This window comes from Lontra canadensis, unplaced genomic scaffold, assembly GCF_010015895.1.
Source record: "Lontra canadensis isolate GAN:19392208 unplaced genomic scaffold, GSC_riverotter_1.0 scaffold1, whole genome shotgun sequence".
NCBI classification, from domain to species: Eukaryota; Metazoa; Chordata; class Mammalia; order Carnivora; family Mustelidae; genus Lontra; species Lontra canadensis.
The window spans coordinates 12,697,567-12,769,655 of record NW_022630995.1 but is presented as its reverse complement, the minus strand read 5'-3'; the positions used below and the strand labels follow the sequence as shown (position 1 = coordinate 12,769,655).

The following is a 72,089-nucleotide window of genomic DNA, read 5'->3' as shown; positions in this document are numbered from 1 at the left end:
AATTTGGTGCAGTTATAAATGGCCTATATTGTTATTTTGAAGTGAGTTTCTTGTAGACAACATATGGTTGGGTTCTATTTTTAAATCCATTTTGTTAAGATCTGTCTTTTATAGTTGTATTTAGATAATTTACATTTAGTGTAATTATGGGTATTTTAGGGATCAAATCTGCCTTTCAAATACCTTAATCAAAACATCTTTAAGAATCTCTGGGAGATTATTCATTATTATTCATAGACTCATGGGATTGTTAGAGGCATGGGATGACATACACAGTCTGGAAATAGTAGTTGAATAGAATAAGCGAATAACAATAATAAAAGCTTTTAGAATAAATAATCATATTATTTATTTTTAAAAAGATTTTATTTATTTATTTGACAGAGCGATCACAAATAGGCAGAGAGGCAGGCAGAGAGAGGGGGGAAGCAGGCTCCCCATGGAGCAGAGAGCCCTATGTGGGGCTCAATCCCAGGATCCTGGGATCATGACCTGAGCCGAAGGCAGAGGCTTTAACCCACTGAGCCACCCAGGTGCCCTGATCATATTATTTATAAATTAAGAGGCAACTTTATTCCAATGTATCTATGTTTCAATACTGTTAAATGTTTTTCTTTGGAGCACAGAAAATGTGGGTGGAAGAAATACCTCTTTACAAGTTACGTAGTTTACTGTATTCATGTTTATTAAGCATTTTCTATGTGCAAGACATTGGACTAGGCAAAGGGTAACAATGATGAACAAGATCACTAATAAATGTAACCTGCAAGAACTGTAAAATATTAGTTTTGTTTTATGTACTTATATACAATATTATTATACTTGTTTGCAAGTATACTGGTAGTACTAGCTTGGGCTACCATAACAAAGTATCACAGACTGGATGGCTTCAACAAAAGAAATCTATTTTCTCACAATCTGGAGGGTAGAAGTCTGAGGTAAAGGTGCTGGCAGGTTTGGTTTCTTCTGAGGTCTCTCTCCTTGGCTTATAGATGACTTTTTCTCCTTATGTCTGCATATCATCTTCCCTCTGCACATATTGTGTCCTATTTTTTTTTTTTCTGACTTAAAGAACACAAAAATTTATTTTCTCACAGTTCTAGAGGCCAGAAGCCTGAGATCAAGGTGTTGGCAGGGTTGGTTTCTCCTGAGATTTTCCTCCTTGGTTCATAGATGGCCATATTTTTCACATGGTCTTTCCTCTGTGTATGTCTGTGTCCAAATTTTTTCTTCTTATACGGACACCAGGCCCACTGGGTTGGGCCCACCTTAATGACTTCCTATAATTTAATTGTCTCTCTAGAGAGACCCTATCACCAAATACAGTCAGATTCTGAGGTTTCTAGGGCTTTGGATTTTGACATATGAATTTTGAGGGGAAACAATTCAGTCAGTAACATATTTTGGGTTATATACTTGATATTGTATATTTTACATTTTATATATAATATATCCATATGTACAATATTCCATGTATGCTTGTATGTTTGTTTGTATCTATGTTTGATATCTTCATGTCAATATATGTTGAAATGACCATACTAGATATTGATTAGTTTTCAACACCTACATTTGATTTTTATTTGAAAACAAAATCAAATGCCTATAAAAATTTATTTCTAGTTACTTAATAGTCATTCCCTGAATAGATGATACTCCCTAAAGAGCTAATATTAATTAGATATCCAATGCAGGTGAAATTTTCAAGTCTTATGTTTTAGAAATTTCATTTTACTTAAAAACCACTTTGATCATTTAAATATATTTTGTCTAAATTATATTTTCACCTTACACATAAAAATATCTTGATATTTCTTTCTTTTTTCTTTTTTTAGAAATTGAGCTTTATTTTGTTTATTTATTTGACAGACAGAGATCACAAGTAGGCAGAGAGGCAGACAGAGAGAGAAGAGGAAGCAGGTTCCCTGCTGAGCAGAGAGCCGGATGCGGGGCTCGATCCCAGGACCCTGAGACCATGATCTGAGCCGAAGGCAGAGGCTTAACCCACTGAGCCACCCAGGTGCCCCTATCTTGATATTTCTATGAAAGTATCATGCCCATGAACCTTTTGGCTCATAATAAAATAAAAATCCCTAAAAGGCACTTCATTATGAAAAATGTTTTCCTCTAAATATCTACAATCTGGCCAACTCATTGAGTCTAAAAGAGTGGTTAAAATTTGAGGGAAAAATAGATGACTAAATTACATTGTAAAATTCCTGTTATCCTCAAGCAGCCTTGTCCACACCCACATACATATGCCTGTATATTTTATTCAGTACAGCGTGCCGTGGAATAAGCCTCAATGTAAATGTGATGATTGTAGTATGAAATTGGTGTCAAAATCTTGGAGTATATTTTTTATTCATCTCAAACTGTGTCCTTCTAATAGATTGAACTATCTAAAAATGATGCTTTTGTAGGTTAAAAACTTGAACATTGGTAATTTTATAATAATTCACCCTATAGGAACACAAGTACACTTTATTTATCGCATCCTCTAGTCATAAGCTAATAGAAAGTGATTCTTGTAAACAAGAATTTGTTTAATAGGGAGATTGGCTTCAATCTTCCCTCCAGTGTAGCATTCCTAACAGGAGAGACACATACCCTCTTGGAACTAGAAGGGACTTTGCAAGTCACCCATTCTGGCTTCCTAATTTTAAGAGGACATGTAAGACAGTATTTTCTCTTCAGGACCTTTCAAATCTAGGGCAGATAAGTATTCTAGGTAGAGATTTGTCCTTTCGTTATTATCAGCGTATTTAGGGTTAGAGTTAGGATTAGGATTCTTTTCTTATCTCTAGAAGGAAAGTTAAGTTGTATGGGCCACTCTAACATGCAACTCTCACTTACCTTATAGCCAAAATCTGAGATCACTACAGTGGTTTTATTATCTGATTTGCAAATGTAAAATTTTGGTTAATGAATAAAAATTAAATTTAAAGGCAAATGAACTAAGGGTTTATGTCATTGTCACCTGAGTTTTCTAAGATACAGATGTTCTTCCTATTTGCAAAGCATTTTACTGATTTGGAAGGTAGTTTCCCCTGTGTGTTTGTGTGTGTGCACACACGTGTATGTGTGTGTATTCCCAAATTCAAAAGGAAAATTAAACTTCATCAATATCCAGTTCTTCTAAGTATTCTTCTAAAAACAATGCCAGATATATAAATTCCATGTTCCCAAAATATTATTATGTGGAATATTGGTTGAAAATAGACTACTTATTTGACAGAAATTGGTCTTGGGTGTAGTTTACATGAGCAATAGGAAAATGAGCAATAGAAAAACCTGTTTTGATTTCAGCAATGTGCCTTCATTTTTTCTAATTGTTTTACCATTCACCAAGTATATCCTGAAGCCATTCAGGTGCAATAATAAAATGATAATGATACTGAGAATTATTTAGCAATTTCAGAAAAAGTGGCTTTCTGGTGAGTTGTACTTTTTATTAATTCTTGAATGATGAAACCAGAGTGTGTCTACACATTATTTCTCACATGTGCTTATGGAGCACAAGGAGTTGAGTGAGTTAACATGGATATAAAACACATTAGAGCCAAGATAAAACATTTTTACTAGATTTTTTGTTAGTCCATGAAGATTAACAGTAACCATTTGGAAAACATTTCTGGGATTCTCTTATAGCTAATTAAGCTAAATATTAACATAAAAATGCAAAGCGACTGATTATTAAAGCTGTTTATTGTGAAGTTACATTCTGGACAATATATTAAACTGTTCACCTAGAATCTAGATATTGTAAAGATATGGCAACCAGAAAAGTTGTCTGAGGATTTTATTAAAAATACGGGCAATCAGAAAAGTTGTCTGAGGATTTTATTAAAAATATGGGCCAGGCTCAGTGGGTTTATCAAGGCCTTCATTTTGTTGAGAGTGCTAGGAAACACTGTCATGTGTATGTGAACATTCATCTTTGTCTTAATTTGTCTAGCTTAAGAATCAAAACAAATATTTTGTTCATCTGTATACCATGGAACAAGTCAGCATATTTGTTGACTTTCAGGCCAACTGCGATCTGAGCATATGGCATAGTTAATGGGAAGAAAGGAATTCCTCTATTCTTGTTTCCAACTAAAATTTTATTTTTTTATTTAATTTTTTTCCTTTTCACAAATTTTTTCAACTAAATTTTAAATCACATCATTAAAAATGTCTAGCTGTGAAACATTGTGATGTTTCAAAAATTAAAATTAAGACTTAAACTTCTTGTGAACATAAATATTAATGTCTCTATTATCAGCACGTATCATTAGAAATAGATACATATAACTATCTTGTATTCTTTCAATTTTCAAAATGAAATTCTTCTTAAAAGTAAAGTACCCCAATTTTACTTTAGCAGTTTCATCATACTTTTCATGAATGCTGTAATTTTGCTGGAATGATTTCTCACAAAAATTATCAAACAAAACAGATTCTAATGATGAAAATTTATCAATCTTAATCATTCTTGTTTTTCTTTTATTTGGGATATATACTGCTCCTTTTTTTTTTTTTTTAGATTTTTATTTATTTGAGAGAGAGTGCGCACGCAGGAGAGAGAGAGAGCGAGAGAGAAAGGGAGAGAGAGAGAGCAAGAGAGCGAGAGATCAAGAGAGAGCAAGAGAGCACAAGAGGGGATAGGGGCAGCAGGAGAAGCAGAATCCCCACTGGCAGGGAGCCTGATGTGGGACTCAATCCTGGGACTCCAGGATCTTGACCTGAGGTATAAGGCAGCTGCTTAATCAACTGAGCCGCCCAGGTGCCCTATATTGCTCCTATTTTTATAAAAATCATTATTTTTAAGAATTTTAAAATAGAAATGGAATTAAATGATTTGATCCTTTCAGAGACTTTCAGAGCGCTTTCTGAACATTTACTAATTAATTTTATATTAGTAAAACGTGCTCCATAAAGAATAAATAATCCTATGAACTAAGTGGAGGCAAACTCTCACTTCTTGTAACTGAGGAAGCAATGGGGTTACCTGGTTTTAGAAGGATAGTGAGTCTTTTCTCAGTTTTGTGTTTTGTGAATTTTGGAGACAAGCAGCTGTTCTCACTCTCTAGAATCCACTTCCAAAGATTGTGGCACTTTCGTTACTGCTTGTTGGTAGAAGGCCAATAGCTCTCCAAGTTCTAACCATCAGGATCTGAGTGCTCTCCAATTTATAATTTCATCAACCTCTTCAACCCACATACCATCCTTTCATGAATTCCTCCATGAAATTTTTACTGCTGTCCTAATACTAGCACCCATTAAAATTTTTTTGTACCCTCAAATCCAAAGTGTGTTGCTTTTTGTTATAAATATACATGGGTTTAACCAGTAATCTTTCAAGTTTTGGATAGCATTCTTGTTCTTAGCAGCTAATTTAGATATTGGTGTTGAGATTAGGTAGAATATATCCTAATGGTTAGCTGCTGAAAAAGAAAGAACTTGCCAGAGGCCAGGGACCAGCAGTCAGGAAGAATCTAGTTATTCTGGAAGAGAAGGCTTCCTTGGGTCACCTTATTATGTGATCAGGTAGAATCATTGTTCTACCTATGCTACCTCCTTTTTCCCCAAACATGTAAGGGGAAAGATAATCAGAGAAATCATTTTTGCATTAGAATGAGAAAGAACCAGTTATTAATAGGACCTTGATCAGATAGATATATTTGCATTCTTTAAAAGTGTCCATTTCAATTGTATTTGAGCATTCTAGACTCTATGCTTTTGCCCATGTCCTCAAAATATCCAGTATGTTCTCACTCTCATTTGTCTTTGTAAATCCTACTCATTCTTTTTTTTTTTTTAAATTTATTTATTCTCTTAGTGAGAATGAGAGAGAGTGGGAAGGAAGAGCAGAGGGAGAGAATTACCAGCAGACTCCCCACTGAGTGTGGAGCCTGACATGGGGCTCCATCTCATGACCTGAGCTGAAACTAAGAACTGGACACTTAATCATCTAAGCCACTCAGGTGCCCCAATTCTAACCATTCTTTATGGTTAGCTCAATCCTTACTTTTTCCATGTGGACATCTCAAAATATACTGCTTTATCATCTGAAACTCACAAACTCCTGGGATCTTGCACCTTGCCTAGTTACTTGTGCCATCATGGTAGTTAAGCTTTTAAGTAGAGAGACTTCACAATGTATTGAGGCAGAGAGACCCTGAAGTAATTTTGCTTAGTTTGGAGGTGCCTGAGAGTATTGGGGACAGTAGTCCATTTATTCTATGCCTCTAAGAAATGTGCAGAAAATGTGAGAAAGCTGGTTGACCTGTTGGAAACTGTGCCAGCAGTTAGTAGCATGATTTGTTAAGTTTGAATCAGAGATAAAAATGGGAATGACCTCTGAGAGGACGGGTGTGGAGGGCTGATAATGCCTGCAGACCAGATGGGGCAATGTGTCTCTCCAGAAAGAGTGGTCTGGACAATGATGACTGTAGATTAGCCCCTTTGCCCCAGTTCTTTGGCAGTATGTAAGCTAGAATACCTGGAGCTTAGATAATGGGAAAGAATATGGTAGCTTGACTAATAAAACCCCAAACTATCTAGGAAAACCCTGGATTGACCAAATCTACCAAGAATAAAGTATATAGTTACCACCATTAGGCAGAATGGAGGCTTGAAAGAGACATAATTAAGAAAATTACTTTTGGTGGGGGGCATGCTTCATTGTAAGAAAATACACCAGCTGGAGTAGCAAGTTTGAGTGTGAACTTTAAAATTGAGGCAGCTTTTAAGTTGTACAGAAAAGAGGTTTTCCAAAAAGTTTTTGTTTTTAAGCAATGAGATGTTTAGAAGTACTAAGGAAAGACATAGGATAGTAGCTCTAGGACAGTATATAGAAAAAAGATGCCATAGTAAGAGGTTATAAGGAAGTTTCAGCTCTAAGTTTCCTTTTAAGTTCCATAATTTATATGTCTGAAAGTGTCTTCCCTATACATCTAACATTTGTGATAATGTATACTAGAGCACTTCAGAAAAGTGCTACAACTCTAAGTGTTCACTTTAAAAGCTATTGTTAAAAATAACCAAGTATAGGTTTGAAATGAGAAAGATTTAAAAACTAATTTTAAGATAGAATTAATCAATACATTGACATATGAGCTAAGTGAAAACTTAAAATATTTTGATAATTACCATGAAACAGCATAAAATGATGTTAAAGATAAAATATACAGTGAATAAGGCAGAATGCAAAGTAGTTTTGTATTATTGTTAGAGGAGGTCATGGAAAGGATGTGACCACAGATTGAACCTGGAGCAGAGTGAGCAGTCAGAGGCCCTTTACCCTTCCCGTACCCATGGGCCATACCTTCTGCCCTTGGTTCCCACAGTGGGAGCAGTATTCAAGGTTGCAGCCTTGAGAGATCACTGTGTTGAGACCTTCTGGACAGGTTTTGTGACTGAATCTGGTTGATGCCTCTACATAAACTGTTAAGATTCTGGCTGGGGGTGTAGAGGTTTACTCTGGACCAGGTGCCTAAGACTAACCTCATATGTAAGTTCCCTTGCTTCTTAAAATTTCCATCCACCCGTCTGGAGTGGTTTGCCACTTTCTTCTGCTGTTCTGTGCACTCTGTATAGGGAGGGGCCAGTTTGTGAATCAACAATTATGATTACAAACCAAGTAAAATTATATTTATGTTTAGAAGAAAACTAGAAGAGAATTTGAAAAACTAAAAGTTGATAAAATTGTCAGTATCACTTTTTTTAAGCTTTTAATTCCTTCCCATTATTTTATTTTATTTTTTTAAGATTTAGAGAGAGACCAGAGAGAGGGGGGAGAGAGAGAGAACACATGCATGCGTATACACAGGTGAAGCAGGGAAGAGGCAGAGGGAAAGGGAGAGGAATCCCTAGACAAACTCCTGGCTTGGGTGATCCCACCACCTGAGACTAGGACTTGAGCTGAATTCAAGAGCTTGTGGTAGTCCAACCATCTGAGCCACCCAGCTGCCCCTCCTTCCCATTATTATAACATTACTTACAAGGTAACATTCTCTGAAAATGAAGAAATGTTAAAAAATTTTTTTTTTACCTGTTCATTTATAGCCACTTTTAACACTTCAAGTCTCCTTTAAAAGTAAGTATAAAATACACACTATCTACTTTCCTATCCAGTTTTCAAATAGAAAACATTTAATGAAAGAAAGGTTGGGAAAGCCATAATGGATAAAATAGAAGAATACCTCAATGTTTAAAAAGCACTTGGGAAAGAGGAAATATTATTGGTTTTTAAACATAATAAGCCATAATAATAAGACATTGTTCTGTGTAAAAATTTTTATTCACAATACCAAGAAAACTAGTTTAAGAGGTAATTCTGGAATACATGCAATTCATAGTTTGTGAAGTAATATTTATAGATTTTATTAATATCTATATGTATACTCATTGTTGATAATTCATTCTCAACTATTTTTGTAAAAATTATTTAATAAAAACAAATATTAGTCAAATTCTCTAATTTTACCTGAAAATAGTTTTTTTGATTTTTTTTGTTAATGTGCATGATTGTGTTTCTATAGGTATGTATAATTCCTTTAAGTTCCATAATTGTATATATTTGAAAGTATTTATATCTATGTCCATGTCTCTGTATGTAGCTAGCTGATCCATTAGCACTGTAGCATTTCTTAACTGAGACTGCATACTAGGAAAATTTTTTGAAAGAATTTTACCAAAGTTTAGAACAAATCTACTCTAGATTCTTTTTTCCAAAAGTATTTTGATTTTAGAAGCCATAATAAAAAATAGCTGCATATAAGATAAAATTTCCTGTGGCTACAATCTCCATCTACTATGAGAAGAAATGTAATTTTCCTTTAAATGTCTTTGAATTTTAACTTTAATGCATTCATTCCTTTGGCAAGCATTCACTGAATGTCTGTTATCTGTTGTACATCCTGATGGGAATTCTGAGATAAAAGTCAACTGCATTTGAATTTATTGAAAATTTAAATTCCACAAAGGTTTTGTAGAAAGTCTGTATTTGTGTGTTGCATGGTTGTGTGGATTTCATGAGAAAGCTATGACCTAAACTGGTCATGAGATCAATTGCTGTATATTTTTGTCTTCTCAGTCCCAATGATTATATCATTCAATATTATTGAATCCCATAAGAAACCTAATGTGTAAATGCATATATACAAATCTTGCTTTTTTAGATGTTCAAAACTTACCTGAGAAATTAAAATCGTATGTCAAAATGTAAGATCCTATTGAACTTTTCCATGTGTACATAAGTAATTGAAAATACATACTCACAAACTGGTAAATATTTTCTTTTAGTTGATGGATAATTTCACATTTGCTTAACACAAACATTATCCTGAAGAGTATTCTCATAGATTGTAGGCCCTCTAGTTCTTATTCCTACCATTTTTTTTTGCTTCATTTACAGTCTTTTTATTGGTCCACTTTTAAAATTATTTAGAAATTATCAATTTTACCTTTAAAATTTAAGAACATATTTTAGAGGAGCATAATAAAAATCTCTCTCTCTCTCTCTTTTTTTTTTTTTTTTGGAGGCAGGATAAAAGAATCCCTCTAAGTAGAGAGCTCTTTTTCATGAGAGAGTTATTCTTATTTTCTAACTTCCTTAATGTTGCCACTGAGGAGAGTCTTATAACTATATGTTTCTATGCTGGCATTTATCCCTCAGATTATATCAAACTATGAAAAAACAAGAAGTCACACTTATTATTGGTTCTCTAGAACTGGTGGAAAAGAAAGGAAGTCTTCATTTCAATCTCTGCCATGAGTAAGTGTTACCATAAAATTAAGACCATTTCATGCTGTCACTGATGTTTCCTGAGCGAGGTTTGGGGGAAAAGAAAATGAAGTTACAGTCAATTTATATAAAACAAGTTTGAGAAGTATATATAAAAAATTTTAGAGAAGGGATTGTAAAATCTTCAGAGTTTTAGAAAAGGAAAGTTTCCTTGTTCTGATAAGTGCTACAAGCCAAATAAAATTTCCTTTTTTACCAGAATAATATAATTAAATAGACTTTAACATTTGGAGAATAATTTTAAAGCTTTTTTAAAAAAATTGATTCAAGGGTCGCCTGGGTGGCTCAGTGGGTTAAAGCCTCTGCCTTCAGCTCAGGGTCCTGAGATCGAGCCCCGCGTTGGGCTCTCTGCTCAGCAGGGAGCCTGTTTCCTCCTCTCTCTGCCTGCCTCTCTGCCTACTTGTGATCTCTCTCTGTCAAATAAATACAAATCTTTAAAAAAATAAATAAAAAATTGATTCAAGTAGGTGGTGAAAGCATATTTTTGGAGCTAGTGTTGATTTAAGAAAATCTTTATTGTTTGTGATTTCAACAGTTCTTTAAAATCTGTATCTTATTAAATTGCTCTGACTCTCAAAAGCAGAGAGAAAGTGATGTATTTAAGACTGAAAAGAAAGAGGGTCGCATCCTAAGCCTGTTCAGTACATACAAAATGTTGGTGAAATCACCGCGCGAAAAAGGCATAATTCATCAGAAGAGGGGCAAAAGCAGGATTTTTCAGGTGGCCCAAGGTAAATACGAGTCTGAGTGGTATTGAGTTAGGACAGCATTAGAACTAGAAAAGACGTTTAAGAATTCCAGATAGTATATGATTCATTCAACCACATGTGCAGAGAAAGACACAGGAGTTTGAAGCTATAGTAGAACATGGTTTCCAGCTGAAACTTACCCAAAGCCTACAGGCTTTCACCAGTACCTCTCAGACCTTCACCAATGTTCCCTCTCAGCATCTGTTTTCATCACATGGATATGTGTGCAAGCTTTAGTGTTCTTTTTCTTAGAGGGGGGAGTTTATTGGAGGCAGTACCCAGAGGAAGTTCAGGTCCCTGGGACTGCCTCTCTCAGAGTTAGAGGAGTCAAGGCCCCAAACAGAGCTTTTTATTATAATGACGAGTTTGGTGAAATTTTAAGGAAGGGATGATTAATAAAAGGATGAATAAAATGTTGAGAGCTATTTCTTGAGACGCTGGAACCCACCAGAATTGTCTTTTTAGGAAAAAGTGTTACACAGGTTTTGGGGAAGACTGAGAAGCCACACTTTCTGACCCTGGACAGACAAATCCATCATTCCTGAGGGTTGGAGGTTTAGGAAATCTCCAGAGATGGTAGCCTTTGTGGCCTGGATGTGAAGATAGTTGTCATTGCGGTGAGGCGTATGCGTGGCTTTGTGGGCACTGTGAGCATATTTGAGCCTGGAACGAAAGGAAACCAGACCAGCTTCTATGTGGTGCTGACAGATGGAAGCAGCATGGTTCAGAAAGGAGGCATATGTATTACATCGTCACGCTGAGAGTGGGAGTATGTCTAAACAGACATGAGGAAGAACGTAAAGAAATTTGCCAAACCATCTGAGTGTCATGATTTTGTAGGTACCAATTTGAATTAGAGCCAGTGTGTATTTGTTGATAGTAAGAGATGAGAGTACATAATAACTTTTGGAAAACCTACATTATCAAAACATGGTACCTCTCATAATGCAGAGGGCACTAGTGAGAACTTAACTATCCTTATAATGTAGAGGAAATTGTTTTTAGAGAGTCTGTTTCTTAGCTTGAAAACTCAGAGTTTGGAAAATAAAAATAACATGCCGAATTCAAATTGTGCTAAAGATGAGTTTCTAAAGGATAAATACACAGGCTTTAGTATCTGAAAAAACTGCCTTGAGATCCCAGCTCTGCAATTTATCAGCTCTGTGATCTCAGACATTTTATTGCACTTCTCTGAACCTTAGGTCCTTCCTCTTAAACGTAGTTGTAATAATAATACCTCTTCTTGGCTTATTACATGGAAGCCCTGGTGGTTAGCAAGTGCTTCATAAATATTGACTATTATAACTATCATCATTACCATTACTCTTACTATTTCAGCTCATACTTTCAATGAGTGGAGTGCTAGTCACCTTTGCTTCCCCTGCTGTCATACAATATTTTCCAAAAAATTCCTGGGAAAAAAATGAATTTTTGCTTCGATAGTTTCCACTTATCACACACAAATGAAGTAGACTAGTTAGTGAGGAAATATTTGTAAATTCCGGATTAAAATAAATTTTCTTAGCTGAAGCATAACTTCAAAACTGGTCAAGTGAAGAGACTGTGAATACATTTGTTTAACAGGGGTAACCCAGCAAATCTGCTGATAAGGGAGTATCCTAACAAAAATACTGTCAGAGGGCACCTGGGTGGCTCAGTTGGTTAAGTGTCTGCCTTTGGCTCAGGTCCTGATTCCAGGATCCTGGGATTGAGGCCCTCATCCTGTTCCCTCTCAGCCCAGAGCCTGCTTCTCCCTCTCCTGGCTGCTGCTCCCCCTGCGTGTGCTCTCTCTCTATTTCACTGTCAAATAAATAAACAAAATCTTAAAAAAAAAAAACATCAAAGTACTGTCAGTAAAAACAGATATCCTTGTAAAGCCGTTATCTGGAGCAAGTTTTAACAAAATAGAGGACTTTTTTGGATACGCCATAGACTTTAGTAGCAGGGTAGGCCTAAAATATCAATGACCACAGTTTAAATGCATATATGTTAGAATTCGGAGAAAATGTCTGTACTTCATGGGTTCTATCCAAATGAGTTTTATAATCATGTAACAAAAACTTACTTCATAATATTGTAGGTATGCTTTATTTTCATAAGGAAAGTGATCCAGAAGGAATTTTTATGAGAACTTACTCTTTTCCCCTACTAAGAAAAGCACTTTGCTTGATCTGTGTATGTAAAAAGGGGGGTTTATTGTTCATTTCACTTAATCAGAACAGTAGATAATTGGTAACAAGAGTGTGTGAACGTTGAAGCTTTCACGTTTTAACTTTTCCTGATCGGGTTTTTTCTGGCATTCTGACAAGGAGCTCAATGCAATCTATTTTTTTTTTTTTTAAGTGATGGCCTTTATTTAATTACCCAGCCAGACTGGAGGGAACTGAATTCTTTCACCTAATGGGATTGAAGTATTTTGCACTTTCTTCAAAAGAGGGGCATACCCATGGGGCACCTGGGTGGCTCAGTGGGTTAAAGCCTCTGCCTTCAGCTCAGGTCATGATCCCGGGGTCCTGGGATCGAGCCCCACATCGGGCTCTCTGCTCAGCAGGGAGCCTGCTTCCCTTCCTCTCTCTCTCTGTGTGCCTCTCTTCCTACTTGTGATCTCTATCAAATAAATAAATAAAATCTTTAAAAATAAAAGAGGGGCATACCCTTTTTAGTGTGATTAGATCTTTAGAAAAAGACATCTTAAAATTAAAATCAAAAGTTAACAAAACCAAAAGACAACTGACAGAATGGGAGAAGATATTTGCAAACGACATATCAGATAAAGGGCTAGTGTCCAGAATCTATAAAGAACTTAGCAAACTCAACACCCAAAGAACAAATAATCCAATCAAGAAATGGGCAGAAGACATGAGCAGACATTTCTGCAAAGAAGACATCCAGATGGCCAACAGACACATGAAAAAGTGCTCCATATCACTCGGCATCAGGGAAATACAAATCAAAACCACAATGAGATACCACCTCACACCAGTCAGAATGGCTAAAATTAACAAGTCAGGAAATGATAGATGCTGGCGAGGATGTGGAGAAAGGGGAACCCTCCTACACTGTTGGTGGGAATGCAAGCTGGTGCAACCACTTTGGAAAACAGCATGGAGGTTCCTCAAAATGTTGAAAATAGAACTACCCTATGACCCAGCAATTGCACTGCTGGGTATTTACCCTAAAGATACAAACGTAGTGATCTGAAGGGGCACATGCACCCAAATGTTTATAGCAGCAATGTCTACAATAGCCAAACTATGGAAAGAACCTAGATGTCCATCAACAGACGAATGGATAAAGAAGATGTGGTATATATACACAATGGAATACTATGCAGCCATCAAAAGAAATGAAATCTTGCCATTTGCGACGACGTGGATGGAAGTAGAGGGTATCATGCTTAGTGAAATAAGTCAATCAGAGAAAGACAACTATCATATGATCTCCCTGATATGAGGGAGAGGAGATGCAACATGGGGGTTAAAGGGGTAGGAGAAGAGTAAATGAAGCAAGATGGGATTGGGAGGGAGATAAACCATAAGTGACTCTTAATCTCACAAAACAAACTGAGGGTTGCTGCGGGGAGGGGGGTTGGGAGGGGGGGTTATGGACATTGGGGAGGGTATGTGCTATGGTGAGTGCGGTGAAGTGTGTAAACCTGGCGATTCACAGACCTGTACCCCTGGGGAAAAAAAATATATGTTTATAAAAAATAAAATTAAAAAAAATTAAAATCAAGGATTACTATAAAATAGGTTTTTAAAATGTATAGCTGGTGGTAAAATAAATTACTTGCCTGTGTGACTTCAGAGCAAAAATTCCCACTTAAAACTTTTTGGGTCAGAGTTATTCTGTTTTTCTATCTTTTTTCTTGGTAAGTTTTATATGGTCTATTTTATGTGTTCAGTTTACTCGAAGTAAAACCCTGTGAAGTAGAGAAAGTTATTGTTGAAGCCTTACAGATAAGGGAATGGAGACAATGAGTATGGCTCACCGTGGTCCTTCATTAGATCATGGTGAGTGGGGGAATCATGCAATGGCTGCAGAGCGGTGGTGCACAAGGATAGAGAGCTTTGGTGTGAGTCAGAGAACCAGCAACTGAGCTGTGTACTGTTGCTTCCTACTGTGTGGGCTCGCTTAGTCACTTCAATTAACGTCTGACGTTTTAACTGGAGTTCAAACAACTTTTCTAAGACAAAGCTTGCTTCTTCAACTAATTGTGACCATTAGGTCATATTATGAGTCAAATTTATTTCCTTATCCCTTCCTTTTCTAGAAATAACGATATATGAAAGTGTCTGATAATGTGAAAATCCTATCCAATGCTGGGCTGTCGTAGTTAGACTAATAGTATCATTGCTGTTTATCAAATTGTTCTTTATATTGTTGTCATCTAAAAGTGTATCTGTAAGGCTCTGACATCATGTTAAAGCTTCTCTTCAGTGTGGATGCCTGCAATAAAACTTATTCTAAAAATTATAAGTATGTGATAGTTTAGAAAGCTGCATTAAATATGTTTAAGCTAACTTCTGACATTTTCCCTGTTATGAGTCCAAACATCTAAATATCTAGTAATATCCAAGGAATTTACTGAATTTATCTCTTTTGAGCATATGTTAGTGTCTTCAAGTCAGAATTGGCTACTATATTTGGTAGTTTTTTTTCTCTGTTGTGAATCAAGTAAAGAAATAGCTGATAGGAGACCTTGTTTTCCTTGACTAGTAAAACCAAAACAGGAAAATCAATTACTGTAGTCATGAAAATGGAAATGTTTAGAATATTAAAAGAAGCTTATTTCAAGACAGCTGTAAAATACTAGTCCTGATTTTGTAACTCTTTTAGAGAGGGACTGAAAATGACAAGGGAGAAAATTACCAACAAACTTAGGGTATCTGAATCCCTAAGTACTTTTCCAAGTATTATCACAGATACTCTATTTATAAACACATAGAAAAAACATACTGTCTTTTTTTACTTAAGAATTTTTTAACATTTTTTAATTATTACAAGTACAATTACTTAATAATCTCTGAATCATTTGAGTTTGTCTCTTGCTACAACATGGGATTATATATATCTTTTTATTTTACCCTCAAACTTATAGTTTAGGAAAATTACTAATTGCAGAAGAACTAGTACCAGATAATTTAATAGTACCATGTACACTAGAAATGTTTCTTGACACTGTTAACATTGATAGGTAATCCTGCCAGATCTATAAAAATTCAATGAAAATATTAATGTGGATTATGAACAGGAAAAAAATTGCTTTTTCTGCTATCTACCATGAAACATACGTTTAAAAAAGTTTCATATATTTCCTTCAAGGGCTCTTTTCTGAATGACCTGAGAATTATTGATTGCTTTCCTTCGCCATGTCTGAGGAGTATCAATTGTTCTGATCAGAGATATGAAAAATACTACACATACAGGAAAGTACATAAAACATAAACGTACAACTTAGAACAAATATCCATAGAAGTTTGTTAATAAGCCAGTAGCTCTCTGCTTTTCCCTTCTTAGGGATAGTTCTACCCTGCTCCCCTAAAAGTGAACATTGCTTTATATTTTTTGGCAATAGATTCCTTGCTTTTTTTTGAAAATAGTTTTTCATGAGTAAAAATAAATTTTTAAACAATACAGTTGAAAACGGAATAGTATGTATTTTTTTTAATGACTATCTTCTTTAACTTTGTGTTTTTAAGGCTCATCCTTGTTAAGTGTGGCTCTAGTTTGTTCATCTTTATGGCTGTAGGATAGTCCATTGTATGACTATACCAATTTATGTATTCATTCTACTGCTGATGGCCATTTGGTTGTTGCCGCTATTTTGGCGTTTATGAATAGTCCTACTTATTATGTGCACCCATTTCTAACATATTCACTTTGGAGTAGAATTGCTAGATCATAAGATATGCATGTGAGATATTTTATTGGATAATGCCAATTTCCCCTTATTGTTTAAAGCAGTTTATATTATGCCATCCTTATCAGTTTTTGAATTTGTTAGACTTTCAATTATTATACATTGGTGTGTTGTTGTGGTATATTATAATGGCTGTATTTTTTATTTTTCTTATTTCTAATAAGATGGAACCCCTCTAGACAAACCATAAGTGACTCTTAATCTCACAAAACAAACTGAGGGTTGCTGGGGGGAGGGAAGTCTGGAGAGGAGGGTGGGGTTATGGACACTGGGGAGGGTATGTGCTATGGTGAGTGCTGTGAAGTATGTAAACCTGGCGATTCACAGACCTGTACCCCTGGGGATAAAAATACATTATATGTTTATAAAAAAATAAAAAATAAAAAAATAAAAATGAAGAAATAAAAAAGATGGAACCCCTCTTATTGCATTTATTGGCCACTCAGGTTTTTTCTGATGTAACTAATTTCAATCTTCTGTCCATTTTCTTTTATTGAGTTGTCTTACTTATCAATTTACAGTCATTTCTTATACATTTTAGGTCTGAGCTAATTTTTAGTTATGTGTATTGCAAATATCTTCCCTCTGTCATTTTCCCTTTTTATTCTTTAATAGTGTCTTTTGAATAACAAAATGTTCTTAATTAAATATGATAAAATTTAACACATTTTCTTTAAGTCTTTTTTTGTTGTGATACTAAAATAATTTTTTTCATCTAAAGATATCAGGATATTTCTCAAGGTCATCAAGATATTTCCTTATTTTCTAAAAACTACATTCCCCATTCTTTCTTCCCGTCATCCAAAATGGCTTTTGCCCCCTACTTCCCTAAAAGTGTAAATGCTATCAAATTGATATACCCAGTTTCAGTCCCTTCTCGGAGCCACAGATATGTATTTATAGTTGTTTGTCTGACCTGATTGTTTGTATAGTTCAAATGTTAACAGATTCAGGAAGAAACTCATTTTTTCTAAAAAAAGATTTTATTTATTTATTTATTTGAGACACAGAGAGAGTGCCCTTGTGTGTGTAAGGGAAGGGGGGAGGACAGAGAGGGAAGGAGAGGGATAAACAGTTTCCACATTCAGTGCAGAGTCCTAAAGGGGGGCTCCACCTGGGGCTTGACCCAGGGCTTAATTTCACAACCCTGACATCACGACCTGAGCCAAAGTCAAGAGTCGGATGCTTAACCAACTGAACCTAGGGTGCCTCAGAAAGAAACGTTTGATTTCCCATCCTCCAACTGTGTTCTCCCCTCAAACTTTCTTTTTCATTGTTCAGGCTTAAAATTTGAGTCATTCTTGATCACTCCATTTCCCTCAGCCCCTAAATCTAGTCTAAAGATAATTTCTACTGTTTCTTTCTACACATATTTCCTGAATTTCAAGTATTTTTCATCGTCTTCACTATTTGCTCCTCAACCCAAGTAAATTCCATCGTTTCCCTGGATTATTGCAAGTCTTCTGACTTGTCTCCCTTCTTTAACTTTTGTCCTATTCTAGATGATTTGTTTCATGGTTGTGCACCAGGTTAAACAAACACTGTCCCAATGCTCTGCAATTCCTCTTTCTCTCAAAGATTTTATGCTCCCTCAGAACTGTTTCCTTAATTGTGGGTAGAATCTTAGCCTGGAGTGGACAATGGAAATGGTCTGTTTTTAAGCCTGACTCATGGCAGAAATCCTCCAGAGCATTTCTGGCGGCAATCATCCAGCTTCTGCTTACGTATTTCTCTTGATAAGGGAAACTCTTCCTTCAAAAGAAAACTGATTCTTTCAGAAATTAATCACTAGAAGTATGCTGGGAAATGACCTGTTTCCCCCATAGGAAATTAATCAAACTGATTGATTAGAAATGAGAAGGACAGTGTTTTGGGATTTGGATTATATAGACATATGAAAAAAATAAAGAAAAAAAACCCCATTTGGATCTGTTTGAACTGTTGAATGTTTACCAAACTGGAAAATAGCAACTGAATCATGTAAATTAGAGCCTATGACAGATTCAGGTAAATAATCTGAGAAGTTCCTTGCTCCATTCTCATATAAACTATAGAGTAATTATTATCATGGCAAATCAATGCTCTGGAAGAGTCACTTTTGATATCAAAAAATATTTCTCCTGAATCTTCTAGGACCTCCACCCTTCTTTTGTTATCCTGTAATAAATATCCTACCCTTTATCAATGCATCCATTGAGTTATATTGTATGTTTATCGATACCTCCATTCTCTGGGTGTCCTACATGTAGGTACTATGTCTTATTTATCTTAGTGTTATTAGTGTCTAGTAGAGAGCCTAGAACATAGCAGGGCTCAGTAAAGTTGTTAAATGAATGATTTATCTCTGTAATTAAGACCTCCAAACAGTGCAATAAACAACCAATTGTTTGCTCTAAACTTCCTTGGATAATTGTCTTTTCATTAGCTCTGCTTACTGTTTTAAACCCAAGAGGATTCAGTTTAAACATCAAATATTCACTTTGTTTGCTTTTTTTTTTTTTTTTTTTTTTTTTTTTTTTTTACTGGTTAGTCTGTGTTTTCTATATTCTGAACAGGGTTTTCCATGGTATTAATATTTTTTTTCTGGCACTGAATTGAGGTGCTAGAAAATTTTTGCCAGAGCTTTCAGAATGATTTTTTAAAAAAATTTTTTTAAGAGATTTTATTTATTTATTTGACAGAGAGAGAGAGAGATCACAAGGAGGCAGAGAGGCAGGCAGAGAGAGAGGGGGAAGCAGGCTCCCAGCTGAGCAGAGAGCCTGATGCGGGGCTCAATCCCAGGACCCTGAGATCATGACCTGAACCGAAGGCAGAGGCTTTAACCCATTGAGCCACCCAGGCACCCCGATTTTTTTTTTTAAGAACTGAAAGGATTTATGAGTTACCACTCTTCCCCAAAATACACAAAATTGCTTTCATGGAGTTACTTAGCTCTCAGGAAATGGAACCCATCAGTACATTAAAAATAAAGAAAAAATAAAGAAGCATTTAAATAGGTGTTCTGGAATTCATAAATTCTTCATAAAAATAAACATTTGTTAAATATTTTATTTTTGATAAATTGAATTTGTTCTATTTTTGCTAAATAAGTACTCTATATAGCTTTCAACATATAGGAATAAAAAATATGATTATGTGAGGGCACACACACACACACACATCCATACACAAAACACACTCCCCTTGAGGCTTACTCTAAATTACCAGTTTAATGTTGTCACAGTAAAGCCAGGGAGTGTCAAGCTGGGTGCTTGCCTCAGTTACAGAGCTTGATTATAAGGCAGCAGAAAGTTCCAAGCCTTTAGAGCTACTTAGCAATTCTCTTGTTGGAGATCCAATTAAATATATTGGATCATCCTTCATAATCATAATTTCCCTAAATACTTAGGTAAGGAAATAGTTTTAAAAGAGTTTGACAACACAAAGAAAAAAAATGAATAGGCTAAACATCTAACAATTTGTTAGGTCAAGCCAAATGAAAGAAAAACAATGTAAGTGACATTCATGTAGGAAATTATAGAGAAATCGTCCCTGTAAATGCATGCTTAGTAGAGATTTTGTAGTAAAATGTCAATGCAAGCAACTGAAAAAAAAAGTTTATTTGAAAGAAGGTGTACTAACAATTTGTACATTTCATCAAATTGGTTAAATTTTCAACTTCTTTTCCTCAAAAGTACATCACTTCCTTATAGTTCTGTTCACAATTTTCGTGAGGAAATACAAGAAATTTGCATCACAACGCACGTTGAGTTCTGATACCCAGGTGTTGTGTTAGCTTTCAGAAGGGAGTAGTCCTGACATATGCGTAACTTTAGTTAATGCGAGGATCCCATAAAAATTCAGTTACATTAATGATTCGGACTGCATAAATTGCTGTGCCATTGAGTTTTAATGGATTTTATTTACGTTCTTTGGTGATGTGTGTGTAGGGGAGAGAAAAGGAGAAATAGGAAGAGAGGGAAAAGTTCCTTTTCTAAGATAATTCTATTAAAATTATACCATTTAAACTTTCTCTTCGCAAAACAACTCTTCCCATATGACAAAATTCATTACTTGTATTTAGCTATTGAGGATCCTTAAATTCTCAAAAATGACGCCCCCTGGGTGATCTTTAGTTCTTACGATTACTCCTATTTAGTTGATATTTAGTTGTTCAATAGGAGTATTTATTACTCGTATTGAGTTGTTCAAAAGCACTGTGTAGTTGTAAGTTAGCTGAGAAGGTTGTGTAGGTGTATTTCATCAGTTTATGGAGGAAATACATTCTCTCATATAGATGAAGGATATTTTTAATACAAGCCATCATAAAGTTATAATTCATTGGGTCTCAGTTGAGGAGTGACTGCTTTACCTTTAATCTTAAATGTCTGATATTCATCAGTTCTATGGGAGTGTGTTTTTATAGGATAATTAAGATTGCTGTAGGATTGTACAATGACTTCACATATTTAATTCTCAGACTAATACCACCTATAAAGTATTGCATAACCAGAAATTTCAAATAAATACTATTTTTCTTGCCTTGTGCTATTCTTTCTGTCTTGAATGTTACTCTGCCACTTCTTCCTTTGCGAATTTCTATACTTTGCCCAGTTTCAGTGAGACTTTTTAGAGAAAACTCCTCTGACCCTGCAGATTTGTCCAGATTCCTCTGAAGCCTACTCTCAGGGTACCTGTTTTTCTCATTACTGTCTCTTATCACAACTGCAGTAAAACTGTTACCTCTGTAACTAGCTTACGTGTTTCCCCGGCTCCACAGCCACAATACAATGCAATATTCATACAGCTTTCTTGAGAAAACATAGGATCCGTGTAATAAAGAACAGATAGTGTTTGTGAAACCATATTATGGAACAGGATATTAAAACAGGGCACTTTTAGTCTCTTTTCCTCCCGAAAAGGAAAGTTTTGGAATTTTAGATATACACCGGCACACAGACTTTGCCACAGAGATGCATTCATTGCGCTAGACCCCAGTTTTTTCAGTTATCCAGTCACGATAGGCTGTCACTCGGGTATACACTCCTGGCTTATCTGGCAGACCGCATTGATCCCCCCAGCTTACTATCCCCACGAGGAACCAAAGCCGCCGTGAGTCCTCTTGAACGAGTGGGCCACCAGAGTCACCCTGAAGGAAACACAATGATGAAGTGTTAGGCAACCCTAAAGTATTAAGGAGTTTATTTCTATGCCAGTAGAAGTCACACCCATTAATTACCACAGTAAATTTAGTTTGACTTTTTCTGTTGAAATATTATACTACATTGAAATACTATACCACTTTTCAAGTGAAAATTACTGAAATCCTTCAAGAACACTCGTTGTTCCTTCAGCATGCGTGAAAAGATGAGAAGCGTGTTTCCCAGACTGTCCTCAGTTGCCTGGCTGACGGCTTCCCATCCCCGACTTTACCTCCTCCAGGAAGCCTTCCATGGCCTGTGTCTTCCCCCTCCCACTGCCACCCCTTTCTGGCTTTGGGCTGGGTTAGTTTTTCACTGCCTATGTTCCCACGTCCTGTGTGAATCTCATTCACCACTTCTGTATTATTTTATGCAAGGACATTTTGGGTCTGTTTGAACTTGCTCCCTTGTACCAGTTCCCCTTGTGGCAGTCACACATTATTGCCAAACTCATAGCACGGAGGATACTTATTCAGTGTCTGTTTTCCAGGCTATTCTATAAGGTCTGCCACGGAAGGCATACCTATTCTGGACGCTGCTGTATCCTAAGCTTCTAGCTCGCAGGAGATGCTAAGGAAATCTTGATTGGGTGATGAGTCTTCATAAATCTCTTTTGTCTGATGTATAATGTATCATCAAAAAGGATTCTTTGGTGAATTATCAAAAAAATTATATGGCAATGAGTAAAACACTCCTTATGAAATACTTACTAACCAACTATAACCAACCAATCAACATATATTTGTACATGCAGTAATCTAGGTGGGGAGACAAATTTAGTCTGTTTTACATACTGCTTGATCGGTTAAGTGTGTGGGTTCTGGAGTTAAGACAGCCTGAGTTGGAATCCACCCCTTGTCAGCCATATGACATTCAGTAAGCTGTGTAATGCTCACTCTCTCTGCCTGTTTCCTCACCTGTGAATGATGTTTCTGTATGTTTAAATGAGTTTTACATATACAACACTTTCTGTACAGCCGGCATATAGTCTGTACTAAGAAAAGTCAGCTATTTTTAGCTTTTAGAGTAGTTTGCTGTTCATTTGACGACTCTTAGTAGCTAGCTCTTCGTACCTACTTAGTTACTGGTCTAGATGGGGAGAAGGTCAGGGTGTGAATCACCAGCTTGCATGGCAGGCACTGCATCCAGCTGATTGGCACCTGCCTCCCCTGGGTTATGTGTTTGTTCTCCATTTAACCCATTCCCCGTGCTTTCTCATCATTGGGTTTTTGTTGCAATTTTTTTCTTTCTAGTCAGTATCTGCATAATGTCTTACCAAGAGTGAACAAACAGATGTTAAACTAAAAGGTGTAATTTTCCCTGTATCTGGACAGCTTCACTGCCTTATTGTGCAGACATCTAAGCTTGTGTTCTCTCTTCTAGACTATAACTTTGATTAGTGCAAGGAACACCTTGCTGTGCCCGCACAATATCTGGCAGACAGAAAGTAATTCATACATTGTCTTTGAATTAAGGAAGGAAGGAAGGAAGGAAAGAAGGAAGGAAACAAGTAACTGATCTCATAAGCTCTTTTGTAAAGTGCCATTTCTTTTTGAAGCAAAACCTTTACGTATTGTTGTATTACAGTTGAAAATTACTGGGTCCAGAGTGGAACACACAAGGAAAGTTTCATGATGAGCTAAGGCTTGATCTGGGCTTGAGGGGAAGAGCAGAATTTGGGCATGCAGAAGGTAACGGGGATCTTGAGGAAAGCATGAGTAAGTGTTCTTTACCACGAAGACATCTCCACTTAAAGGAAAAAAGCCCATGGGTAGTTAATGGTATTTTGAAAATTGATAAGCAGTTCCTCTCAATTTACATATACCTTGCAGTCATTAAAAAAATGTTTAGTTTTGGGAAAGAGCCCACAGATTGGGATCTTTGAAAAACTGTGGAAGAGCTACTTATCTACTTTTTCAAGAATGTGAGCACTAAATATAAAAGCCAGTAATATTTGAGGAAAGAATAAACCTGATTTTTCTGCATACAATTTGCTCCAGAAAACAGCAGCAGTTTCCTCAAGAAAGATTAATTTTTCTTGAATTTCCAGAAATGTAATTCCTGATAGTAAGTAGTTGCTGCTTTTACTAAATGGGGTTTCAGACATTAGATTAAAATCTACTGAAGGACATAACCACACTAATTTTTTAAATAATTTAATTAAAAATCTTAGTATTAAAACTGTGTTCTAATTACTTAAAGATTTAGAATTATTTGCATTTTTATGTTTGGTTGAAAATGACAGGCAGATCTAAATAGTTTTCCCCCCTCATTTGTGCTGTTTTACAGTTATGGACACTGTTGTGACTCAAATAACTAAGCTTTTTGTGTACGTTTTCTATCTTTAAGGTACTGATATTCAGGTGTTTTTTATATTTTAAAATCAATTATTGTCTATGACTCTTAGATGAGTGATTATTTAAACCTTTAGAGTGACTGAGAGTTTGAGATTGAAATGATATATTTTTCAGAGATTGAAGTTATTAACATCAGTGGTCATGGTCTAGATTAACAACAGTAAAAATAGCTGAGATGGCTGAGATTTCTTTGTTGTTTAGCGCATGCGACGTACTACTCTTATCCCCAATTTATGGATAAAAGATTAGTTATAAAGGTTAAGGACATTATATGTTAATAAAAAAATAAATAAAATTAAAAAAGGTTAAGGAGCTCAAATGCAGTTCTGTCTTGTTCTTGAGCTTTGCTGGATAAACAGTCTGGAATTCCCTTTCTCAAAATTAGTGTTGGATCACCTTCGTAAGAGAGTTTCAATTAGAAAATCTAGATAACAAATTTTTAGAGGATCAGGGCTGTGTATTATAATTATGTTACCTCTATGCCTAGCACAGTGTCACAGGCTAGTAAGTACTTATAAACTTAGATAACGATGTGATAACATTGTCACGAACTTACCCGGCATGCATCCACTCCACCTTGAGGTAGACCCGCACATAGCATTCCAGGCGAGACGGCTCCATTATAACTAATTGGTGCATTACATACGTCATTACTTATTATTCTGACCCGTGCTTGCCGTAGATCTGAAACCGTGTTACCTGTGAAGTATAAAAGCAAACAAAAAACAAAATTGATAAATTAATAACTCTATGGAAATAGGGGAAGGAATAAATGTATCCCAAACACTATTTCTTATTCAGCGAAGGAGACTATTGAAGATGTAAGTAGATTCCTGCAGTAGAGTAGAATAACTCCTGTACACAGATCAATTTTATTTTCTTGCTTTATCTTTGTGATGCGGTGCCCCTTAGACCTTGAAAGCAAAACAAATCTGCTATTGACTAGTAGTAGTCAAGTTATTCAGTGACTGACTTTGAATTGAAAAAATAACATATTGAAGAACCTTTAATCTAGCAATTGAAAGAGAAACCAGTCTGGTTTCAAGGCTAAAGCACTAATTTATTGTATGTTGATGTTCCTTCAAAGTGGCACTGCCATTTTTGTGATTGGTACACATTTCACCTATTTTACCACATTACTTTGAGTCATAAAAACACAATGAGATATTTTCTAGGACAATTAAGCCTTCATATTATTCCTTGGAGATACAATCTACAACATGAGCTGAAGCATGTGGAAATTGTTAATGCTATTCTTCCATTGGCTGATATTCTCATTTTCACCATGTCCCTATTTGTTCCTTCATGTTGCCCTCATTTTTATGCCTATTTTATTTATTCAATAAACAAGAGTGAGCAATGCTTATGAATATATGGAGTTTCTTGCTCTAGAGGCAAGATTCATTTCATCTCAGAACACCTTACTGGTTGTTAATACCCTTAGAGGATACCTATCCAAAGCTTCTTTTCAATTAAAAAAATTTTTTTTCCTTATGGGGAGACATTTGAGATCTACAGAGTCTCTAGATCATTGAAGAACTCATGTTTCCCCATCACTTTGGTTTACATATCCTTATTATTATGTTTGAGAATTCCCCATAGTTTATAGGGACATTGTTTTGCTTTGCTGAGGAAACCCAGTAATAACTAGAGCTTGGACTCTTCCAATATAAGGTTGTTCCTTCCATAGAACATGTCCTTCAGGTGTTCCCTAATCTAAAAAAAATTACATAACAGCAAGTGCCAGGGGATTTTGTTATTGTTGTTGTTGTTTTTTAATTTTCCTGAGACACTTACCACCAAATTCTGAAGATCCCCATCCTGTCACATAAGCAGAAGAACCAGGTGGAATATTCTGGGTAGCCTCTGGGAGACACACCCTATGGATATCTTTGGTAAAATTGATGCCTCCATCAAGTTGCATAGCTGCAATATCATTTTCATGAGTTGCAGGGTTATAATTGTTATGGATTAAAATAGTCCTTACTCTTCTTCTCTGTTTAGGAAATGTTATCGAAACACCAAAGGTGGCAGTCCATACACGAGGATTAGATTGGCTAAAAAAAAAAAAAAAAAAAAAGAAAATATACTTTGAAAGGGAATTTGTGAGTGTTTTTAATATTTGAATTTTGTGTTTGTCCTTCTTGTCACCAGCTAGCAACTATTTGACCAGTATCTCTTTGGTGTATATTTCTGGATTACATAGCTAGTAATGATTGATCATTTATCTAAAGGATCTGTAAATTGGGGGTTGAATAACTTGGTGTTGCTCCTAAGGTTGAATAAAAATAAAATGTAACCACATAACAATGTAAGAGTTTTGTGGAATTTAGATAGAGATGATACAGAAATAAAAATATATATGCCCAGGAAATAATTTTATAAGGTACAGTAACTTATGTAAGAAGAATGCTAGTTAAAAATACTAATGAGAAAAGTAGTTTACAGTAAGCAAATTACACACATTTTTCATATTGAACTTTTTTTGCTCAGGTTCTTCACAGAGAAGATTCTTTTTTAAAAATTTTTATTTATTTATTATTTATTTATTTATTTATTTAAAAAATTAACATATAATGTATTATTTGCCCCTGGGATATAGGTCTGTAAATCATCAGGCTTACACATTTCACAGCACTCACCATAGCACATAGCCTCCCCAATGTCCATAACCCAACCATCCTCTCCCTTCCCCGCTCCCCCCAGAAACCCTCAGTTTGTTTTGTGAGATTAAAGAGTCTCTTATGGTTTGTCTCCCTCCTGATCCCATCTTGTTTCATTTTTTCCCTCCCTATCCCCCACAACCCTCCACCCTGCCTCTCAAATTCCTCATATCAGAGAGATCATATGATAATTGTTTTTCTACAGAGAAGATTCTAAAGATATTCTTCATCTCTTTCTTCCCTCCCTTTTTTTTCATCCAGCATGTGAATAAGAGCATGATTTTGGAAAAAGTTATATTTAGATTTAAATCTTGGCCATGCCATACATTAACAGTGTTATTTAGGGCAATTTATTTCATATCTCTAATTCTTAGTTTATTTTTGCATAAAATGTGATTGTTGATATGCTCTTGCTCAGTTTGTAAGTACTGAGACAAGTGTGTCAAGCACAGTGTTTGGTGCACAAAGTAAGCATTCAATGAAGATAACTATTATTTTCATTAGAGTCCTTACTAAGTGTCTACTTTGTATGAGAAACAGTATGAGTGTCTGGGATTAAACATAAAAATAACTATGCTATAGCAATCAGACAAAAGAAGACAAAAGGCATCTGAATCAGCAAGGAAGAAGCACAACTTTCATTATTTGCAGATGACATTATACCATATCTAGAAAACCTCAAAGACTCCACCAAAAAAACTGCTAGAACTGATAGACGAATTCAGTAAAGTTGCAGGCTACAAAATTAACATGCAGAAATCTGTTGTATTTCTATACAACAGTAATGAATCAGCAGAAAGAGAAATTAGGGAATCAATCCCATTTATAATTGCACCAAAACCAGGAAGATACCTAGGAATAAACCTAACCAAAGAGGTGAAAGACCTGTACTCTGAATACTATAAAACACTGATGAAAGAAATTGAAGATGACACAAAGAAATGCAAAGACATTCCATGCTCATGGACTGGAAGAGCAAATATTGTTAAAATGTCTATTTACCTGCCTCACGTTGAGGTCTTTTATCCATTTCAAGTTTATCTTTGTGTATGGTGTAATACAATGGTCAAGTTTCATTCTTCTATATATAATTGTCCAATTTCCCCAGCACCATTTACTGAAGAGACTGTCTTTTTTCTACTGTATATCTTTTCCTGCTTTGTCAAAGATTAGTTGACCATAGGGTTGTGGGTCCATATCTGGGCTCTCTATTCTGTTCCACTGGTCTATGTGCCTGTTTTTGTACCAGTACCATGCTATGATGTCTTGGTGATCACAGCTTTGTAGTAAAGCTTGAAATAAGGTCACATGATGCTTCCAGTTTTGTTTTCCCTTTTCAACATTTCCTTAGCAATTTGGGGTCTCTTCTGGTTCCATACAAATTTTAGGATTGTTTGTTTCAGCACCTTGAAAAATGCCGGTGGAATTTTGATCAAGATGGCATTGAAAGTATAGATTGCTCTAGGCAGTATAGAAATTTTAACAATGTTTATTTTTCTGATCCAGGAGCATGGAATGCTTTCCATCTTTTTAGGTCTTCAATTTCTTTCTTGAGTTCAGATCCTTTACCTCTTTGGTTAGGTTTATTCCTAAGTATTTTATGGTTCTTGGTGTTAAAGTAAATGGAATCAATTCTCTAATTTCCCTTTCCATATTTTCATTGTTAGTGTATAAGAAAGCAACTGATTTCTGTCTCCAAAAGCAAAGGAAACAAAAGTGAAAATAATCTTTTGGGACTTCATCAAGATCAAAAGCTTCTGCACAGCAAAGGAAACAGTCAGCAAAACAAAGAGGCAACCCATGGAATGGGAGAAGATATTTGCAAATAGCACTACAGACAAAGGGCTGATATCCAGCATCTATAAAGAACTTCTCAAATTCAACACCCAAGAAACAGATAATCAAGTAAAAAAATGGGCAGAAGACATGAAAAGACACTTCTCCAAAGAAGGCATACAAATGACCAACAGACACATGAAAAAATGTTCATCACCATCAGCCATCAGGGAGATTCAAATAAAAAACACATTGAGATACCACATTACACAAGTTAGAATGGCCAAAATTAACAAGACAGTAAACAACAAGTATTGGAGAGGATGTGGAGAAAGGGGAACCCTCTTACACTGTTGGTGGGAATGCAAGTTGGTGCAGCCACTTTGGGAAACAGTGTGGAGATTCCTTAAGAAATTAAAAATAGAGCTTCCCTATGACCCTGCCATTGCACTACTGGATATTTACCCCAAAGATACTGATGTAGTGAAAAGAAGGGACATTTGTACCCTAGTGTTCATAGCAACAATGGCCATAGTCGCCAAGCTGTGGAAAGAGCCAAGATGCTCTTCAGCAGACGAATGGATAAAGAAGATATGGTCCATATATAGAATGGAGTATTATGCTTCCATCAGAAAGCATGACTACCCAAATTTTGTATCAACATGGATGAGGAGATTATGCTGAGTGAAATATGTCAAGCAAAGAAAGTCAGTTATCATATGGATTCACCTACTTGTGGAACATAAGGAATAGCATGGAGGACATTAGGAGAAGGAAGGGAAAACTGAAGAGGGAGAAATCAGAGGGGGAGATGAATCATGAGAGACTGTGGACTCAGAAATAAACTGAGGGTTTTAGAGGGGAAGAGGGTGGAGGGATGGGTGAGCCTGGTGGTGGGTATTAAGGAGGGCATGTATTGCATGGAGCCCTGGATGTGGTACATAAACAATGAATCTTGGAACACTGAAAAAATGAAATTAAATTAAAAAATAAAAAAGAAAAGCTGGAGTGATCACAATTCTGGACTTCAAGTTATATTACAAAGCTGTAGTAATCGAAACAGTATGGTACTGGCACAAAAATAGACGAAGAGATCAATAAAACAGAACAGAAAACCCAGAAATGAGCCCAGAATTATGTGGTCAATTAAACTTTGACAAAGCAGGAAAGAAGATGTTCCAAGCATTTAAAATCATGAATTCCTTTGGTAATCATTGACAATATTTATAACAATGGCTTTCATTATAGTGATATCCTTTACTTAGCTTTGGTGTTTGAGTCTGTCTAGGGCTTTGAATCCAGTACGTCCTTAATTAACGCAAGTATTTGCATTCCTGGTTCCCACACTCAAAGGTGATTAAAATCAATTAGTGCCATTTTTCCTTGCCTTTTCAGGTGGGAATAAACATTGAACCTTGAGCTCCAGCCAGATTGTATTATTCTCTATCCCTAGATTCTGCCTACTTTTTCAGGTTAAAGAGCAATTTGCTCAATTTGCTTCTTCTCTGTTAAAGGTTACTATACCTTCCTCCATTTTTTCCCATTGGAATTCTGAAAAATCTTCACTATTTGTAAGAAGTTCTTTGCAGATTTGAGGGTACTACTGTAGAATATAGTGCCTGTTACAAAACTGTTAAGAGAGAGTAAAGTTTATCATGATTAGTGCACAATGTTCCTAAACCTGAAAAAGTAGCTAGATTTCCGGGGTAGAGAATAAGTTAACCTGGCTGGAGCTCAAGGTTCATGCTTTGAGAAATAAGTCTGGGTTGATTGTGGAGGAGGGCTTTAGGTATGTGTTAAATTGGATTTTAGACTGTGGATATTCAGTGAGTCTGAGAGGAAAATAGATATGGTCAGAGGCACATTTGATTTAAATCATCTTCACTTTTCTGAGTGAACGTTTAGAGTTTAGTTCCCAGCAACTGTAGGGGTCTAGGATGCTCCAATAATAAGGCGTGTCTGTACCTAACAGATTTTAGTCATCTGAGTCTAAAGTTCTTCTGTTCTGAGTAAGTTTATGTATCCTACTCTCCACTGTCAGATTATTACCCTCATGTTAGCAATAGCCTTCAGTTACATCAATGAAGAATTTTTTTAAGTTGTTTAAATTCATTTTATTTATGCTGCTCACTATTCTTGATCATTATTTTTGTGCATATTTATCTCTAACATTAGAATGTAGGCTCCTTTAAAGTACGGGCAGTGTTTAACTAGCTGCTATGTTAACACTGTGCTCATAGTAGATATTCAATAATTGTTTTGAAAGAATTAGTTAATAGCATAGGACAGTCTTGGACCAGCCATCAGTCTGTTGATCAGCTTACATGATATAATGTGAAAATTTCCTATAGCAATTCATTTTGCTAACATTTAACATATGTTTAGATTGATGTATTTGACCCTCTCAAAAATACTAAAACATAGATAATAGTAGGTTCCTAATTTGGGGGTGGGGGAAAGAGGCTTATAAAGGTTCAATAATTTTCTCAAGCTTTCATAGCTAGGATTTAAATTAAACATTCTGACATATAAATCATTGTTCTTTACCATGATGGCATACTATTACCCGAAACAGAAAAATAGGATTAAATTAGCAAGGTGAAGGAGAAAAAAAATATTTTTGTTATGATGGATAGGAAGAAAAGACTCATAATTTTTTTTGTATCCAATTATTTTTAGCACAATCCAATTATGTTCCATCCTTGGGGTTTGGGTGGCGTTCTTCTGTATATGTCTCTCCTAGTTGTTCCCAGATGGGTAGGTAAGCTGCGGCCTCACCTTCTGAAGCAGTGAGCTGCTGTCAGGATCCACATGCTGCTGATCAGGATGCCGCCACAGTGGTGAACATTATTCACCTGTAGACTGACTTGCCACGGCCAGTCTCCTTCCTCAGCCTGAGTGCCTCCTGTGATCCTCTCCTCAGACAAAGTTATTAGGTCTGGACGGGCCCCACAGCCTAATGAGAAAAGAACATGAATGGGCTGGGAAGGTCGTGATACATTTACATCTGGGAGGTGCTGCTAGAATCTCTCCATCTTTTACAACTTTTCTGTGTTTCATGTGTTCTTCCCCAGAACATGTTAACCTTTCCAAAAGCATGATCAGTATGTTATTTTTTAGAGTACTTATGTGACTCCTGTTGACTATAGACTGCATTTTAGAGAATATTTCTGAACTTGAGATGGAGGCTTCTTATTCTGGAGAGCCTTCAGAGTTCTCTGGAGTTTTTCATGAATGGAAGTTAAGATGGGTTAGTGCTGGATGTAAGACCTTGGGCCAAAAGTTCATTAGGAAATTTTCATCTTCTCTTTAGCTTTGCTATTCAAAAGTGTGGTCTGTGGACCTGCAATATGGGCATACCCTGGAAGTTTATAAGTTTATAAGTTTATTAGAAATGTTGAGACTGTGTGAAAATAACCTAAGGGTCTATCAGTGGATGAGTGGGTCAAAGGAATGTCTGTCTGTTTGTCTGTCTGTCTCTCTCTATATATATTTACACACACACACACACACACACACACACACACAAAGGGATATTATTCAGCCTTAAAAAAGAAGGAAACCCTGTTGTTTGCAACAACATGGATGAACTGGAATGTATCTGTTAAGTAAAATAAGCCAGATAAATTCTGCATGGTACCACTTATATGCTGTAGAATCTTAAACAAATAGTCAAATTCCTAGAAAGAAAGAGTAGAAAGTACTTGCTAGGAGATGGAGGGTGGAGGAAATGGGGAGAATTTGGTAAAAGTGTAAAAAAATTCAGCTATAAGGTAAATAAGGTCTGAGGATCTAGTGTGTAACAGGGTGTCTACAGTTGATAACACTATTGTATAATTGAAATTTGCAAGAGTATAGAATTTAAAAGTTGTTATAAAAAAGGAGGCAACTAAATATGTGAGGTGATGAATATATTAACTAGATAGAATCTTTTTGTTATATATATATATATACATATATATATAAAACAAATAATAATTTGTGTACTTTAAATATCTTACAATTTTAGCAATTTTCCCTCAAGGCTGAAAAAAAATTGACTCTAAGGCACACGCCAGGGAACAAATGAGAAGCTGTATTCCCCCCCTTCCCAACGTTATTGTGGAACAATTGACAAATATAGTTCTGTATTTTTAAAATGTATAGTGTGTGAGTTGATATACATATACATTGTTGATTACCAAGGTCAAGACAACCAACACCTCCATCACCTCACATAGTTAACTCTTGTGTGCATGTGTTGAGAATGCTTAAGATATACTGTCAGCAACTTTCAAGCATACAATACTGTCTTATTAATCATAGTCACCATGCTGTGTGTTAGAGCCTCAGAACTTAATAGAAGCTACATTCTAATGAGTGATTCCTGTGTAGACTGAAGTTGGGGGAAAACTGTTCTTATCAAGAAATCACCATAGTGGTGACCCAGCTCATCATGAAAGTTCCAGTCCACCTCCATAACTCACTCTATATTACCAAATGCACCCTCAAAAAAGAGTTACTGCAGGTCCACAGAGTATACTTGAGGGTAACTGAGGGTCTCTAAGTATCTAGGTGAGATTTAAACATCTGAAGAGAGAAAGCCTATGAACACTCCAATGGCTGAAACTGAAATGATTATTCAGGTCCTCTCAATTCCCCTTTCCATGATTTACCTCCTTTTTTTTTTTTTAGTCTATTATTGAGAAATTAGAAGTAAACCACCACCAATAAGTTCTATTACTCTAAAGTAGTGACACTGTTTAATAGAACATCCATCCAAAGGCATTTTTTCCTAACAGACTTTCCAGATAGAGGAGGGCCAGACTTTCATTTAGAATATACATAGAACAGAAGTTCCTCTGTTGCATCCTTCAACCAAATTCCTTAGTAAATTACTTTGGCATATTTTCATTAAAAAGAAGTATAATTAAATATATAATGAAGTTGAGAAATACCCATAAAGGTTGCATTACCTTGTAACATCACTTAAGGATTTGAGATAGGCCAGCTATAGAGGTGCACTGAACTAATTTGTAACTACATTTCATCACCAGAGAAGGAAACAGCTGTTTTCTAGGGATTATATTTCTACTGTCCTAGCCTGAGAGTGTACAGAATGACATTGGAAAGTCATGACTCTTCCTTTAGAGACATAAAACTGACAACACTTTTATAATTTTTTAATTCTACTTTTTGGTTAACTTAAATCAATAACAAAGCAGGCTATTCTGGTGGTCAGGAGGAGCCATATTAATGGTGTCCCCAAACAGAATTTATAAGTCTACAGAAGTGCCACCATAGATTGGGGGTAGGAAAAGCTTCCCAAAGCTGTTAAGAACATTTTCCTGAGGTCAGACTTGACACAGAATGTCACTGCTGCCACCCCCTTCTTCTAAAAGAAGGGGAAAACCTAAACAATGCTCCATGGGCCAGTGGAATCAGCAGTCTTTTCTCAACAGTAGCCCACATGAGTGAATTATTAAGAATAAAGATAACACCTTAGAAGCTACCTTGGCAAAGAGTGCAAATACTTGACCATTTGCTATTTGTATTTTGATAAATCGTTTTTATAAGATAATTTTCAAACTTACCTTCAGTGAAAATATTTACTGTATCCTGGTCAGTAAGTGCTGGTATTAAAAAAAATAGAGAGTAAGATCAATAAAATCAATAAGGGTGTTTATTATTTAATCTTAATTTCTTAAATGTAGTTCTCAGACAACCACCATCAGAATCAATCAGGGATCTGATAAAATACAGATTTCTAGGCTTCATCTTAGACCTGCTGAAAGTCTCTGAGTCGTAAGTCCCAGAAATCTCTGTGTTTACAGCCTTCCAAAAACAACAATTTATTGTTATTTATATCAAAGTTTGTGCTTTAATTTTTCATCAAACACTAATAGATACTTAAAAGCTATTTAAAAGTTATTCCTGCTCTCAAGTCACCCAGTTTAGTTGGGAAAACAGAAACATAAGCAAGCCGTTGAAATTGATGTGATAAGTAGCATAAGAGAAGTTAGATTTTCATTTACTTGAATATATATGTAGGTATATATAGATATATCTGTATTATACTACTGGTACTATTCTTAGTATGGCAGATATAACACTGAAAAAAACACAGGAGGTCTGCCCTCACATAATTTACAGCTAGAAATAATCAAGGAACCATTCAAATCAATTCAAGTGAAAGTGGAGAGTAGAATGGTGAGGGTGATCACGCTACCTGAGAGAGTCACTGAGTTATCATGGTGAGAAAAATATTTGAGCTGTATTTTGAAGACCTAAAAGGAACTTTCTGGGCAGACAAGCATTAAAAAATTATTCCAGGTGAAAGTGTAGTGGATTCAAGTGCACGGAGATGGATGATGTTTGTGGAGTAATCGCATCAGTAGGGCTGGTAGTGCAAGTGCGTCACAAAGGGAGATGGTGTGAGCGCCTGGACAGAAAATATGGTGATAGCAGAGAGTGAAGGTCTGTCTGTTGTAATTTAAGGTCTGCTTACAGAACCATCTTCTCTGCCCATCCTATAGCCATCTCAAACTCAGTGTGACCAAATTTACTCCAGATTTGCTACTTACATTATATTTCTTCCTTTAGGAAATGGTCCCACTTCTACCAGTGGCTCAGAAATCTGAGTGTCTCTAATTCCTCCCTTCCTGTCATTTTCACATCTTATTGGTTTTCAGATTTTGTACCTTTTACCCTCTAACAATCTTTTGCATTAGGCCCATCCTCCTGATCCCTTTGGCTACCCCTTTTGTTGGTGCGGTCATCATTTGACATCTCTACTATTACAATAACCTTCAATCTGGATTCCCTGCCTCCACCTTCGTGCTTTTCAAGATGTCTATTTACACTTTACCAGGCTGTTTTTTTTTTTCTACAAATATATGTCAGATTATATATGTTTGCTTGTTTCATTTGTGGGAAGTCATGGGAAGCTTTTAAGTCATATTGAAATTATGTTTTAAAACATTTCCTTGATTTATGTAGACAGTAGTTTGGAAGGGGCCAAGAAAGTATTACAAAGAATAATGTGGAGGCTAGTGCAGTAGTTCAAGTCAGGAGTGATGTTGGCTTGGACCAGAGTGGTAGCAATGGAAAAAATGGAAATAGATTCAAGAAAGGCAGAGGTACAGATATTTTCAGAGAGGAGTTAGGAATGTTGCTAAACCTTCTAATTTCCTCCTTCATTCTACAAGTATTAGATACCTTCCAATTGCACCCTGTGTTCTGGGTGAGGTGGAGTGTTAATTAAATGGTTCTCTGACCTTGAACAGCTATTTGCCACTTCTATAACATACCTACAGGTTGAACATCTGACAACAACATCTCTCATAAGGAGTGTTGAGAGGGAAAATTAATAAATGAATGTTAGCTAATGAAATTTACTATATGAATGCTGAATGATTCTTTAAACATTAGAATGTTTTATATTAGAGAACTATGCATTATGTCTACCTTTATAGTATATTGTTTTCCTAAAGTTTAATTCCAAGAAAAGAAAATCAATCTCATTAAATTAAAATATGAATTATAACTGGTTAAGTTGATATATTGGGATAAAATGGTAAAAAAAAAACAATGGTACTTGCATGTTATCTCAGTCGAAGGGTTTATTTCCAAGTTTCCAGAGTTATTCAGAATTTGGTGTAAAACAGACTCAATTCTGCTTTTCATTGATGCTCCATTGTTATTTCTAGTGAATTTAAATTTCATGACAACATCTGCTATCACACCATTACCCTCCTGCCTGAAAGCCATAAATATATTAAAAATAAATATAATTTTGTGCTATTCTGTTTATATTCTCTCATTGGTTAAACATTAAAAAATTCACTTGGAGAATTTAGCTTTAGAACAGATTGATTTAACAGTGTTTTCATACTTAATGATATATAACAATGTTATTCCACAAATATTTGATTTCAAAGCATGGTACACTATATCCACCATTCAGTATAGCTGGCTTTAAAGTCAGAACTCCAAAGTTTGAATATCAGCTGTGCCATCTACTGTTCGACTTTAGTAAGTTATTTGTTTCTTAATCTTTCTCTAAGTCTCCTCACATTAAAATTGATTGTTATGAAGTTTACGTGAATTAACACATGCAAGAGTTTTGGGAAGAGTACATACCATACAGTATTAGCTATTATTATAATATAATAGAATTATAATACTTATAAGTATTAGCTATTATTAGACTTCACAAAAATCTTCAAAAAGGAAACTCCCTTATCTCATTAAACAAACCTATAAAGAGAAAAGTTTCCAAATTTATGTGACTTAAAGACTTGGGTTAATTTTCTAGTACCCAAATGCATTAATGCGGCTACAAAGTCAAATGTTAAAATTTTATCTCTATATCAGTTAGCTACACATATTCTCCACAATGAAGCTTAATAAATTGACTAAATGCTACAATGATAAAAAATCAATGTAATGTCCCCTTCCTTATGTGTGAATTACCATGTTAATCATTGCCCCACCTAACATTGGCGATATTCTTTTCTGAAACGTGCAATAGACAAATTTGTCTTTCATATTCATTCTAGGCCTCTTCCTCTCCTCTCAATTATCAGTTCTGCTGTAATATTCATTCCAGATATTAATTTAATATTTACTTAGCAAATGTTAAATAACCACCTTCTTGTGCTAGGCACTGTTCTTAGTTTAAGAAATTAACATTGATCAAGATTCACACTTGCCATTCTCATGGATTTTGCAGTTTAGATAGAGGAGCAGACACTGAAGAAATAATTATTACTTTCATTTCTAGCAACATGAAGTCTAAATAATTAAAAAGTTCTCCATATAAAATAACCAGAAATACTTGATAAAATAGAATAAATTTCATTTGAAATGCAAAACTACGTTAACATTAAAGTAAGGGAAATCTTGGAAGACCAAAAATGAATAACATGAATATTACGTAGTAAGTACTAGAATATCCAACAGACTTGAGTTGTAGCATTTACATGGATACGGGAGAGGAGGCTTTGGGCTAGTGCTAATTAGGGAAGTGAACATGAGGTTTCTAAATAAGGCCAGGATTCTTAAAGAACTAAATCCTCAGTGAAAGCATGGATTAGAAAGAAAAAAAATGTGCTCATCATGTCATTAAAAAAAAAAAAAAAGATAAGGAAGTTTATGTGTCTCAGGGTTCCAGGTCTAGACAGAAAAAAGATTGTCCTGACAATTCATGATCATGAGCCTAGCTGCATAAAAGTTTTAGATCTGCATTACCACCATCTGCCTGATTCCAGAAACTTTAAGAAATTAACAACAACAAAAAATGGCTCAAATGCTGCTGATCCTCCTAGAGTGTCTGATAGAAGCAAATGCTCTGTAAATTGTATTTGCATAGCATCCCACTTATGAAGTGGGATTAAAGTAATCATACAGTCCCAATGGCAAAGAATTTATCATGAGCTAGAATCAGCAGAATGAGGACCGCATCCTCAAAAACTCATATAGTAAAATTAACAGGTGGATAAATGTATTTGAAATGACTAATGACATAAAAGGGCGAATCATAAATGTGAGAAAAGTATATGACATTATCAAAACAGACCAGACAAGCTTACAAAAGAAACAAATAGAGCTTGCAGACAGGAAAATGTAGTCATAATTTTAAATCAAAATTAAAAACTCAGTGGATGGGTTACATAAAATATCAGACAAAGCTAAAGAGAAATTAATTAACTGAAAGATAAAAATAAAGAAATCACACAAAGTGTAGCACAGATAAAGAGATGAAACAGAGGCTAAGAGACTAGAGAAGTTTCAATGTTTACCTAATGCAAAACTAAAGAAGATCACCAACAAATAAAGGGGCAACAATATTATAAGAGATAATGAGAATTATCCAGAACTGATGAAGATATGAAGCCTTGGATCACAAGAGTCTGAGGCATACTAAATAAAAGAAATACCTCCCCCAACAAATACATCATTTAAAAAAAACTCTGAACTCCAAAAACAAACGGAAGACTTTCAAACAATAGAGATGATCTACCAAAGAACATTTGACTGAAGGGCTATTTTTTAAAAAATTAATTAATTTTTTTTTTAGTAAACATATAATGTATTTTTATCCCCAGGGGTACAGGTCTGCGAATCGCCAGGTTTACACACTTCACAGCACTCACCATAGCACATACCCTCCCCAATGTCCATAACCCCACCCCCCTCTCCCAACCCCCCTCCCTTCAGCAACCCTCAGTTTGTTTTGTGAGATTGAGAGTCACTTATGGTTTGTCTCCCTCCCAATCCCATCTTGTTTCATTCGTTCTTCTCCTACCCTGAAGGGCTATTTCTTAATAGCAACAAAGAAGGCAGTAGATAATTGTATCTTCAAAATTGCTGAGAGACAATAGCAACTGATTTAGAATTTCATATCCATATTAAAGTATTATTCAAGAACGAACATAAAATAGGACTTTTTTTTAGATCAAAGCAAAACAAAAAGGATACTTTATGGTTCATGGCTCTTGTGAAAATTTATAAAGGAATTACTTCGGTAAGAAGAAGATTGAACCCAGGAGGATTAAGGTATGGTAATAAATAAAGAAAAAAAAATGCCAAACTGGTAATCTATCATTACAGTGACTAATTTGGAGTCATTACAAATATGGTGGAGCTAAAATGTCATTCATAATAATATGAACAAGAGTTTCAAGTTCCCTATATTATTTGGAAGAAGGGTAGTGAATTAAGCCAACTCTCCTTATTTAAATTTTAAGGATAATCACTAAAAGCAAAGATGATCAGAATGCATTAGAAAATATAGCTGTCTTTCTGTTTTAGGTGAAATGTCTAACCTATAAGGATATATAAATATTGAAAATAAAATATTGAAAACCCCTCTTGGGGTTAGGGATATTGAAGAACTGACAGAAATCTAGTGGGACTGAGACTAGTCTAGGTGGATGGTAGTGAAAGATAAGCCCAGAGATGGAAATGGTAAGAAGAAATCAGAAAAAGGAAGGTTGGGTAAACTTTGTTACATATATGTGTATAAAAATGTCTTTCTCTCTCTCTCTCTCTCTCTCTATATATATATATATATATATATATATATATATGTACATTTATCTGCACACACATACGTACAACATTATATCAAGAATACATGTACCTCTGATATGCATCTATTATGTTCATATATAATACTTGGCATGTTGCAAAGGCAATGCAAGGCCAATAGAAGGATTTTAACTAGGGGAATAATATGTTTAGAATTTTGTTTCAAAAAGTCTTTCTGGCTGCTGTATAGAATGAGTAGAACAAGAATGGAGGAAAGGAGGCTCATTCGGGAGACCATTCATAGTCCTGGAGAGAAATGGTTGAGGGAACTATTTGAAGAAAAGTTATGGATCTTAGAGATTCTTCCTACTCTTCACAATTCTTAACAAGATTTATCTGATCAGATGTTCATGCTCCTGGGACTTAGTCTACAGAAAAGAAGAAATATTAATTTTCTTGTGGTAGTGGTATTTGAGAAATACGTCCCTTTCAAAGGAATTTTGCATATTATTTGAAGGATCGGTTGATGTACCCATTTGAGGCATTTGTGATAGTGTTAGTATTCTAGTTGGGAGGGCCTGTCTCGTCACATCACATAGACAGGTACACATTCAACTAAGGCAGGAATGTCAAATAACTAGAATGCATACTGCTACTCCCCTTATTATTAATTCCTGCCAGACATGCTTGGATTTGGCCACAGCATCTTTTACATTACAGCGTTCCAGGCAGACACAAACCAAAAAGCTTGATGTTGGTCATAGTGTCTGATCTTGGATGAATATGCCCATGACCACAGCATTGAACAACTCCAGGGACACTGTTTACATGTGCTAGATTGTGAATGGGATCCACCAGATTTATACAGTAGGATGGCTTTGTTACCATACCTTCACCTGACTCTCTTTAATCTTTCTTCCTTTCCTATCAAGAATTGAAGCAAGAGATGATGCTGAGTGAAATAAGTCAAGCAGAGAGAGTCAATTACCATATGGTTTCACCTATTTGTGGAGCATAACAAATAGCACGGAGGACAAGGGGAGATGGAGAGGAGAAGGGAGTTGAGGGAAATTGGAAGGGGAGGTGAACCAGGAGAGACTATGGACTCTGAAAAACAATCTGAGGGTTTTGAAGGGGCGGGGGCTGGGAGGTTGGGGGAGCCTGGTGGTGGGTATTATGGAGGGCACGGATTGCATGGGGCACTGGGTGTGGTGCAAAAACAATGAATTCTGTTACACTGAAAAGAAATAAATAATAAAAAAAAGAATTGAAGCGATATGTTTATTTACATTAGTAAATGGGATATATGTGGCATGTTTTGTTATTGTTTTGGCATTGTTTTTTAAGCTGCCCATGATACTTCTTTCATAATACTGCAACAAATTGTGTGAATGCCTCATTCATTATCCATGCTGTGAACAAGAGTCAAATGGGCCAAATTGCATCTAAGCTTATGTGTTTTCTTACAGAGTTCCACTTACCTCAGTTTGACAACATGAGCTCTGATGAACTGACTTCTTAAATTTGATTCTTTGAACGTTTTAGTAATCTGTAGAAAGAAAAGAAAAAAATAACCTCTTTGTAGTTACAGTTGTTCTCCCCTTCCTTCTTCTTTCTAACCTAGCAACGTAGGACTTAAGTTTATGAGCAACAGGGACTGGAGTTTTCAGTTCAGTTCAGCTTAGTCCACTTCCATCTCAGAACAGATGAGGTTGATTTAGACAAGTGATACAGCTTTCGGATGCAGGGCCTATTTACTCATCTGTGATACAAAGATGGTAATGGACGGGATGCAGCTTCACTAGAAGTCATCTCAACATTAGATGTTTTACTCAGGGTGATGTGGTGGCTCTTCCTGCGGGGGTAGGGGCCAGTGCCAAGCCAACACTAGGGGAATCCATGATACAACTTACATTTGTGTGATTCCCCAACAACTGTTTTTAAATGGGTAAAACCAGGTTAAAATGAGTGATGAAAAGGGGAAAACATGTAAAGGGCAGTTTTTTCCTTGTTAATTCTGACTAATACCTAAGCATCCAAGGTTATTTGTGACATCAGTCAGTAATTTCCTGACCTAACCTTAACTATTTCCCTGCATCATTTTTCTTTTTTTTTTTTTGTATAATGTTTAATGATTTTTCTTTATTATTATTTTTTAAATTGTATTTTATTTTTTCAGTGTTCCAAGATTCATTGTTTATGCACCACACCCAGTGCTCTATGCAATACGTGCCCTCCTTAATACCCACCACCAGACTCACCCAACCCCCCCACCCCCCTCCCCTCCAAAACCCTCAGTTTGTTTCTCAGAATCCAGTCTCTCATGATTCATCTCCCCCTCTGATTTCCCCGAATTCACTTTTCCTTTCCTTCTCCTAATGTCCTCTGTTATTCCTTATGCTCCACAAGTAAGTGAAACCATATGATAATTGACTTTCTCTGCTTGACTTATTTCACTCAGCATAATCTCCTCCAGTCTCGTCCATGTTGATACAAAAGTTGGGTAGTCATCCTTTCTGATGGAGGCATAATACTCCATTGTATATATGGACCATATCTTCTTTATTCATTTGTCTGTTAAAGGGCATTTTGATTAGCAGTGTGGAGATTCCTTAAGAAATTAAAAATAGAGCTACCCTATGACCCTGCAATTGCACTACTGGGTATTTAGCCCAAAAACACAGATGTAGTGAAAAGAAGGGCCATCTGTACCCCAGTGTTCATAGCAGCACTGGCCACAGTCACCAGATTGTGGAAAGAACCAAGATTCCCTGCATCATTTTTCAGTCCCAGCAAGGATGGTGCTCTTGAGTTATAAAGCTCAGCTTCACAGTGAACTATGGGTGGTTCTGTGACTGAAATGGTTCTCCCATGATGCAGGGTCAGTCAGAGGTACTGAGGTTTCCTAATGTGGGAGTGAATTCCATTGACTTGTACTCTGAGGCAGCAAAAAGGGAGATGTGGACGTGGAGATTAAGTAGTGTGCTAAATATTAGATTAAGCCAGGATTTGAAACCAATTCTTCTTGAGACTGTAAAGTTAATGCAATCTTTATTACACCACTTTGTATCTTTTAAAATATCCATTCCTATAGGCTGGTATCAGACTGCCAGTTATTTGACAAAATGATGATTTTCTTTCTTTTCAGACAACTTTGGACACTTCAAGAATAATGAGACTATGAGTTTTATGGAAATAGCTCATGTTCCTTTTTTAAAAATTTAGGAAATATTAGTAAGTGTTGAGAAAGAAAAAAAAAATCTCCCCAAACTCTATGATCTAGAATTAACAGTTCCTGTTATTTGGTGAACTATATTCCAGTTAACTACAAAGAAAGATGGATTTTAATATGCTTGTTAATATACTATTATAGGAGGTATTTTAATAAATGGTTTAACTTTAGTTTTACTTGATTTTAACAGAAATAAAAGGAATTGACCTAAAGCTGAAGGAATTGGTAAAATCTGGATTAACATTTCCTGTGATTATATTTTAATTTATGGTTTGGCACTACACCTGCACAGTCTAGACTGGACCAAAGTTAAAAAATCCACCTTAATTATGACATTTTTGTTTTGTGGAAAACTTTAGTGATGACTAAGATAATAAGCAACATAAAGAAAACAAATTGATTAATTGGTTGATATCAAGATACAAGGATAAAAGAAGAGGACCATGGATAAGATTTCATATTTTCCAGAATACAATGTTATTGGCCCTCTCGTGAAAACTTATCAGTTCTGGTATCAGTTCTAATATCATTTCTAACTTATCAGTTTCACTAGAACTTATCAGTTCACAGAAAATCAGTGAGCAGATGATTGTAGAGAATTCCAATAGCATAGTGGAAAGGGAAGTTGACGAACACAGAGATAAGTTGGCTTGCTATAAGAACTTGAATGAGCCTTGTAACCTTTCTTCTTCTCAGTTTTTCCATCTGTAAAAGTACATCATGATGGTTTTGGAAGGGCATGGTGTTAGGTATGAAGAGAATTGGATGGAGATGAGGGAAATAGAGGGGAATAAAACCTACAGGGATTGGTAATGGATTGGATATTTGGAATGATAGAGGGCAGTAGGTCAAAGATGAATTCTAGGTTTTTGCTTTGGAAAACTTAATGAGTGACATTGTCGTTAATGGGGACAGGATTATTGGAAGAAGGCTGGTATGGTATGGGGAGATCATGAATTTGATTTTAAGACATAATACATTTGAGATAAAAAAAACCAAGTAGAGATATTAAGCAGGGAGTTGGATGAAACAGTCTGAAATACAGAAGAAATGTCTGGGCTTGAGACCAAGTGAGTCATTAGATAAGTATTAGTTGAAGTAGTGCACATGGATGAGATCATCTACAAATACGAAACAGTGTGACTGGAGAGGAGAGCAAAGTCAAAGCCTTGGGGAATTTCAGCTTTGAATGTCAGCATAGAAGAGTGTGATCCTGTAAGGACACAGAGAAGTGGCCAGAAAAGCAGGATAGGAAAAGCAAATGAGTGAATATTTTGCTTGAAAATCAGAAAATGATAGACTTTTTTGGGTTAGAATATACTATAAAAATCATCTGGTCCAATGATTTTATTTCACTGATGAGTGAATTGAGAGCCAGAAAAGAGACATGAATTGCCTAATATAACAGAAGATTCTGGGACTATTCTATTGCTCATTAAGTATAATGTGTTGTTTGTGGGACAAGGATAATGATGGTACTCAGGTTACCATTGGGAAATGGTATGATCCTTGGATCTGGAGTCAGAAGCCCTTGGTTTGAATGCTGGTTCTACCACTCTACAGGTGATTGACATTTTAACATGTTTCCTAATCTCACAACCTTTACTTTATCTTTCTATAAAAATGATTTGTTAATTCATTTGGCTGTTGTGAACTGAAGGTTAGAGAGTGCTTTGTAAACCATAAATTAGCACTGCACTAGAGTATTATTCATAAAGTGTTTTAAATGTTTAAAGTGTTTTTACTGAAAGATAAAGAAATGAGTGTGGAAATCATACATCAGAAGAATTTCAAGGGAAAACTTTCTCTGCTAGTTTAAGTATATTATAAAACCACAGTACTCCAAATAGCTTGGTACTGGTACGGGTAAAGATTAATCAGTAAAGACAAGGAGGTACAGAAAAAAGAAAAGGAGGAATTTGTGTATAATAAAAGTGGCATGGCAAATATACCCATTGCACTATTAAACACACTGTTTTGGTACACCACCTAGCTATTTTGGGGGATAAACTTGGATCTCTACCTTACTGCAAAGTAAATTACAGATGAATAAAAGATAAAATTATAAAAACTGAAATAATAAAATTATAAAAAGAAAATGAAAATGAATATTTTAAAGAGTATTTAGAGTGGAGAAAGTATTTTTAACATAACACAAAAGGGAGAACTCATACAAAGGATTGATAATTTGGCTATATGAAAAATTAAATGTTTAACATTAAAACCCCCCTGTATTATAAACAGGATTGAGAGTTAAGTCACATTATGAGAGAAATATATGCAATGTGAATGACTGGCAACTTTAATATTCTAATAAGTACAAGTTACAAGTTTTTTGTTTTTTTTTTTTTTCCCCAAATCCATATAAAATAGACAAATGCTCCAGTCATAAAATGGGCAAGGTTGTGATCCTGCAATTCACAAAAGAGGTTGTAAAAATGAACTATTCATATAGGAAGACAGATTAAATCTTAGTAATTAAGGAAATACAAGCCAAAATAATTAGAGTTAGTGAGCTATCACTTCTCACCTCCTGAATTAGCAACAATTAAAATGATTTACGACGCCGCGTGTTAATGCCATGGGGAAAGAAGCGTACCTGTGTGGACTTATGTAATGCTGGTGAGAATGTAAACTGGGGCATTTCTGGAGTGCAGCCTAAGAATTAATCTTAAAAATGCAGAGAGCACTATATTGATATAAGCAAGTGGTTGAATAAATACATGGGGAGAATAGAAAAACAGAAGAATTTAAAATATCCTTCAAATATTCAAAGCATAACTTCCTGCTCCTCTACTTCTTATGCGTGGCTTAGACGCGGTGTCTTTCTTTCAAAGAGTATAGTGTGGTAAAGGGAGGGAATGACTGTACGATGTAGAAACCTCACAAACACTTCAGCTAGGTGATCAAATTGACAGAGACTGACAGTGTAATGAACACCCTTCGTGTGATGGAATGAAAATGATACTTTTCCTCTTTGGTCTTCCTCCCTCCCCAAACTCCACTCTAAGCAAGAGAAAACAAATAAACAAAAAAGGCCCAGTTGTGGGATTTTACAAAATGACTAGCCAGTACTCTGCAAAACTGTCAAGGTTCTCAAAAACAAGGAAAATCGTAGGGACTCTCATAGATTCTCTTCCCAAATCAACTGATTCAGCTGTTTATTCTGATCTCATTAAACATTTAAATGATATACCTAACTTCCCTTGTTCTAATCCCATTGAACTAAGCAGTTGTTCCATAACTTGGCTTCTAGCAGAGTTTGCCTCTGGGGAAAAATGTGTTAGATGAGCCAATATTTAGTTTCCCAGCCATAAGATTTCTCATTATAGATCAACTTAATGGTTCCCAAAGTGTGGTCCTTGGACCATAAGCATCATCATCACCTAGGAACTTAGAAATGCAAATTCTTGAGTTCACCCCCGACCTATTGAATCAGAGACTCTGACATCAGAGCCTAGAAATATGTGTTTTGACAAGGCTGCCAGGTGATTCTGTTACATGCTAAAGTTTTAGAGACATTGGATTAATTTATATTAAGACTCTTTAAAAGCTACGTAAGCAACCTCAAGACTGGTCAACTCTGACTGTGTGAGCTAAAGGCCAGACTCTGGTCCATGGTCATAAATGAATGCAAAGGGTCCACTTGTGAGATTTCCTGGTGGGCTTCTTCAAGTGAAAGCCTGACCTTGCTTTGCATATTTCCTATGTCTATCACTGAGCCAGAATAGGATGTTGTCTAAACTATGTTATTATTGACGTGCAAACATGTCATTTAACACCTGCTACCTGTGTATTTAGTTGGGTAAGAAAAAAGGAAAGAAGGCCAAATGGAAAGGATTTAAAAAGGCAATCTCAAGGGGAGCAGTAGTAAATGCTCAACTTGCACGAACTGTAGACTTCCAGCCTTTGAAGTCATAATCATATAAAATATGAATTTACTCAAGAGCCTTCTAGCACTTTTCACTCATGACTTAAAAAAAAAAAAGTAAAGAAGAATCAGTATACTAGCAAATTAACTTGGAAAAAGCACAAAGAAACACATCTTTCAGTATTCAGGGAAGAAAAATATGTAGAGCATTTAACAGTTACAAATAGATCACAAAATGTTAGATTTATTATGAAATTTGTTTTATGACAGAATAAAGAACAAAGACAAAATTAACTTACCATAGATTCAATTCTTCCACTCAAAGCCCTATATTCCTGTGTACCTGGTGAATTTAACTGATTACTATATTTGACATTTAGGATTTTAAAGCTGCTATGGTAAAAGTAAGACTTTTGATCTGTAAAGCAAAGAAAAGTCAGAATCAGTCTCACTACTAAGTACTTTAAACTTCAATTTATCCAGGATTATAGGATGCTCTACTATACAATTAAAAAATTTGCTTCTCTTAAATGAATAGTTGTTTTCATGATTATCTTTCTCCTGGAAGAGTTGAATAGTATCTCATCCAAAAATATTTCTTTTGCTTCTCTTAAAGAAAACCCCAAACTTACTATAAATGTAACTATAGTAAAATTATTTTTCTTTTAGTTTTTAAAAAAACTGACAGATCTGAAATTGTTAAGGATATAGGAAAATCAGAGCAGCATTATTTGTGAAATTAAAGTGATCAGAAGTATCATAATTTTCATTTTTACTATATTTTAGGGAGATTTGTGATTGCAGATTTATTCATCAAGAAGTATTAATGAATGTCTATAATATGCTATTATTCATTTATCACTAAAGAATAACCCAAAGTAATTCTGAATAGTTTTAAGAATTGTTTCAAATAATAATCATTTTAGAGAAATTAGTGACTTGTTAGTTTTTTAGAGTAAGCTAGAAAATAAACGTTTGAATAAAATAACTAATAAGTTGTCCAGTGTGAATTATTTCCACCAAAAAATGTCTGCCAGAGGACATATTCAGTTGGGTGAAGAAAGAAAATATTTCTAAAACATACTGTATACATCTTAGAAACATTATGAACATGGATATAATAACCTAACCTGTCTCAGGAAAAATCTTTTGATCATTCATAAGCATAATTCATGCAGAAAAGTACGTATATCGGGGAAAGAGTTAGAGATCCTGGTGGAAGGGTGGTATAGTCCTTTGTGGTGGAGGGACAAGTCTTTTAAGGGCCATAAATGGTTACTGGGACACATTCTGCAGAGGATGAACCTAGACTCCTCCACTTGTGTGACAATATGGTACCACTAAAAGTGAAAATTGATTAACTTAATTGGGAGCTTGAGATTTCTTACCTCTGTAATTCACCTTAGATGTAGCTGCCCCCAGGTGATTTGACAGAAAAATGTAGCCACAATTTTATAATTAGCTTGACTGAAAAGATTATTTATTATTACTGGTTTTCCTAATGCTGGTAATTTTATTGTGCCATTGAGAATTTTTCAACTTTCACTTAAATATGCATTTTTGCCTATTTACTATAGAACATATAATAAATTATATTCTCTCTGTCTCTCTACACTCATTCATACCCATATACCTAAACACACACCCACACGTATGATTTAAATGATTTAACAGAATTATAGTTGAAATAAAATAATCCCAAAATGCATTTTTAGATGAAAAGTCACATTATAGCATATATTACTTAGGGAATTTGACACAATTTTCTTTATCTACATTAAAACATCTGAAAGAATGTTCACTGAGATATTAAAGAACATTGTGAGTAAGCAGGGTATCCTGTATTCTTTGTATTGTTTCTTGTCCATGTGTCCTTTATTTTTGTGATATAATAATACTAAGAGAAATAATAAAAGAACAGGTCCTTTTTAAAATTTGTTTTTCTCCTCATCTTTTGTAGCTGTTCTCCCAAGACTGTTTTATGAGGAGAAAGATCATGATTTAACATATACTTCCAAATTTTTAATGTTGAAACTTAAAATTCTTTGCAATATTTCACTTTTACAATTTTATCAGTGGAAATCATGATATTAAATGAGAAAACAAAATCAGCAAATTCTAGTATCAGAAAAGAATCAAGAGATTTTTTTTCCTTTGGCTAGAATAATTCTTGTCTGGGTAATACTGTTTATTCTAAAAAAAATAAAGAGAAGAAAGTACTGAGGGAAATATAGACACAAACGTATTTAGGGATATATAAGACATACAATTACATTACATTAAAAAATAATAGTGGCAATAAAAGAGAATGCCAAACTTTTCATCTGAAGGTATATTTAGTTATTTGGTTTGGAAAGTGGTCCTTTTAGTCTTCTAGTACTTACCAAAAGCTAAAAAGTAGATGAGTAGAGCTACGGTTACCGCCAAGATTACCACCCCCGCCACAACAACAAAACACACTACATACGGATTCAGGAATCTTGAGGTTGACGGCACCCGTGCTGGCCTTAAAAAAAGAGAAAATGATCAAAAACTAACCTTTCTTTCAGGGAAGCCATTATTTTAGGGTTTACGAACATTTTCTATCTTCCTATGTCTTTTAGTCTGAACATAGCTCTCCATATAGGAAACAACGTGATTCTTGACCAGTGACTTTTCTTTCAAATTTTTTTTCAGCACGAAAATGCTGACATTTTGGTAGTTTGATAGAAGCATAAGTAAATCGGACTTAGGCTTTGCAATTATTTCCCTTCCTCTGTCAGTTGATGAGGTTCTCAAGAGGTACAACTAATTGTACTGTATTGTTGTCTTTCCAAGACCTTATGTTGGACGCTTACTATGTATGGTAAAGCTCCCTTAACTGAGTACCATCCCCAGTGGTATACAGAAGAGGAGTCCTTCTGGATGAGGAGAGGGGTGGAGGGAGTCAGAACAGTAGCATTCCTCACTGTCATATTCTCTGTATTATTAAAAATAGGGGTGTGACCAGAGGTTGAGTGCTCAGGTCCAGGAAAGTAACAAGCCTGAACTCTGAAATTCACCTCTGAAATGAATTAGAACGGTCCCAACAGCAGAAGATTTGTGTGATTTATTATTTTTTTCCTCCATGAATTTGTAAACTACAGTGCAAGCCAGTAGATTTGTACTAATATGGTATCTGGTAATTATTAAGCACATGATCCAGGTACTATCTTCTTCACTGCCTCCCTCCCCACAACCACATACACTTGCGCTAGGGAGGTAACCAGAAGAACTAAGTGTGAATTTCTCTTTTCTCCCTTGTTTGCTTGGAGGTCATATTGTCATTCATCTGAGACTATCCTAGTCTGACAAGTGGGATTAATAATATCAGTCTCAGGGCGCCTGGGTGGCTCAGTGGGTTAAAGCCTCTACCTTTGGCTCAGGTCATGATCCTGGGGTCCTGGGATCGAGCCCCGAATTGGGATCTCCGCTCGGTGGGGAGCTTGCCTCCCCCTCTCTCTTTGCCTGCCTCTCTGCCTACTTGTGATTTCTGTCTGTCAAATAAATAAACAAAATCTTAAAAAAAAATAAAGAAAAAAAATCTGTCTCAGATTTTTGAAGATCTTTGAAGATCTTTTGAAGATCTTTGAAGATCAATGAGGTTATGTTAGGAAATATATTTCTAGTTAAATAGATTATCTACTAGGCGGTGTGCCACTGGAGGGGAAAGACAGTATGCATGCTTCTGTTTCAGATACTTTGTAGAGTAACTGCCATAAATAGGTGATTCATAAATATTTATGATATTCATAAGTATTTCTTGCAGTGTTAACTTCTGAGCACATTTCAGATTTAAAGCCTTAACATAGCTGAAAAACAGTTACATTTAGCAAGAACATAGTTTCTCATTTTTCCTATTTGTTTTGCCAATCTTCTGGTGTAAGTGTGAATAGAATGTTCTGAGAGTCAGTGATTTGCAGACATTTAGTTTTCATAGTAGGGCTGCCTGTTGTTGTTAGGGCTCTCCATGACTCAGAAACACTTCCTGGTATTTTACAGTATATCAGCGGCACATCGTATTCTGTGGTTCTGGGACCAGTAACATATCAAGAGATTGTTAGAGGCAGACTGAGACTTGCCAACTTTCAATTTTGTTGAACAAACACATTAATCATACAAAAATTGACCATGCTCAAACATCATTTAATGAAGGGGCATTTACGTGCCTAGAAGTAGGAAGGACATAGTCTCAGGCTAGCAAAAAATGAATAATGTAGCTTTAGTTTTATGATATCTTTTTTACTGCATTGCTCTTTGTTCATTTTGCTATACGTGAAAACTGACTTACACTGACACTGGTCCAGAGTCCAGCATTTGGAAACCACCACTGCGTTAAACTTCAAATTGGAGGAAATTGGCACTTTGACATTTGTTGATTTTTGAGACTCAGTTTACTCATCTGTTACCATATGTGGTCACTGTGCAAATGACACACAATCACAAATGCACGCTGTTAGGCATTTGTGATTTCAGTAAATGTTAGTGGCTGCTGAGTAGTGGCAGAGTCAAAAGGAGACAGAGTTGGAGTCCAGGGTAAACCCAAAAGTCTGAATAATTTCCAAACTGATAGATCATTCTCCTCAACCAGAGATGAACTAATGTGTCAAGACTTATGAGTGTGGGGAGAGAAGTGGTGAGAAACAAGAAGTTGAAGTCTGAAAAAACACAAAGCCTGGAGTCAGCATGTGCTGGTTTAGCTTGGAGGAGGCTCCCATGGGAATGACTTTATCGCCAACTTTGCTTCAGTTCATGGAAAACACCTTAAACTCAATGACTAAAAAGCACCAGGAGACATATGACTCAATAAACAAAGGGTGTGGAGCTCAAATCACCTTAATCCCACAAGCCATAAGTAATTGCATAAGAATGGGTTGTTGCACCCTGTAGAAACCGCTGAAGAAATATCTACTCTTCTGCTGGTAGCGCAACTTGTCATTGAACCTCTGTATATGGTTGATTACAAAGCTTATGCCAACACAAACTAAACTGTGCACAGTATTTACTTTGAAACTATTGGAGAAAACATGTTTGCAAACACTGAATTTTGAGGCAATGTAATGGAAATCTGTGCAAGAAAATAACTGCTTTTTTTTAAAAAAAATATTTATTTATTTGACAGAGATCACAAACAGGCAGAGAGGCAGGCAGAAAGAGAGAGAGAAGCAGGCTCCCCACTGAGCAGAGAGCCCGACGCGGGGCTCCACCCCAGGACCCTGAGACCAGGACCTTAGCCAAAGGCAGAGGCCCAACCCACTGAGCCACCAAGGCGCCCAAGAAAATAACTCCTTTTAAAGCCTGTTCCTGATCAGTGAGCTTGCCTTTGAACAAAGCAAAACAAATAATTCAGTTGTAACATGTTGAACCAGCTTTCCCCTCTTGTTTGCTCTCTTTTATTAACTTGGAAGAGTTACATTAATGCTGCAAAACTTATTCTACAGTTTTGGGAGTCTAAGTGTCAGGTACTGCACTTGTGTATTAATGGTCTTCACAGCTGTAAAGCAGGTATTATGATCCTATTTTGAAGATAGGGAAAGTGAGGCTTAGAGAGTAAATAACTCAAAATTACTCGGGAGGGACCGCTGAAAATTGAAACGAGGTTGGTTTGAATCAAAGCACATGCACTTCCTTTCACATGTTCTTCCTCACACTATAGGAGACAGGAAAGCTTCGGGACTCCTAGCTCTTCTGACTTCATTTGGGAGAAGCAAAGGGGATCAACATCCATTGAGTGCTAGGACTTTGTCTTACACATAGTAAGTGTATGATAAAATAATTGTTGATTTAATTTTTATTTGAAAGTAAATCTTACATTAATATATCAACATTATTTAGAAATATTAATTAATCTTGCCATTGACACATAGTTACAGCCAATATAGGGCTGTGGATTAATAGAGCCATTGGCAATAATTTCCATTATCTGCAAGAATGGAGGAAAACAGTGATAGGGTAATTGTAAACTCAGGTGCATATACATGTAAAGGACTTTTAGACAATTTTGTGTCCTTTAAATTACATTTCAGGTGTCACCATAACAAAGATTTGGACCACAGTTGTCTTCTCCTGTGAAGCATTCTTCCTCGATAATCCCACTTAATGCTATAGTTTCAGCAAGCACTCTATAGGATAACATTTTCTTTTTTTTTCTTTTCTTTTTTTTCAAGATTTTTATTTATTTATTTATTTATTTGACAGACAGAGATCACAAGTAGGCAGAGAGGCGGGCAGAGAGAGAGGAAGGGAAGCAGGCTCCCTGCTGAGCAGAGAGCCCGATGCGGGGCTCGATCCCAGGATCCTGGGATCATGACCTGAGCCGAAGGCAGAGGCTTTAATCCACTGAGCCACCCAGGCGCCCCTAGGATAACATTTTCTAGGACAGATCCTCAGCCCAGACCTCTGTCTTTGAGCTTGATGCCATCATTGCTAGTTATCACCAGATATCTTCTGGATGCTTTACAACCTCCTTAAATATGAGAGGTCTGGGAATGGGGTGACGGTGAAATATTTTCTCTCTGGATTTTTACCAGTCTCAGAGGATTCCAAACAGCACTTTGCACCCTAAGCCTTGATTGATGTTGCCAGTTGTCCTCCCAGGGAGGGATTCTGCAGCTCTTGGACAGAAAGGAAGCTCTGTGTGTGTGTGTGTGTGTGTGTGTGTGTGTGTGTGATACTCATGCATTGTCCTCTGCTATCTTTTTATTTAAGATGGGGTATAGGGAGGCTGTGAGTAAGGGGAGGAGAAGGGTGGGATAGGTTCATTGTCTCTGAAGTGAGAGATTCCTTTTGATTTCTCTGTTGCCTGAGAGCTTCGGGTCTGGAAGCCTGACTATCAGGTCATGAGTTGCCCAAGTATAAAACCTGGGGATGGTGGGTGATACCCAACCATAGGTTTTGTGTCTCTGGGGAACTGCTTTCTTTAGAGGGAAGGAGGTGGGATGCTGTGAATTGGCTGTGAGTTTCTGAGTTTTACCAAATAAAGTGGAATCTAAGAAGAAAAAAAAGGAACCCTCCTTGAAACTGAACTTTTCCCTCAGTACTACACTTCCCACTATTTCTAAAATTGGTGAATTTCACTGCTATCTATCTGGTACCCTAAGTTGGAGACCTAGGAATTAGCTACATCTGCGCTCCCGGTCTTTCTCACATTCAAGAGGTCACCACAAAATCCTTATCTTATCCTTATCTTTCTTTTTCTATACCCTCTATTTTGTTCTTAATTTTGGCTGTTATGGCCTGAATTGTATTACTTGCAATGCCTCCTAACTGATCTCCCTGCTTCCATCAACTACAGTCATTAATTAGTTAATGCAAGACGCATTTGGTGAGTGACTTCGATGTTCTGGGTGCTGGAATACAATGAAAGAAACAGACAAACAGGAGTTCTAATGGTGAAGGGAGACAGAAATGAATAAGTAAAATAAGGGAAAAAGCAGAGAGGTGGGAAAAGAAGTGTGTATGTGGCACTGAAAATTAAGGTAGCATGGCCAAGAAAGGCCATGTTAGAAGGTGATTTGAATAAAGGCCTGAAGCAGGTGAGTGAGCAAGATATGAAGGTACCTGGAGAAGAATGATTTCAGCAGAGGTAAGAGCAGGCTCTGAGCCAGGAACTCAGCTTGTAAATTTGAGAAACAACAAGGGGCAGCTAGATGGGGTGGAATGAGCAAGGTAGAGGTGTGGGCATGAGAGGGAGACAAGGTCAGAAAGATGGGCTTAGGAGGCAGCAGGTGGCGCAGATCTTTTAGGGCTTTGCATATAAGGGCTTTGGTCTGCCCTCTGGGTGAAATAAAAAGTCTCAAAAGGGTTTTGAGCAAAGGAGTGACATCACATCTATTTTTCTGATAGGATCACTCCAGGTGATGGGATGGAGCAGGGGCATGATTTCGGTCCTTCAGTAGTTGGGGTGAGGAGGGATGGAAGTTTAGATGAGCAGGTGGGAGTGGAGGTGGTGAGGAGTGTCTAGTTTAGACCTATTTTTAATTTGGACTCTAGAGGATTTGCTGATGATTCACCTATGAGATATGGGAACAAGAGGAATCTAGATTGAAATCAAGATTTTGCTTCATTCTGATCAACCCTTTCAAATCCTTCCAGGGAGTTTTTTGAATTTAAATCTTAGGTTCTGACACTCTCTCCTTCCCCTGCCTCATTTGAAATTTATCTATAGCTTGTCAAGATACTCAGGATGGGGGCACCTGGGTGGCTCAGTGGGTTAAGCCTCTGCCTTCGGCTCAGGTTATGGTCTCAGGTTCCTGGGATCGAGCCCCCCCCACTGGGTCTCTGCTCAGCAGGGAGCCTGCTATGTTTCCACCCCCCACCTCCGCCACCCCCTGCCTGTCTCTCCTCTGCCCATTTGTGATCTCTCTCTGTCAAATAAATAAATTCTTAAAAAAAAAAAAAAAAAAGAAAAGATCCTTAGGACGGCATCCAAACCTTCCAAATGGCACTGAAATCCCTTCACAGTCATCTCTGCTTCTTTACCTCCTGCCATATCCTCATGTACTTACTTAACCCAGCCAGGCCAAATGGGGCAGCCAGTTCTGTGTGTGACGACCCTTTGCCTAGAAAACCTCATACCTCAACTGCCCAGTAGATTCCCATTTTGTTCTTAAGGTAATTCAACCATATTTCTTTTCCCTCCAAGTAGATACCTTCTTCTCTCCTAGCTTACCCTCATCTGATCTCATAATTCCCAGTGAATTTCTCTATTCTAGTCCTTATCCTACTTCATGTGGGAAACAACGATTTTCTTGCCTGCACCCACCTCTAGGCTGTAACTTCTGAGAAGTAGACATGCATCTTGTCTGTTAGGACATGTCCCATCCTTAGCATAACACCCATTACAGAGTCCACATCGGGTTTTATTTGTGAAAAAATTGAGGAATGACACTGCAAAGAAGAGTTTAAAAATAATTTAACTAGAGTTTGGAGGGTCTTGATGTAGGATTATATGATGTGCATTTTTGCTTTAAGTATTGACAAATAAAATATAGACTGGAGAATAATATCTGCTATCTAATGAGTGCTTGCTGTGTACCTGGCACTGTGTTGAATTTTTCTACATCATTTAATTTAATCCTTGTAAATAAGCCTAGTTTACAGATGATGAAAGAGAAGCTTACTTAACTCAGCTAGTAAGCGATGGAGCTGGAATGTGAATCCAGGTCTGTCAAGCTCAAACTGCAATGTCCACATCAGATGGGAAGGGATTTTTCTGTTAATTATCATGTTGTTATTCATTTCTATCACTCTGCCTTACGGTTGATGCTAAGAAATGGAAAGTTAAAAAACATTGCTATAGACCTGTGTCTATAGCAGGATATACAAACACATATATTTGAATATGTGTATGTGTTTACATTATACTTTGGAGTTATGAAGACTATGAGAAATGGTTCCAACGTAAAGGGACTTACTTTACTTTAGTCCATTTCATTAACTAAATGTTTACCACTAGGACAGGCAGTAGGGACTACCTAATTCAATGTTTTATTTTTTATTTTTTTAAAGATTTTTATTTATTTATTTGACAGACAGAGATCACAAGTAGGCAGAGAGGCAGGTAGAGAGAGAGAGAGAAAGGGAGAAGCAGGCTCTCTGCTGAGCAGAGAACCTGATGTGGGGCTCGATCCTAGAACCCTGAGACCATGACCTGAGCCGAAGACAGAGGATTTAACCCACTGAGCCACCCAGGTGCCCTATTTATTTTTATTTATTATTACTATTATTATTTTTGCTGAAAAACACCATATTCAAATAAGGTCTTGCTTGGAAGCTCAGAGATGGAAACAGATTAAATGGAATAGCTTTTCTGTTTGAATTTGGGATGGGAGAAAAGGATCCTCTTCTATTTCTAGCAAATTGTCACTGATCTAGTCTAATACTTTTCTTTCTTTCTTGTTTTTTTTTTTTGTTGTTGTTGTTCTTGATAAACTCAGGTGCAATGTAAAAGAGTAACACAAGAGGATTATTCTGATTGTGTAACTGGATGGTGGCAGAGTTGGTGCCACAGTTAAGACTTCGTGAATATATTTATTTTATTAAACTGTTGTGCATTCTAAAAACTCTAGGTTCATGTGGAAGATGAGAATCTTATCCTTGAATCACAAACCCATACCGCTTTATGCGCATGTACCTTTGGAATGCACTATTGGACTTTCTTTTAATTCAATGATTTACTTGTTAATTTATTTTTATCTTGGGTATCATTTAAAGAAGTTCACATTCCTTGAGGATATAAATCACTTTATATTTCCTGAGGATACAGAGGCTGGGTAAATTGTGAGGGACCTGAGCTAATTTATGTAATACTTGGGTGAGAATTATGAAAAATCAGCTTTTCTGGAGACAAAGGCAATTAGGAAAGGGTACTCATTGGGCTGTATGCAGCTATACTCTGGGACACACAGCTTGGCAGGGAGCATAGGCTCCATCTCAGCTTTCAATCTTCCCCTGAGCCATGCAATTTTGTGCATTGCAACAACTTCACAACTATATATAGCAGATCTGATATGATGTGCAGAAGTTCTGGAATCTGCTACTTATAGGGAAAGCCCATCCAGGATTCAAAGTCTTCTCACGATATTTGCAAGTTGATAGGATTAATAGGTGAGTGAGGGTGTGTGTGTGTTTGTGTGTGTGTGTGTGTGTGTGCACGTAAACATGTAGTAGTGGAGTTGAGAGTTGTTAATGTTTTATGAGACCCTGCTGCCAATGAAGTTAAGAATATAGGCTCAATTGCTTCACAGGCTAGTTAAGTTTTTTTCTTTCCTAGGACTCAGGATATACTCTAGATCTCAGACTCTTTTCAATAATTCACATAATAGAATGAAACCCATGAAAGAATGTGTCCACAATAGGGCAAAGCTACCTTTACTGCTGGAGGAAATGCCGTCCCTAATGATGCTCTATTCATATTTGTCTAATTGGTCCTAAACTTGAAGGAATCATTTTCATATACTGGAAGTCCGTGGGCATTCTTTCTCCATTTTATTTTATTATAGTATTGAAATGTATTTCAAGATATCTTACCACAATTATTACCTAATTTAGAAAAATTTCACTGGATCCTAGTGATTGAGGCTGAATTAAACAACTACTAGAGAAAGAATGTATTATAGGTCATGCTCCATCATAGTGTATTAATTTATTTGGACCCTGATAAGTCAAAAAATAGTTTTAGTTTTGTAATATTTTCCTTGTTAATATGTTCATTTTATGTTTCTGCAATAAACAAAGCAGATGTTGAAATTTTTGCAATTAAAAATGATTTCTTCTTTTATGAGATTTTCTTTGTTCTAATACCAGTCATGTTTTTGAAATAAAAGATTTAAGATATAAAAGATTCTTTTAATTGACTTTTAAGCATTGTGTTTAATTTTTACATTATAAAAATATTTCTAAGGAATGTGGATAAAGACCTGGTGTTAGGAGATTTACATTATAGTCAGTCTTGTGTAATTATTAATAGAAGATGTCTGCAGACTACTGACTAATAGAGCCAGTTAAGGGCTTAGAGACATATTCTGATTACTGCTCTGCTACACTTAATATACACTTGCTTTTATAAGAAAGGCCATCTTTGCTGGAATCTACAGTTGCCCAAAGGGTGGGTTCTTGCTTCCGTGATCGAGATTATGGAGTCTTCTCAGTGTGCAAATGAAAACAGTGACATTATGGTAGATTGTGGCATGGTCTACAAGGGTGAGCCTACCTAGGTGATTTGAAAACAACAGAACAGATGGAAATATTTCTTCTCAGACTTCATGATGCCGATACTTTAAGTGTATTTCTCGAGAAGTCATCTACCTACAAAGTTATAGGAACAGTGTTTATTTTACCATTATCGAAGAATGTATGCCTAGTATTTCAACAGCAACTGTCACGACAGAAATTCCCGAGACAGGTTACCTATCACCTTGCTAATTAATGTTAGGGAGAGCCTAGCATGTACTCTAGAGGGCACTGCTGTTCAATGTCAGTATTTCTTCTGAGCTCTAGAGAGTGTAGCTGTGGACAAAGCCATTGAATCTAGCAGGTTCTAAGCAATAAACAATTATTTAGTTGAAGTTTTGCATCTGTGTCTATTTTCCTCCAAACAACATTTTTGTCCTACCTGGATTAGTTTTCAAGAAACTAGGTGTTTTTCTCCCATCCTTCTTTATTATTTCCCTTCCTTTCCTTTCCTTTTTTTAAATTTATTTTTGACTGAAGATGAACTGTAACATTTATTAGCAACCAACATGATTTTGCCAACTTTCTGAAATTATAAGGAAATATTCATTACAGTATAAATATGTTGTATTTTCTTGTCTAAATGCTCTTTGGGAAATGAGTACTTGAAATTTTTAGACTTCAATGTATCTATTGGGATGATTTCGGTGATGGTTGTACAACTACCATTACTATGCTAGTAACAACTGAATTGTACCCTTAAACAGGTGAACTTTATGGTATGGGATTACATCTCAAAAGCCATTAAAAATTGAATTCATTTTTAAATAATTGTTAACTTACTACAATAACAAAATTATTAAGCTGTCAGAGAATCATTGATGATGAGGGTGGGCTTGAACTCATAGAAGCAGACAAGGACCCAACAGAATGGGTATTCAGTTCAATTTTCAGTGCCAGTGCCATGCAATTATCAGTGAGGTAGTGGGATACAGTGGTGTATTATTGTTGACAGCAAGCAATTTATTACAAATAATAGTTAAAGCATCAAAGTTTTGGAATGACTTATTTACACAATTTAGAGCAGATAATTCTAGCATAACATGGCTCTTACTGGCTTCATTTTCTTATATCTTGGGGTGGAGTTACAAGTACTATATGGGGAATTGCTTATAAGTCTGGTTAGATCCATGCGGGTGTGTCACATATATTACTGTCATATGTCAGGGTGGAGAAGAAAGCCCCAGAGAAAACTTATATTTAAATTCAGTCTCTGAAATGACAAAATGCATTTGCTCTTTGCACATTCTCCTATTCTCCTGTTTCTTCCTTCCCATATGTGTCCTGATCTGACTAGACAGCAATGTTTCCCAAGATTGAGCATAGAAGTATTTATTCCTGAAATACCTAACATTTTGAGGAACACCGTGTTCCCAGAACTCTGTTACGAAAATGCTGCTCTGTGAGTTCTAACTTGCCCAAAGCATTGTTTCTGCCGGAGAGACAAGGGAACTATGGCACACCCAGCTTACAGGGCATGCTTATTCATATTTAAATATGCAAGGATGCTTCTTGCTTACCTCTCTCTCCATTCTGGATACTTAGGAGACTACCCTGTAGCTGTTAACATTAATTGTAATTGTTTAGTGCCTCTAACATTTTAATGTATATGTGAGTTGCCTATTAAAATGCACACTTTAATTTAGTAAATCTGGGGTTGGGCCCAAGATTCTGCATTTCCAACAAGCTCCCAGGTGAGGTTGATGTTATTGATCCAAGGACTATATTTTATGTAACAAAGACCTTGAATATAATTAGATGAGAGTAGATTCGGAATCGAAGTGTGACTTTATTGAAGGCATACTAGTTTCTTCTTTGTTTCCTAAAGTTTAAGGCCGTAAACAGGTCTCTTCTGTCATAAGGTCATTATGAAATGTTCAAAATCTTAACTTACCACTTTGTCAAAATATACTGACCCTAACAGTGAGCTAGACACATATTTCTTTTTACAGAAAATAAGTGAGTAAAGGATTTGGGGCCCTTACTTCCAGTTCAATGTGCCTTAATTTGTATTATTAAATTGAAAGTGTCTAGATATTTCATTGTTTCTACAAAGGGAGTTCCACTGACATGGGGAATTTGGTACGTCACAGTCCAAAGAAGCACAAGGCAGCATTTTTGGCCCCCGCTGTCTTCATCCCCCAATGTTTGATCTGATTATTACATATAGACCCAAATACAAAAAAAAAAAAAAAAAATTAACAATTGCCAGGAAACAAATCCTGCTTAGTTTGTTTGGAAGGATATATGCCATGTTTAATGTTATTTGCTTGGGGAGGGAAGCAGGGAGGCAGGGAAGGGGTGCTATGAATGATGGGGGAGAAGAAAGAAAAAATAACTTTAAATGCATAAGTTAAAGAAGTAAAAATCTACTAGTGACGGGTCTAAAGCAAGAACACAATCTGGGTGGCATAGGTTATTGGGCATGATAGAATCTAGAAATTTCCTGGAATAGTTCTCTCAGTTGAGAGTTATTACCAGTAATTTGGAGGGGATGAGTGGAGAATGGACTCAGAACCCCACATGTGTTCATCATAGTTTGTTCTATTTAACTATATCTGTACATGATATTGTTCTCATAGAAAAAAAGATGGCCTCTAATGAATCATGGGTAAAAGCCAAGATTAGCTGTTTCGAATGCTCTTGAGTAGTATTTAGTTCATCAATATATTTTTAAAAACATCTAGTACTAAATCCCTTCTGAATTTAATTCTAGGTGCTTCTTGCCCAGATTGTCTATAGAAGAGGAGGAAAGAATTGAGATGCTCAGTATTATTTTCCCAGGATGGTTTTGTGTCATAATGAAATGAACAGTGAAACTAATATTTTGGAGGCCTTCACAACAAAATATGTCCCTCAGAGCTTAGGAAAAATGCAGACATAGCACTTATCTTGGGAAGTAGTGTGTCTAGTGGGGATAAAACACTCTTGAGGTGTTAGAGAAACTGCTTGACATGAGGCACATCACTTCTCTGGACTCCAGTTTTCTCCTTTGTCATTAAACAAAGAATCAGTGAGTTTAGTTGTCACCTTCACACTGTTCTTTCTTCCTTTGAAAGGAAGGCTACTTCTCATTTCCATGACCACTCCTGTTGGTAGGTGTTCTCACTCTTATTGCCCACTCTGTTTTTACAAACACTGTGTTTCTTAAGCAATCCTGTCTGCTTACAAGGTCTATCTTGTCTCCCATCCCCACACCTCTTCTCCCTAGTAGACTGGAACCTCCATGAGCAGGAGCATTTGAGAGCTGAGACTCTGAGGCTCTGCTGACTGGGTTCAAATTCCACGTCTGCCATTTATTTACTGTGTGAACTTGGGAAGTTACCTAACTCCTCCTTGATTTTCTTACCTGCAAAATGAAGGTACCGATAGTACCTACTTCCAGATTTTTGTGAGGACAAACGAGTTAAACATTCATTAACAGAACTAGAATTATGTCTGGTGCTTGGCCCTGTGTTGGCATGTGGTTGATTAAATAAATGAGGGCAAGGGCTGCTGGTGATTAGTTCTCCACTCTACTTCCCCAAGTTCTTAATGGTCTGTTCTTTAAGTGGAGCTGTACACGGGGAAGCTGGATTTGATGATGGGAGTGAGGCCCTGTCTATACTGTAAACATGGCTCCTATCATGGGCATGAAGACAGCATACATAGGGATTCTTTTCTGACTCCTGAACCAGTGCCTCCATTTACTGGGTTTCTTCTATTTTTATATAAATATTCTATGAAACACCAGCCCTGTCCAGAAGCCTGTATTTTTAATTATTACACAAGTAATATAGAAAGATAATATAGCACAATGGTGATAATCTTGACTTTTGTAATGGTGATAATCTTGACTTTTGACAGACCTGACTGTTGGCAAGTGATAAAACCCCTCTGAGCCTTAGTTTCCTACTTTGTAAAAGGAAGATAATTACCTGCCTCAGAGGGTTGTGAGATTAAGTGGGATGCTCTTTGTAAAGTGCTTAGAACTCTGGCCCGTGTTCAATAAATGGTAAACTCTACATTCTTCTTTCAGCTGGAACTCAGCTTTAGCTGAAAATAATATAATTTTTTTTTATAAATGACATTTCTCAAGAGTGATAACATTCTATAGAATCACAGAATGATAGCAATGGAAGAGAGTTTCAGCAATAACCACTCTGACTTTCCATGACGCAGAATAAACTGGCCTGCAGAGAGATTAAGTGGTGCTATGTAGAGGCTTCTTGATTTTTTTGTCTGTGCTCCTTCTCTGATATTTTATTTTATTTTTTATTTTTTGCAACTCAGGACATGGTGGGCACTCTATTAACAGTGATTATTAAGTAAATGCTAGAAAAATCAATAGCAATTGAGTACTTAGAAAATCACTCTGCTAAACACTGGGGACATCTTGAAAGTAGTCAAAAACTTGTCCTTGCCTTAAGGCACTTCTCTCTTTTTGAGGGAGTATAAGACACCTGTCTGTTAGCAACATTTCCCACCATTGACCCATTCTTTTTTAACTGAAATACTGTTTTTTAAAAATTTTTAAATTTCCATGATTCCATACTCTTTCTATCCTTCTGGTTCCCCCTTTTAAATGTCTTTTGCTGGTTGCTTCTCCTCTATTTAACCTTTAATGTCTGATGTTGCTTCATGCTCTGTCTGGGTGTTCTCCTTTCTCTCTAGCTGATCTCATTCAATCAGCTTCAATTACCATCTAAGCCAACTGCTCTGAAGTTTTTGTGTGCATAGGAATCAATTGAGAAGCTTGGAAAAAAACCAAAGATTCCTGAATCCACTATCCAGATAGACTGTTTCAGTAGGTCTGGTCTTGCTACTCAGAAACCTTCATTTTTTTAAAAAAAGATTTACTTATGAGCTATTTCACAGCTGTAGGGCTGAGAATCTTTTTGTAGTGGGATAAGAGGGAATAGGTTCAAGATAAACATGCACACACTCTATGACCCAGAAAATTAATTTTTTCAGGAGAAACTCTGGCACTTTTGTGCCACGAGGTCCATTTGAGAATGTTCAGAGCTGCAATATTTGTAATGGCAAAATAGCAGAAGGGCGGATATGTAAGTTGGAGTATGTTCTGACAGTGGAACATCATATAGCTGTGTGAATAAATAAATCATTACTACATACTTTACAAACATAATTTTGATTCCATCTATGTTAATTTCAAATGTAGGTAGAACTGAATGATATGTTATTTGGGGATCTGTCTATTAATGGTAAAACAGAAAGAAAATCGGGGACATTTATCTAGATACATGTTATCTAGATAACATGCTAGATAACAGTCAGATTGCAGGGTTGGGAGAGGGCAGTTAATGGATAGGGTTTTACCTGGAAATGTTATTTTTCTTAATAAATAATGACTACTTTGGGGTTCATTTTAAAAAATTAGTCTTTGAGTGATAGATTTCCCAATAAAATATTTAAAAAGTAAAGAGGATGAATAAGAGAAGAAAATTGATATGGAGACAATGGGTCTAGACAAACCTTTGGAAGAATTTTGCTGTTGAGGGGAGGAAATGAGAAATAAGGCAATAGCTGGAGGGGGGATGTAGGTCAAGATAGAGGTTTTTGCTTTGTGTTATTGTTTAACTGGAGATAGTATGGTACGTCTTTATGCTGATGGGAGTATTCCAGCAGAGAAGCAAATTGCATGTTTTAATCCATTCTTTGCAGTGTTAAACTCAGGCAGATATCCCAGCTAAGAAGTATGATTGTTGGAATAAAAATTTGTCTAGGTTAGAAAAAATACATTCACTGGCCCTTTTTAATATACTTCCTTGAAACTTGAGCTCACATATCCGTTTATTAATCACTAAGGCACTTGTCCATATGTCTGATAAATGGATACTGTAAATATTCAACAACATCTGCCATTTTCTTTCTTTCTGCTGAGTTAGTCCTTAGTGGGTAAACTTTTCCAAAGTCAATTTTATATTTGATCACTTTAGATAGTTACCCAATGAATGGTTTTATTAGGATGGTGCTTCTATCTTACATATCATAAGCATGTGCTATATTTAGACTTAAAGCATACTCTGGAATGTAAAGTTATGGCAGGTTTTCTTTGCTCAAGAGAATGGGATCCTTTAAGTTGGAGCAATACCTTTTACGGAGTTGGACTGCATATCTTTAAGTTCCCTTAAAATAGTTGATGTTGATTTTTTGTCCTCTTGACTTACTTTAGGGGTATCAACTGTAGACATGTTGGGGGCTGAAGCAGCATAAAAATCAGGTAAATAACAAATTTCTGAGGAAATAACTTGGGAATGCCTTCCAGAGGACAACCCCTCCCATTCTGTGCCACCTCCCCTCCCAGCCTGTACCACCATTAGAAAAACATTCTGGCTAAAGCTGGCAACTGTTTCAGCATTCAACCTGAGGTTTCTGTGAGTAAAACCTGAACTTTAAATTCAAAATTTTTGGGCTCCATGACTGTAAAGATAAGTTGATATTCAGTTGTCTGATTTCTATTAAGAGATACAGTCTTTGCCTAATGACTTACAGTTTTGAGCATGGTTTTTGAAAGTTAACATAGCAATTCATAAAGCAGGACTAAAGTAACAGGCAGAGTTTGAAACATATTTTTGACAGTTTTGGCTTTCTTTTCTGCTTTTGTCTCATGTTGTTTTGGGCTGGAAGAAGGCAGGCCATCTGATGGGCTTTGACATGTCTGTTTAGTCAGTTAATCATATCACGAGCACAGACAAAAGGGAAGAAAATGGAAATAAGATTTGTTATGGTCTGAGGCATTCTGCTGAGACTTGTCTTTTCCTGAGTTGAGATATGCTCCCTTACCTTAAGTCTTTCCTTAAACTGCATTCTCAATTCCAGCTTATAAATCTTTAGTCTATTTTTACAAACCTCAGTTTATACTTTTTATATAATGTACGGGTCATAGACACTCCCTATGTAGACTTGACAAAATCTGGAATACCCAGGGGTTTGAAATGAATAATGATTATATCATGATAATGGAGCTGTCCAGGTTCCTGGGCTCTGTGGTAGGATTTCCTTCTTTGGAGAGGGGTGAACAAGTCTTTTCTCTACTTTACCTTTATAGGTAAAGAAAGAAATATACCACCTTTGTAACCTTTAGGAAAGGACAACCCTGAGGGATCTGGGGGTTTAACTTATATATTAAAGTAAACAAATTGTCCAAGAGAGCCCATTCTCAATCAAAAGTATCACAGAGTTTACCTGGAGATCTACAAAAAACTACCTAAAAATTACCTAGAATTACCTGAAAAAATATATTACGCACTTTTATTTCCTTTCCTTTATCCAATGTGGATACCCTGATTTCTTAGAGCATATGGAGGAATCAGAAAATCGTGGAGTTGGAGATTTAAATTGGAGATAGCATAGCATGCTTTTATGCTGATAAGAATATTCTAGCAGAGAAGGAAACTGGATGTTTGAATTCATTCCTTGTAGAATTCCTTATAGACTCAGGCAGATGTGCTGGCTTTAAAGTAAAACTGTCAGAATGAAAAGTTGTCTAATTTTAACTCCCTAGTCCATTTGAATATGCCTTCCTCTTCCCACTGAAAAGTCTCTTTATTCAGGTTGACAGAAGCATAGTTTTCTAGTCATGGATCCTCAAATTGGTGGTTTCAGATCCACGTTATTTTCAAAATTTCATCTATTTGGTATGGTAACTCTGATGATCTCATTCTGATAAAAACCAACCAACCCATGAACAAATTTAATCAGTAATTACATAAATTTTAGGTTAAAAAAGGAACAACAAATTGATTTTTAATAGATGCAGACTATTTAAGAGAGAAAATATTTTCGACTGTGATGTGTAGAAATCAAGGTTTCAAAGAAGAGTCTTTTGTACTTGGAAAATTTGGTTCTGACTGAGTGTCATATTTCATGTAGGGATGAATCAATTCGGGAATTAGATTGCTTCAAGACATTCTATAATTGTACATCTCTTTCACTATTTGCATTGTTTGTCTTTATTTTCCTTTGAATGGTATTTTGATGTACATTTAGCTGCTTATAAGTGTTAATTTTTGAAAAATAGAGAAATTTCTTTACAAAATTAAAATAAAATGTTTCAGCAAAATGCATTTCAAACTGTATTATGATTACCAAAATAATATTACATTGTTATAGAAATTTAGAAAATAATGGAAAAATATAATTCATAAGCTGACTATTTAATTTTTAAAGATTTATTTATCTATTTTAGAGAGAGAGAGAGCAGGGGAAGGGGCAGAGGGAGAGCAAGAATCCTAAAGCAGACTCCCCGCTGAGCATGGAACCCGACATAGGGGCTCCTCATGGGGCTTGATATGGGGCTTGTCTCGGGGGCTGGATCCCAGGACCCTGGGATCATGACCTGAACTGAAATCAAGAGCTAGCCCCTCAACTGACTGTCCCAAGCTTACCACTTTAATACTAGTGTTTAATACAATGATTAGTGTTTTATGTACCTCATTAGACATTCTCACACGTGTACTTTGTAAAGTAATAGTCTACGAGTAAATACAATTCTGTGATTTTTTGCATGAAGTGAGGACACAGTATATAAATTCATAGATTTTTTACCTCTTTTAATGAATTCATCATATCCATTGTGGAATGTGAAATTTATTCATATTATTGTTAATTCTTAATTATTTCTTGTTAGAAACTTAGCTACCCATTTTTCACTTGTGTGTATATATATTCAAATGCACATAATTGTACATATATTTTACTAAAATAATATAAGTTTTGATTGAGTTTTCTAAAGTTTGGTGGATTTAAAGTAAACTCAGCTACACTTAACATAGCTAACACATTACTTATGCTTTTACCATCTTTTTAAAATGACTTAGTATCACATTTTTCTGTGTTCATGGAAAAACAAAATGAGCAATATGTTCACTCGTAGATGCACATACAAACACATCACATTATATAGTAATTTTGAGATTGTATCATCTGACTGTAGATGATAAACAATTTGTTGCTTTTTTTATATGAATGTGTGTGAACATCAGTATTTGTTAGCTAAAAAGAAAACTAAACAAATACTGTTTTTTTTCCCCTGAAGTATCAATAAGAATTTACTTGAAAATACTGATGCAGTGAGTATATGAAAAGTGGACAATACTATCTTATTTTCTTAAAGAGGACTTTAGGTTTCATTGTGTATTTCATAGCTAGTGATGATAGAGAAGTTAAAATACAGAATCCTGGAAAAATTCTAAAACAACAGATAAATTTTTTATCGATTATGTTTTTAAAATCCAAACATCGCTTTTTGAAGGGTAAAGCGTGAGAAAACAAAAACACTTCCTTCTTTAAAGATATGTTTTCATAACCCTAAGCTGTCTCTTTATGTTTACTCATTTTGTAAAAGAAAAAAAAAATCAGCCATGCTGTAAGCAACTTATTTAAATAATACCGAACTTATTCTCTAAACAATCAAACATATTCTCTAAACAATACCTATATGTTTCAGTGAAGTTTCTGGAAAAGTAACTAGAAGATTGCTAGACAGAGCCAAAAGTTCTTCAGCCTCTGTATATTTCTCATATGCTCTGAGATATAATAAAATTTCTAAAACTACAGAGACAAAAACAGGACTTACCTATACATTTTGATCCTGAACAATGAAGAGATCCTCTCTTCTGCCTATCCAACTTCCCTGAGATTTCTACACAAAGGAATGGCTCTCATGCATCATGTGTGATCTATGAAGAAGCTGAAGACAAAGGAGGAAATCCCACATAATTAAACTCTAACTTGCTAAACAAGTCTGAGGGAATCACTTGAACCAATAGCATGACTCGTGGAATGAAATCAGAAACAGGGAATTTCACAAATCAGTAAGAATTTTATTTATTTTGGTAAATTGTGACTAAACATGATAGCAGGGGATGGCTATTTCATGAAAGCTTGCAATGACGCCACATGGCCTAGAGTCATTATTTTTAATTCAATGGTATGTGATACTCTTGTCTGTGTTATATTGTCATACACCTCCTTCTTTGCCGCAGCAAGCTGAGGATAATCAGAAAATACTTTCCAAGCCCTAATGAGTCCTACTACCTCTAAATTTATTCTTCTCTGTGATGAAATACTTTTTTTCTTGTAGAATAGGAAACAGAGATTCAGAGAAGTAATTGAGTAAGTGTACGAGTTGTGGGATAAGCAAGCAGTATGGTTGGAATTAAAATTGACTTTGTCTTTTTCCAAATATGTGTTTTGAAAAAAGTATTCTAACTTGCTGCTGTTAGCAGATGAGTGTATAGTACAGTGTAGTGAGAGCATGTATAGGGGTGAGCCAAGGAGGGGAATGTCAGCAGGGTTTGCAGGCCAGGACAGAGGCCCATGAAAACACAGAGGCAAGAACAGTGTGGAAGTGAGAAAGGACGTCTCTGTCTCATGTGTTGGGAGGGAGTAGGAAATATATCTGGAAGGTTGTGCTGAGGTACTTTGTGAGAAACACTGCATACTAAAGAATTAGAATGTGTAATTGAATTAGATTGGGTACTAAAACTTAAATTTTAGTTTTAGTTTATTTACCAACTAATTGTGTAGCCTAAGAGGGGAAAAAAAAAACACTATTCCTTTATGAATCTGATTAACCTACTGAGAAAGCAAGCTCAATCAGGTGGTTCTAGAGGACTCTTTTCGACTCAAATTCTATGCCTTTATCTTGTAAATCCCTGATAGCTATTGGCTAATGAATTCACTCAAGGACTGCAATTAGACAAGTGTTCGATTTCTTATACATTTTTTATATAATGTGTATATCAGACAAGAGGAACTGGAAGGGGTGGGTTCCTCTCTACCCTTCCCTTATATATTTTCATTGATCCTGTATCTCATTCCCGATATTCTGATTTTTTTTTTAGTGGAAAAAAAGGTCTTGTACAAAGTTACCTAAACAAGCCATTTTCATTTTACATGTTAACCTTTAAGGACTTTAAATACGTACGAGTTTTTTTCATATAGTTATATCATAATGTATAACTTTGTATTGTGCTTTTTATTCTTCATGTAATTTTTATGAGTACCCTGTACTATTAAATTTTTATTTCTAGTAGCTGTATATATTATTTTAGTAGGTGTATATGTACCTAATAGTTGCATAAAATGTGCATTAAAACTTTTTATTTTAATGTAATTTCAAACTTAATACATGCAGATATATTACATGGATTCATCAATTATTAACAATTTTAATGGCCACATTTTAAAGGGTGAATCATCTTGTACTGAATAGATTTATCATAAAATACTGAAAGCATCTCCTAATGTATTTAGATATTTTCTTTTTTCTTTTAACTGTAGTCACATTTTTTTCTCTTTTTAAACAGGTATTATTTATTTATTTGAGAGAGAGAGTGAGAGAGAGAGAAAGCATGAACAAGGGGATAAGCAGGGGGAGAGGTGAGGGGAGATGCAGGAAGAAAGGCAGAAGCAGACTCCCCACTGCACAGGGAGCCCAGTGCAGGGCTGGATCCCAGGACCCTGGTATCAAGACCTAGCGGAAGGCAGAAACTTAACCGACTGAGACACCCAAGCACCCTAAGTAGGTGATTTTTTCAATGACCATCTTCACCAATATACTTTTTTTCACTCTACTGCTAAATTTTCCCTTGAAATAAATGGAAAGGAAAAATAATTTATTGGGCCAAATTATATAAATATTATAATGGCTTTTAAAAATATGTTAAAAATAATTTTTTCAAGGGTATGAGGTATTATCTTCTGGTTTTTGTTGGCAGCTCTTTCTCCCAATGGTACATGCTCTTTCTCCTCCAACTTTGCATTTCCTGGAGCACTTAGTGAGGCATTTTTTAGTCAATAGGTGCCCAGTCAACACATATTATTTAAATGCCCAGCAACTGAGTGTATTAATGCTGATCCCAGTGCCCTATCACTATTCACAACAAACTTGGGAGTGAGTCAGGGGAGTGGCATGGGGGAGAAAACTGCCTTCAGTCTGAAAGCGACTTCCTGCTTACCTGTGATGATCCTAGCACAGAGAAAGAGGTGGGGCATAAAATTATGGTTTGCGAGGCAAAGGAATTGCTCTTACAGGGACTAGTTTGAAAGATGTTGAATCTTAATCTTCAGATCCTCAGGGAGGGGTGGGATAGGTCTTGACTTTTCTATTCTTTAGGGGCAGCCATTGTAAGAATAAGGAATAAAGGATGACATTATACCAAAAACATCAGAATCTTCTTTTTCTTTGTCATATGCGTGATTTTATTCCTTCAGTTGTGAATTCACAAAACAAAGACAACCTGACTTATGAAGACTGACATGAACAGGCTTCAGGGAAATAGAAGACATCATTTATTTTAGTGGAGGATAAATCATGCCCTGTGTGAGCCATCAAGATTGGTTCTTTTGACTGCTTAGGCTGAGGGGGAGAGGTTATGGTAAAGAAAATATCTCCAAATATGCAAATGTATGGTAATAAGCCTTGCTTTGACAGAAGTATGAATTATTCACTGGAGCCCATCATAACATTATGAGCAGAGAAAGCAACCAAAAAGTAGATGATCTAAGAAGGTGTGGGCCAGTGGTGTCTTCTTTGAATTTGGAGCTTAAATATTTAGTCACTGGGTTCAGGGTAGCACAGTCATAGGTCTATGGTTGGTAATGAATGTGTCATGAGCTCCCTCACAGAATTATTATATAGATAGAAAGATAATGGATGTGCCCACCACTTGAAAGTTATAAAATGGTATTTAAATAGACACATTTACATTTATTATAAATATCAATCTTAAAGTCAAGTAATAATTGGATTTTGTTTGTGTGGCCAAGTTTAATTTTACATATTCTTGTAGGTGGTTGGAAGTTAGGGAATAACTATGTCCCACTATGTTTCAAAGGCTTTTGTCTATCCAGAAGGCATGTTGTAGTGGAAACAGTATAATCTTTGGAGTTAGAATACACCTTAAATTGAACTGAGGTTCTTCTGCTTACTACACAGCAGGGTTCAGAAAAGTTGCTTATGAGCCTCAGTCTTCTTACATGTACAAATTGAGTTAAAGTACCATTCTCATAGCGTTGTAAAAATTAAATTCAGTCAAATCAAATCAAAAGAATGAACAAATGTAAAGTACCTGGCATGTTCAACATGTAATGTTATCATTCCTTCACCTCCGATGCTCAGGGGAGTATGTGTATGTATGTGTGTAAGGATCACAATTGCCTGAGATGTGGAGGGCGTGTAGTTTGAAAATGGCCCCGGGTGTTTCTAAAATGCCCACCCACCTAGATTCACGCCCGTGATCTTGCTTCTCCAAACCAATCTTATTCCTAAAGCATCTGTTCAAACACGGTTTAAGTAACCTAAAACTTACTACAACCTGTGATGGCTTTCATGTTGGCAACCAGTGATTTTTCTTGTACATGCCTCATGTAAATTTTTTAAAACCAGTTTCTAATAATAGTAAGAGATCAAAGATATATCTTGGTCATGGGTTCCTTTTTATTTTGTTAAAAGAAGTATGTATCATTTACCTCTCTCCTAAGGTCTCCACATCCGTCTTTCTTGGGCTGCATAGAATCATTTTCTCCTATGGAGGGCAATTTCCTGCACATATGCATGAATTTGATTCTTGAACTTTTTCTCTACGTTCAGAAAAGCAATCGGGGCAAATTAATATAATACATGTTAGGAGACAATGTAAGTGATCTTATAAACTGAAGGTTCTGGCTGATAAACCCAATTAAAATTATCCAGTACATCCACAAAAGGCTCTTAAGTGATTTTTTATTTGGTTAATAACAAGGTAACAATATGAATACACGCAACTGTTAGA

General features: G+C 36.0%; 1 protein-coding gene across 1 annotated transcript; it reads right to left on the bottom strand.

Annotated features, from left to right (window-relative positions):
* Positions 1-21,431: 21,431 nt before the first annotated feature.
* Positions 21,432-68,018, bottom strand: TMPRSS11D (transmembrane serine protease 11D). Its single transcript, XM_032864552.1, has 10 exons — positions 67,889-68,018; positions 48,942-49,063; positions 46,857-46,975; positions 40,936-41,003; positions 36,022-36,179; positions 34,015-34,053; positions 31,220-31,397; positions 25,800-26,059; positions 24,559-24,701; positions 21,432-21,593 (listed from the first exon to the last, which is right to left on the bottom strand). The coding sequence occupies exons 1-10, from the start codon at positions 67,894-67,896 to the stop codon at positions 21,432-21,434; spliced, it is 1,257 nt and encodes a 418-aa protein (XP_032720443.1). The 5' UTR covers positions 67,897-68,018.
* Between the last annotated feature and the right edge of the window lie 4,071 nt (positions 68,019-72,089).

Coding starts and splice junctions, on each gene's coding strand:
- TMPRSS11D (XM_032864552.1), bottom strand. Junction 46,976..48,941: donor CATCTACTTTTTAGCTTTTG/GTAAGTACTAGA, acceptor TTTGCTTTACAG/ATCAAAAGTCTTACTTTTAC. Junction 21,594..24,558: donor GTGGAGTGGATGCATGCCGG/GTAAGTTCGTGA, acceptor TGTTTCCTTCAG/GGTGACTCTGGTGGCCCACT.